A 72,089-nucleotide genomic window follows, 5' to 3' on the forward strand; every position below is an offset into this window, starting at 1 on the left:
AATTGCACATTTTCAACAAAAATAGCTGCGAAATTCTTAAAAGATTTCTTTGAAATTAATTTGTATTTTTATGATTTGACATTATAGTAAGTAAGTAAAGTGAGTAAATTATTTATTATAGTGACGTGTGTAAATATGTACAGATTATATTTTGTTTTTGTGTTACATATTTGTTTTTCGTTCATTTTTTTAATTTAAATAAGGCCTTTTGTTTTCTTGTTTGAATTGTTTTGCATTGTCATATCGGGGCCTTTTATAACTGACTATGCGGTATGGGCCTTACTCATTGTTGAAGGCCGTATGGTGACCTATAGTTGTTAATGTCTGTGTCATTTTGGTCTCTTGTGGACAGAAAACTGTTGTCTCATTGGCAATCACACCACATCTTCCTTTTTATATATAAACATATAAGACCATATAATATACGATAAATCTTTTAATACACCCGGCACGGCACAATGGACCTATAAGTCACCTTACATGGTAAGCATGGACTAATGTCAAATTGATCTAAATATTTGAAGATATAAAGCAAAACGTCTGTATATAAATACGATTTTTAATGATGTTAATTATAAAGCGTGGATGCAATTCGGGTACTCCTCGTTTCTGAATCATCGATCGCAGGGGCGAATCCAGCCATTTTAAAAAGGCGGGTTCCCAACCCAGGACAAAATGGGGGGGGGGTCCAACTATATGCCCTCATTCAAATGCATTGAGCGGCCAAAAATGCCCCCCCCCCTCCCCCCTGGATCCGCCAATGGATCGTTCGCAGGTAATGTTCAAACCCATTTTATACTATTATTTATTATGGATTCAAGGTCAAATATGTGCATGTAACTATATATAGTAAGTAAGGATAAGACTACAAATAAATGCAATATGGAAACTTAAGTTTTGTCTGGATCATAAAAAAAACGTAGGTGAAAACACTGTCAAAATGGGTGTAGTTAAAATATACTAAATGTGCATAAATATACTAAAAATAATAGGTACTAGTATTTGATATTCGCTATCATTTCCCGCAAGACTCGCGGCTCTCTATATAATTTGGGAACCATATATTATAATATGTTCCTGATATAATATATCTGTGACCGACGTGGATAGTTAACTTGGAATTTATACTTGATCATCAGTCGGAAACCCGGTTGAGATAGAACCAAAGAATCGAAGCTCTTTGTTAGAGAAGGCGACAAATGCTTACTGTAATGTTTACTATAGTGACAAAATTTTTAAAAGTTAATAGAAACAAACAAAATTACAATTTTCTTCTCAATTACGAAGTGTTTTATTTTAAAAACACCATTTGCATAAATTTTCAATTTATTTAGTACATAGTTAAGCAGAACAATTAGATATCAAGTCGACGACATGGGTATCTTTCAAGTTGGATGTAGAAAATGCATAACCTCCGAATTTTTTTTAAATTACCACGGACGGAAAACATATCAATCCATTACTAGTTCAGTAATAATCGTGTCTGCCCTTCCATTATGTGACTCAAGAAAAAATTTCAAAAAATGGGTAATAATTGTATCGAAAAGAGACAATCGAGTGCACTTTTTTTTTATGTTACTAGGGCGTGTTTGAGTTGAATATTTTGTCTTGATATCGTACAAAGCAAGAATAATTCATACATCGTCTCGCTCCATATTCTATCATTTTTATAAATCAAAGCTACAGGTTGACTTTATAACATAAAAAATTCACAGTACTAAAAGATGAAATATATGGGTCCAGGGCCGTAACTAGCCTCTTTTAATAGTGAGGCAAAACATTTTTGCCGAGCGGTCTGGGGGCCGCCTAAGGCCCCAAGAAGCTCTGAGAAAAATAACGCAAAATCGTGCATTCTGGGCGTTTCCTGAACTCTTTCTTACATTGAAACGCAATTAACATTTTAGCTATTTTTTTCGACAATATTCTGGTCTCAAATCAAAAACATGATTGTAATTTAAGACTTTTAGGTTTTAGGAACAACATTAACAGACCGATACGTATAGGATAAAGAAAAAAATCGTAATTCTCATAATCATTAATACCGGACCTGTCTGTCTGTTCTTGTCTTGTCTTGTGTTAAGACTTCGGTGATTTTCTGTCTGTCTGTCTGTTCTTGTCTTGTCTTGTGTTAAGACTTTGGTGTTTATTTTATGACTAGATTTAAATATAGTGACAGTGCAGTATTATACTTTAAGTACTAGTACTGCTTAACAAAATTGAGAATGGAAATGGGGAATGTGTCAAAGCGCCAACAACCCTACCATAGAGCAGACAACAACCGAAGCCTTCAAGGCCACCAACAGGTCTTCAATGTAGCGAGAAACTACCGCACCTGGAGGCGTCCTTCAGCTGGCCCCTAAACATGTGTGTATACTAGTTCAGTGATAATGGACGTCATACTAAACTTCGAATTATACACAAGAAGCTAAAATTAAAAATTCCTACAAGACTAACAAAGATCAGAGGCTCCTGACTAGGGACAGGCGCAAAATTGCGGCGGGGTTAAACATGTTTTTGAGATCTCAACCCTCTCGCTATACCTCTAGCCAATGTAGAAAAAAACGCATGTAACAATACGCACAGTAAATCTCAGTGCAAGAGAAGTCCCAGTCTAGTCCACACTAGGGACCATCTTGATCTTGTTTAACGGTAATAATGATTCTTTTATTGTTGAAGATCCTCCAGCAACTATCAAGATGAAGAACAGGAATAAAAAATTTGACCATTGATCATTTGTATTTGTTCTATATGCATAGATTTTGTGTGCAATTAGGTCCCGTGCACGTTTACTCCATATTCCCTTATTTTCTGTTACAGGGTTTGAACACGACTTAATGCAAGTTTAACTATTCAATGCAAAAGGTCATATATGGCAATACATTGGTTTTTTTTCAAACGTTTACAAATGAAAATCAACACTCAGACTATAGTCATAAAGTAGGCATCAAATGAACAAAAGACAAACCGGGACACACAAAAGTACAAACAAAAGACCATCAATTTTGAAAACTAAAAGAAAAATAGAAACATGGATTACGAAAAAACATGCAGGGACGACACCAGAAAGTGAAGAGAACTTGTTTCTTGCAAGACACTTTCCGTGAAAACAGTTTGATATGAAGACAATCTTGTTTCATTTTTTTTTTTTTTGAAATTTCTAACACGAGGCATTTGCCTCATTTGCCTCAATGTAGTTGCGGCCCTGGGGTCAAGTGAAATACCTATCTAATGAATCACAAAAACAGAGTAGGTGTGTTCGAATAGCTATTTTTTTTACTGAAAGTACTTGACAGTCTTTCAAGTTGGATGATGAAAATGCATATCTTCGAAAAATTATAATTTTGTGTGTGTCGGAAAACTAGGGTTTATAGTCTTCAACCACTAAAAAAAACTAGTCTGCCCTTCCACGAAATATTTTATTAGAATTTTTTTAAATATTTATGAATTTTCGAAAATTCCATCTGACAACCGATCTCGGTTTCCGAGAGCAAAATTGGCAGCGTCATCCCTAAAATCATTATGGCTTCCATTTCTACGATTGTGAAAATGAACTGGCGTAATGGATCGAGATAATTTTGACGAAGTAGGACCCTGACTGATCATGTTAATAGACAATACAAGTTATATGTAGTATATGTATGTTCTCATAATACAAAATACCGTCGCGAAAATAAACGAAATTGATGACATTTTAAAATAGCCTGTGACTGCCGAAACCGGCGAAAATTTAAATGGTTTTGGATAAAAAGAAGATGGCAAAAAAATGGTCTTGTCCCCAAGTACCTAAACCACAAAATGGAACCTATTAATATATTTGACATTCCTAAAAAGTTACCATATATACCGTATGGCCATTGGGTATACCTTCAAAGATTCTTCAAATACTGAGGGAAAAAGACCCCACCCCCCTTTTTTTTTTACCTGTGGCTGACAAGTCTCAGCCTAATCATTCGATAACCGAAAATAAGTAAAAATTTAGATAAAAAAATATAATTAAATGTGAGGAGCCAATGCCACAAGTACTTGTGTCAAGAATTCAGCTCCCGAATCTTGGACAAATTTTTGATCATTTTTAGACAGCTTTCTAGCTGAGCCTGTGAGCATTTTTATACAAATAAAATAGATACAATAGATTATTTAGTTTTGCTTTACTTCTAGCGTACGATTGATTATTTGTCACTGTGCGTTTACGACTGTCTAGGTTGGACAATATTTGCTACTGTATATTAGTAACGCGCACTTTGTAATGATGTACGATAACGGAAGTTTAGACTCGTCATTCAAACGTACGCATGCGTCATGAAGAATGAATTAACAAATGACAGAAAACAGCTAGGATGAGCTCAAAAATTCCCCGAAAAGGTACTATATTTAGGTTTATTGTCACTTTAAACTAAATTGACAAACATTCAATGGGCTTTTTGACTTACTGGTTTATATTTTCATTGCAGCTTTAGTGCTTCAAGCGAAAAAGAAGCGGTCAAAAGCGAAGTCTCGGTTCAAAACTGACGAGAAGAAAAGATCGTGAGTACATCGAGTTTATCTAATTTCTTCCTTTGAGGAAATTGTTTATCTCTTTTGCCTATATTTAACCATAGACATACATGCTTTACCAAATAAGTTACATTATTTTTATAGCCGTAGCATCTGTACACGCCATGGATACCTGCCAAAGGCCTCCTTGGTGATTCATGCAATTTATTATGAACATTTGTTATGACTTATGTTGATCAAATTGAAACGAAGACTCTATTAATGATTATACACAATGCGTTGTAATTATCGTCTTTTTCTGTGAAACCCTGCTTCTGAAATTGGTATTATTGGGATACAGAAGCAGTCACTCAACCATGGAATTGTCAATGTTTTGACAAACCACGTGTTTACAAAGCAACATGTGAAAACATGAGATCATTGTGTGATAAATAAAACAATTAACAATAAAATGTGTGCACAGTTGGAGTGAAACATAGCATTAAAATTAAATACACATTAGGAATTTGATATTGAATAATTTTTCATTTTTGTGAGTTTCATGATCAAGTGTGATCAATAACCAATGATTTACATCATGTAAAAAGTGGGTCAATACTACATTAGTTAAATAAAGTAATGTACATTCACCGACAAAGAAGACCTTTGTATATTTTAAGCATTACAGAATGTCATGTTTATTTTTTATGCCCCATTTATGGGCATTATTGTTTTCTGGTCTTTGTATCGGTTCGTCCGTTTGTTCCTTCGTCTGTCCCACTTCAGGTTAAAGTTTTTGGTCAAGATAGTTTTTGATTTTGTCATTTGGTCTCCGATGGAGAGTTTTCTCATTTACATGGCAATCATAACACACATATTTAAAAAAGGTTTGAGTGTCAAAAATTCTCAGATCATGAGATACAAATTATCAAATAGAGATAAGGTTTAAAGCATCAGTGATGTAACTGATATGCTTTAAGTTATGGTACTAATTTGTCAACTTTTCAGAAACAAATATTTAAAACTACCCTTGAAATGTTTCCTATAACTAAGTACCAAGAAAAATCTAAGCAAAGCCACAGACAACTAGTTTTTAGCCAAGTGAGTTGTCAAGAATACATTATAACATTGACAACACATGATGTTTCTGTTTACTTGGCCAAACCTCGTTCAACATCGTATCCCTACATGGAAAAAAATGTCACGAAATCCTATAGTACTGCATATATATAGTCCGCACCCCTTCCATCAATTTCATTCCCAAGGTAAAAAACCGCGCACTATACACCCCTTTCTACAGTAGGCCAAATTTAACCAAATTTGGCCACAATCATCATCAACTGTGTCCGTTGACCAGGCCAGCCAATCAAGATGGCCACCATGGCAAAAAATAGAACATGGGGGTAAAATGTAGATTTTGGCTTAGAACTCTAAAACCAAAGCATTTAGAGCAAATCTGACTGGTGTATAATTGTTTATCAAGTCAAGATCTATCTTCCCTGAAATTTTCAGATGAATAGGACAACCTGTTGTTGGGTTGCTGCCCCTGAATTGGTAATTTTAAGGAAATTTTGCTGTTTTTGGTTATTATCTTGAATATTATTATATACACATGGAAAAAAGTATTGCAACACCAAATTGAAATTGAAATTAAAAAAACACTTTTTATTTTTTTGTGATATAATTTGGTAAAATAGAACTAATTAAACATTATTTAAGTATCACCTGAGTTTAATCAATAAATATCGACTCGATAAGTTTTTATCTGCACATGCAGCTACTGTACCCGTAAACAGCAAAACAGATGTTTTCATCCTCATTGTTTTCAACACTTTAAATAACCAAGTTTTTAAAGTTATGTGATTGACACCTTGTAACAGGTCCTCGACAACTCTAAACTGCAGCAAGATGGCAAATTATCAGCATGAGAGAAGTAGGGATGTCGCTGAAACAACTGCACTTATTTTGGGTCATCATCATTCCACTATATGTCCTTTTGAGAAAAATAAGGCACTAAATGATGTTAAAGACTTTCCGAGATAAAGAAGACCCCCTATACCATTTGCTAGGGAAAATCAAGCATAATGAAGGTTGGTCAGAAGGAAACCCATTGCATACAATACAATCCTAAAAAGAGAGCGGTGGGCATACAGGAGCCTTTTAACAAGAACTGGTCGAGATCGACTCATCGCTACTGGTTATCGTGCGATAAGACCATTTCGGAGACCTTTGCTTACGAACAGACACACAGTTTTCCGTATCCAATGTAGTGCAGAGCTCGCTAAAGTTGAAAATTAGCATCGTGGAGGAAGATCCATTGTTCCAATGGAATTCGGTTCATCTTCCTTGGACGGATCGTAGCCCGGATTTGAACCATATCGAGCATATATGGGACACTATTGGGCGGAACGTGCGCGAAAGGACACCCCCGTTCAAACACATCATGAAATAAACAAATCCCTTCATCAGAAATGGTTGCTGCTACCTTAGCAACAAATTAGTCGATTTTTGGCAGGAATCAGAAGACGTTTAGATGCGGTTATCCGTTTGAATGGAGGCTGCGCACAAAGTACTAATTCTTTGGCGTATAACGATCAACCATGATGTGAACAGTCATCTGAAGATTAATTTTGAAATTGCTGACATTGTAAAGTTTGACTACAGTAAAAGTTGTAAAATGCATTTTTTCGTACAAAAAACACTTCATTTTGTTATTAAAATTGTGGTTATATAAATCATTTTTTTTTCAAACATTTTTTGTTCGTTTCAATGCCAATGTTATCATAAACTATGTTTCAATAATATTATACAAATATTTTATTATATTTCATCCAAAAAAAGAGGCTGATTTTTCAAATTTTAAAAAATCAAGGTGTTGCAATACTTTTTTCCATGTGTATAGATAGAGATAAACTGTAGACAGCAATAATGTTCAGCAATGTAATACCTACAAATAAATCATGATGAGCAAAATGGTCAATTGACCCCTTAAGGAGTTGTGGCCTTTTATAGTCAATTTTCATAAATTTTGTAAATTTTGGTAATTTTTACAAAATGTTTTTCTCTGTAACTACTGGGCAAAGTGCATTATAGATAGATTTATTGTTAACAGCAAGAGTGTTCAGTAAAGTAATATGGCATCACTGTAGATATTTCTGCGTGTTTGTAGATATTGGCCAGTACCTACGAACACATCACCATCACCAAAACACAATTTAGTCATGAATCCATCTGTGTCCTTTGTTTAATATGCACATAGACCGAGGTGAGCGACACAGGCTCTTGAAAACCTCTAGTTTTTGTCTCCCCTCCAACGAAAAAAGGAATTAAATAAACAATTAAGCAGTGGTGACACTCTTTTATACAGTATTACATGTATAAAGTATATTTACAAAGCTTTATATTTTCAGAAGGTAAAAGATCTGGATGCTTCATAGATATGTAGGAAGATGTGGTATGAGTGCCAATGAGACAACTCTTCATCCAAGTCACAATTTGTAAAAGTAAACTAATATAGGTCAAAGTACGGTGTCAACACAAATCCATGGCTCACACGGAACAGCAAGCTAGAAAGGGCCCAAAAATGTGTTAAACGGGAAAACCAACTGTCCAATCTATATAAAAAGCAAGAAACACTTATGAATCGGCCTTAGGCCCTATATAGTACCATATCAACAAACAAAAGTGCAACAACTACTGAACATCAGGTTCCTGACTCAGGACAGGTGCAAGCAAATGTATACTTTGTATACAGATACCATAATTTATGAATTTACAATTGTTCAGATGGCCATTTTCCTTGATCTCATTCTAATGGTTCAGTGACTTCATGAAAGAAAATTAGTCTTTTAGTCAAGTGAAATACTCACAATGAGTAATAACATTATATTTGGTATATGGATTGCAATGTCCACATTGAAAATTTGTACATTTCTTACAGATAGGATTAACATTACCTTTACCTTATGATTAAAGTTAAAGTAACATGGCCATGGTTAAGTCCGTGTCTCAGATATAACATGTATAAGAAGTAGGTCATCTAGTTCTTGAAATCTTTTTTCCCCTGGTGGTCCTCACTTTTATTTCTTTTGCAAAATACTAAAATTGTGTCAGTCCTTTTATAATTGTGGTGGTGAAAAATCCTAGGACCACTTCTTTTTGAGAACTCTGCTACATGTATGTTAAGTGTTTGAAGGAAAGGTGAACATGTTTGTTTGACTGTGGTTTTATCTGACCTTGGCTTGAACTTAATTTCTTGGTTCACATCTAGCTTTTGTTGTCTGATCTTTTTGTCAATAAAGTGTCTATATTTGATGTATGGAATAATTGTAAGCTGTATATATCTGTCTGCATGTTTCATCTGACCTTGACCTCATTTTCATGGTTCATTGGACACTGTTTAGCTTTTGTGGTTTGGTTTATTTCTGAAGATATTTTAAGCAATTGGTCAATTATATTTCGTGTATGGAATGATAATTAGATGAACATGTATATACATGTACACATGTCTGCCTGGCAGGGTTCATAATCATATGACCTTGACCTCATCTTCATGATGATCATTCATTGGTCAATGAAAAGTTTTTATAATTTCTTTATTATAGATCATGTGTAGATACTACAAGCAAACTACATGTAAATGGTGTTTAGAATGAATAATTGATTATAAGGTGTATATGTTTGTCTCGCAGGTTTCTTTGACCTTGACTTCATTTTCATGGTTCATTTGTCAATGTTAAGATTTTGTGGATTTATCTTCTTCTCAGCCTCAGGTATGATAAGTGATAGGATCTCTATAATATATCTTGTGTATAAAATGATTCTAAGGTGTACCCGTCTGTCTAGCATATGATCTTCAGAAATTTTGTTCATAATTTTTTGGCAACTTAAATAAAGTGTTCTCACACAAAATGCTCTTTGAAACATCTTTACACCTGAAATAAACAAATATATACATGATATAAGAAATTATAAATCTAAAGAAAGTTTACTGCAGCATAATCATCCAAAAGAGGATAGATATCTGTATCAAGAGAGGAGGAAAAGAGTCCAAAATAGAAATATTAAATTTATTTACATCTTCCACTATGATACATGCACATGAAAGTACATTTCATACAATGTAACTCCCCTGAAAGAAAATTGGTATACATTGCAGTTCAGCCTACATTACTTATCAGATGATCCTTGGGTTCACTTTGAAATTCATGTACATGCATGACAGGTATAGTATTTAAAGTTCTTCTCCAAACACAGATTTTGGTGTACCACAGTACCACAGTGTCATTGTATGATAACATTCAGTACAAACGACTTATATCTCTTCTTATAAAACCTGACTTAGGGTGAAAGGATTACTAGTTGTGAATGTCATATATATATAGCATTATGTAACCTTGTAAACACTATCAAGCTTGCATTATCTTGTCTTATTTTAAGTCCCTTTATGGGCATTATGTTTTCTGGTTGTCCGTCTGTCCTGCTTCATGTACAAGTTTTTGGTCGAGGTAGTTTTTGATGAAGTTGAAGTCCAATCAATTTGAAACTTTTTCAACATGTTCCCTATGATAGGATCTTTCTAATTTTAATGCCAAAATAGAGATTTTATCCCATTTTCACGGTCAACTGAACATAAAAAATGATAGTACCCATGGGTTATCCATGTACTTGGGACACATTCTTGTTATATTTTGTGAAAAACATTTAAGATCCTACATGTTCATGTGTATACATTGTAGTAATTTTTTTGTCAGTCCCTGTGACAGAAATAAATGGGTATCTGATAACAGTCTGTGCCAAATTGTTTTAGGGTTGTTGGACCGAAAAAGAAGCTTTGTCCTTTTCTTCATTATATTCAACTAAAAAAATGTTACTATGAATTTCTGTCTGACCGTAAGATTTTATATCAGGCAGTGTTTGGGAAACGCTCCCCAGATAACATGAGTATCCCTTCAGTAAATGGATTGAAACTGATATGCAGAAGAAATGGTGAAGAGAAAGAAGCCTATTGATTTGGGATCATTAGGTCAACGTCACTTATAAATAGGGGATGAAAATTATTTTTGGAAGTTGATTTGATTCCCTTGCTTGATTGGAATTAAACTTGTACAGATGGAAAATATAGAAAATGTGTTTAAGTCTTTTAATTTTTTTTTGGTCAACAGGTATAAGTTTGGGTTACTGTAGTGTTATAATTAGTAGTGTTACTAAAATAAAATAAAAATGAAAAGCTGGTTTTGGAATGGATACTTAAGTTTCTTGTTTTGTTTACAATGAATTTTGTTTAGATGAAAGAAATAATCCTATTGACTTTCAGGTCAAGCATAAAGGTAGCAGCTGCTTAAAATAAAGAAAAAATAATTGTAATTTTGCCAAGGAAAAGTGAATGTTGCCAACTTGTTTTCCCCTAACAAGTGAAATTATTAACTTGCAGTCTGCACCAAAATCTGTTCCAGCTACCATGACTACTAGTCTGAACAAAGTTCTGCAAAAGTTTACTTCTAAATAAAATTTGATTAGTCTGGGGCATCAGACTAGTGGTCAAAGGTGCAGACTGATTCAGACCTTACAGACAGGAAGAACTTTTATTTTATCTTTTAGTGATAATCAGTTTTGCTCCTCAAAGAATGTTGTTAACCTGACAATACATTTTATAAGCTATAATGTAAAACTTAAGGAATGATAATTATGCATCATTGACACTTTCAGAAAGGATAACAAGAATAGAAAAAAATATTGCCAGTACATGTATATATAAATTAATGGAACACAAGGTTAACATTAACAACTACCAACATTCACACTCCTCAAAAATAACACAACAAATGACATACAAGAAATTTATTTGCTTTCTATTTGCAATTCTTAATGAATTTTGTTTACAATGATTGGAATAAAATATGTTAGGTACTATTTTCTGTAAAAAAAATATGCATTTATAATAAATGGATATACCTGATAGGAAATAAATATTGAGATTTGATGAAATTCTCAAATAAGGACACAGAAACTGCAGTTTTGTTCCTAATTCAGTCTGTAATTGTTTCCCATTCATTCACTATATTCACTTGATGTTTTTGGCAATCCAACACATGTCATAGGAAACATTACTGCTTTTGGTTTTAGTCACATATTTTTTGAGTTATTTCCCTTTGGCTGTTCTAGATCTTTGTACGATATGTATTTTGAATAGTGAAGTGTATGTATCATAATTCTGCTGTTGTAAATTGTACCTTTATACATGTGTTTATGATGAAATCTTGGTTAATGGGTGATTGTGAAGCATCCATTCTTTTGTTTTAAATCAATTGGTATACTGGCTTCTCTAGACTAGAATCATTTTATTTTCAAATTATCAGTGATTTATCAGTCTGATTGAGGGGGAAAAACGAAAAGTAGATTGCACAGAAAATATATATAAAGATATAAAGATTGCATAAAGGAAGTTTTGTTGACATGATACATGTACATATAAAATAGGAAATTATACCAATCAAATGTTCTGATTGACTTTTTTGAAAGCAAGAAATGGAAATGACCATTTGGATTCTGCTTGGTTTGTCTCCCTTTGTATAATGTAAAGTTCTATAAATATTTATATAACATAATCATAACAAGAACAGATAAATGTTATTGTCAGCCTAACTTTTGACATAACATATTTAAAAATAATCAATACTATAGATAAATATTATTAACCTACATCATTTTAGCTGAAGTCACATGACTAAATCTTGAGGTGTATTAAAACTTGAAGAATATAAATGACTGACTCAGGCTCAATTTAAGCACTTTACTCAAATATTCGTTGTTTAATTAGGGCCACCCTGAACATGCATTAAACATTTGCCTTTAAACATAAAACAAACAACAATCGTTAGAATTACTCAGTTTCATTGAGAGTAAACATAAAGTATTGTGGTCTACATTTGTATGTCAACAAATATTTCTTGAAATTTAAGAAAGTTTGGCTTTTGTAATTGGCCACAGATCCAGGTGAGACATGCATGTAACATCAACTAACACTAGAACACTTCCGTAGTTGAATTTCAATGAATTGTAGACTGGTAGAGGTTATGTTGAGTTGGAAATGAAGTAACCAAATCTTTATTTGGATTTATTTTACTCCTCAAATGCAATTTTGATAATATTCATACAGTCATACATGTACAGGCAAGAAAAACAAATGTATATAAGCCGCAGCGTCACACCATTGCCCAACTATAGGTACAGATAAGATCAGTAAACATGATTAACACCATACATGGTCACAGTGCTTCCAAAAATATTGAACACTGTCACATTTTGTATGTGCCTGTTCCAAATCTGGAGCCAGTGTACATGTAGTTCATTGGTCATTGGTCATTATGTTCATATTTGTATTCATGAATTGTATTGTTAGAAATTTGACTGTTAGTTAAGTTTTCACATTTGAATTCTTTCACCTTTTTCATGTCATAGCCATCAGCTGATGAAATGGTATATATTTCTCTCATTGTTGAAGGCATTACTGTGACATTCATTGCTTAAATGATATCCATGTCATTTGAACTTGATTTAATAGTTGTCTCTGGTAACCCTTTAGCTACCACATCTCCTTATTTGTATAAATTAAAAAAAGGTGAAGCTGAAGGACAATGCAATTTGAAAGTCTAACTATGTCACTCTTTTACAGGACTTTTTGAAGTTGTATATAGAAGAGTGATTTTTCTAGTGTTTTACTGTGTTATATTTCTTTTCCTTTTGATAACATATACAATGTATATATGCTTTTATTATATACTTAGTAGTAAATACAGATAAATTGTATGTGTAATACAATCATTGGCAAGCGTGCTGTATCAGCCACCGGTGATGATATCGATATGTCTCTGATAATGGCTATTATTTTATCATTTGGATTCACATTTAAGTTAATAACAATTGTTTTACCCCTTTTTCGATCAAAATTACAATATGTCATGTCAGAATCACACTGGCATTGGATCCAAGAAAGTATTGTTGTTTAAGGTTAATGGATATAGAACATTTGACTTCTGGTTAATGGCTTACTGGAATGTTTTCTTCAATTGATTTGTTGTGGTTCTGATGGAGATTGATTTTATGCCCAATTACTGGTTAAAATGGGACTCTTACAAATGTACACAAGTGATAATCTACTTGATTGGTTTATGGAATAATTACTACTCGATATTACTTCCATGATTAGTTCTGGAAGAATTCCAGTAACAACCTTAAATACAGTTTATTTTCTGAAATTCAGTACAACAGTTACATTTGTAGTCTACAAGTTTGCAATTTGAATCTTTTAAAGTTTATGACGAGATGCATGATGTATGTAGATTTACTTTTAAATGGATTAAAAATGATTTTTATGCTCCCATTTATGGGCATTATGTTTTCTGGTCTGTCCGTCTGTTCGTTCGTTTGTCCGTTCGTCCCGCTTCAGGTTAAAGTTTTTGGTTGAGGTAATTTTTAAAGAAGTTAAGTCCAATCAACTTGAAAATTAGTATACATGTTCCCTATGATATGATCTTTCTAATTTTAATGCCAAATTAGAGAATTTATCCCATTTTCACAGTCCACTGATCATAGAAAATGATAGTGGGGATGGGGCTTCCGTGTACTTGGGACACATTCTTGTTATAGCCCTGCCATAGAAAGTTTTGCGATATTCTTTGTTACGCCTATGACTGCCTATATATTCCTCAACTTTTGTATGAATATCTGCTAAAAGGCAGCATTGTTGGAGTGCTCCGTCTAAATAGTTTCCATATGATGCTAAAAAAATATAAAAATTTCATATTCACCTTTGGGAAATCTTTCAACAAACTTCTATATAAGATCAATCAATTTATAGCATATATTGCAGAACTTTAAAGGAAATCAATGTGGCTAACAGTCAAATATGTATCAAATAATGTCTGTTGTTCTATCTAGATGGTCTGTACCAACAAAACTGATAACAGTCTAAAAGGCAATATTCAGTATGACAGTCGGCCTCATCACAGAAATTATTGTATATTAGTATATTTCCGTCCTTTTGAATTTCATGTATATGTATATAATCTGTGTCTTTGAAGTTTTTGATTATTGATGATGGTATCTGATTAGATTTAGTTAATTAGCGCACAAGTTGCTTTGGGTGTAAGATCAATAGTCAGCGAAACAATGTTATTGAACGAGGAAATATACATCTTTTCTGGAAGACTTGTCTTCTTAACTCGGAAAATCACAATCGGAAGTTCCAAACAAATTTGATTGTCTGTGATGAAAAGAACAGGTAGATTAAAATGAGGTAAGAAAATTAAAGATCAAAAAAATAAATTCTGTTTTATTGACTTATAAACATTACATTTGTTTGCATAGGGTTTTATATTGGACATTGATTTTGTAGCATTTTTATCACTAGTAAAAGGCATAAGTTATAGTATAAATATATATAGATGCCCTTTTGTGTAGTTTAGGGAACCAAATTAAATGTTATAATTTATATGTGGATAGAGAAAGAGGGGGGAGAGAGAGAATTAATCAGACATAGATAATACAGTAATATTATGTTACTTGTAATGATAAGTTTAGTATTATGAACCTCAATTACAAAACACAAGTGCAATTACTTGCAATGCATTTTCCATAGGGTATCGGAAGTGTTTAGAATTTTATTTTTATGAAGAATAAACTAACTAGGAAAAAATGTAGGAAGAAATTCCAGTTTCTAAAAATGTCAGTGTTTTGTTGCACCAGTAAAAAGTATATGTTGGCCTAAAATGTAGAAGTTAACTGTAAGTCAGTTTCCAATAAATTTGCAATTTCTGTACTAAATGTGAGAGAATGACTAAGTTTTGAGCAAATTTGATTTTCTGGAATTACTGAAGCTAGCTATATATAATGCAATCAAGAATCATACACTTTTTTTATTCTGAGTACCATCAAAACTGTTGTAGTTAAAATGATAAAAACTAAATGTGTTTTTGTAACCAGCATGACTTTTTAAATTGTTTTACCTGATGTGATCTTTGAACTAAGTGTAAAAACATATATATTTATTTATACATGAGAATTACCGATTTATTTGGGGGCAAAATTTGCATGTGCAATAAAAACTTAATTTTAAGCATACACTGGTGCAATATTGAGCTGTACAATGTATATCATACTCACCAGGTTCATATTGAGCTGTACAATGTATATCATACTCAGCAGGTTCATATTGAGCTGTACAATGTATATCATACTCACCAGGTTCATATTGAGCTGTACAATGTATATCATACTCAGCAGGTTCATATTGAGCTGTACAATGTATATCATACTCAGCAGGTTCATATTGAGCTGTACAATGTATATCATACTCAGCAGGTTCATATTGAGCTGTACAATGTATATCATACTCAGCAGATTCATATTGAGCTGTACAATGTATATCATACTCAGCAGGTTCATATTGAGCTGTACAATGTATATCATACTCAGCAGGTTCACTTAAATGTAACATCTTTGTTGGCAAGTCATTTTTATGCCCCACCTACAATAGTAGAGGGGCATTATGTTTTCTGGTCTGTTTGTTCGTTTTTCTGTCCGTCCGTTTGTCCATCTGTTCTGCGTCAGGTTAAAGTTTTTGGTCAAAGTAGTTTTTCTGTGCGTCCGTCAGTTCGTCCATCTGTCCCGCTCCAGGTTAAAGTTTTTGGTCAAGGTAGTTTTTGATAAAGTTGAAGTCCAATCAACTTGAAACTGAGTACACATGTGCCCTATGATATGATCTTTCTAATTTAAATGCCAAATTAGAGTTTTGACCCATAATTTCACGATTCACTGAACATAGAAAATGATAGTGCAAATTTCAGGTTAAAGTTTTTGGTCACGGTAGTTTTTGATGAAGTGAAAGTCCAATCAACTTGAAACTTAGTGTACATGTTCCCTATTATATGATCTTTCTTATTTTAATGCCAAATTAGAGTTTTTTCCCCAATTTCATGGTCCACTAAACACAGATAATGATATTGTGAGTGGGGCATCTGTGTACTATGGACACATTCTTGTTTTTTATGTCTATAAATTATCATGGACATTTGGTAAATTAAGATCAAAGCTTTTATATATGCCATTTGGTTTTATCATTTGGTATGTACCATACTACCATGAACACTATATCCACTTGTTAGTTTCTGTCTGCAGTGAAAATTAAAAAAAAATTATATGATCATACTCAATATATAAGTATCAGGTGCTGATGTTTGATGATCAGTATCTTACTGGATGTAATGATCTATTTCGAGCAAACTCGGTGTGATTATTTGTAAAAGCCCTGATCAGTTTTATAACTTTCAATCATCATAAAGGAGCAAGGATCAGCAATATATCAGAAATAATGTCTTCCTGCTTCCAAATAACTTCTTATTTAGTTTGAATGAACTGTTATTTAGTAAATGTAATTATTTTGAGGGTTTTTTCTCTCATCTTTTTAGATTGAGGCAAACATTCTTTAATCATGTTCCCAACAAACAACTTTTTCATTAAATTTTGCAATATAAAACTTGAGATGTGTAGTTAAATGCATTTGGCTTGAGGTTTGTGTATTGATCACACATTCTTCATTATAACTGGGATAAGATCCAAGCTGTATAAGACAGAATTTAGCTGTAATCAAGCAATTTTGATGCCCTCATCGTAGCAGTTCTGTCCCTTTACAAATGATAAAATTGCTGAACTTGATGTCCTCATCGTAGTAGGAGTTCTGTCCCTTTACAAATGATAAAATTGCTGAACTTGATATCCTCATCGTAGTAGGAGTTCTGTCCCTTTACAAATGATAAAATTGCTGAACTTTGTGTTCTCTAACTTATAAAGTTTGCCTTAACCAGTGGTTGTAAAAACTTGTATACGAGGCTTATTACCACAAAACACAGATCAAGTACAAGTTTAGGTATGGTCACTTTTACAATTCCTTATTATGTCCCTTTGAAGTGTTATATGCATGTGGTGACATCATATGTTTCCATGTACACATTCCCCATTTATTTTCAGAGATATAGATATAAAGGAACTCGCTACTTCTCTACTCTATGGGTATCACCCTGTCAGTCTGTCTGTCCATATACTTTGTAAGAGCAGCTCATATGGATATTGATAAAGCCTTACTCATTTGAAGAACATTTCCAGCAGCTCCTGGCTAGTGGTCACAGGCTGAATAGATTTTTTTCACGGTCCACTGAACATAGAAAATGATAGTGTTAGTGGGGCATCGATGTACTATGGACACATTCTTGTTTTCAAACATTGATGCAACTAGATTGACATCTTCACTAGCCAAGGGCTATGATCCACTCCCCTCCTTTTCACCCTTAGCAGATTAAACCAACATTTGTGAAAAAAAACATTGCACCATCTTTCAGGAAATTATTCTCGACCAATGTAGCAATTGAAACCTCTTCTATGTGAAAACATGGTAGGGTCTAAGAAATTTCAAACTTGGTATTAAAAGCAGCAAACAAAAATATATATGTTGGTTTTCCATCATTTGTGCAAGAAACACACACAGGCACTGCTATAAGTTGACAAAGAAGGTTTTTAAAATTGTCACTTAATATGGTATATTTTTGGGGGTAAAGACTTGTTGCACAATCAGCACATGGCATCAGATCTGTTTACCTATATTTTCAAATGATCATGTTATAGGTGCTTTTTGATTGGATGCAGCCAGTTACAACTGCAACCAACAAAAATTATTACCTCGTGGATCTGAAATTTTCTCTTACATGTAATTTACCAAGGGTGGAGAGGAGGGAAGTAGATTGTAAAGATTTTTTTTTAATATAATATTTTAGCATGAACTTATTAGAGCAGCACATAAAAGCATGTTAAAGAAGTGAGAGAGCTATCCCAGATCTCTAGAATGAATATAAACACCACATCTTCTTTTTTATGTAAAGATGGCTTATTAACTTGTTTTATGAGTATTGCAGAATTGGTTTCCCTTGAGACTTATAAACTTTCTGAAATTTCTATGTCTGGACAGCTGTAGAATTTAATGGCAAAGTTCATTTGATATAACATGCAAATACATGACCAATTGTTAATTTAAAAAGTAATTCGAAGTGCATATTTAGTCCATGGATCCATATGTATTTTGACAACATACACATGTCATTTATAGTTAAAAATACATTATGAGCTGGGATTATTTTAGAAAATAATGGAAACATTGTATATGAAATATGTGAAAGAAGAAAAGGATTGGATTGTGATAGATCTATCTTTCTGATATTTTGCCTGAATTCATAAATTTTGTTTTATTTTGTGTATTGATAATTTCTGGAAAAGCATTAAGTTCAGAACAAGAACTGCCTAATGACAATTGGACATGAAATGTAGAATATGCAGAATAAATGTGCTGCTATATTTAAATGACATGTTCACAATAGTTTCTCGGTGAAAACACTCGACTCTATTCAAAGATAATAGATTGAGCAATTACAAAAATAAATCTTTTTTGTCAGTGTAGTTCTGTTCTATTACATAAAATAGTAAAGCTTTTTGAAACCCCGGAAATGAATACTAAAGTTGCATTAGCAAGAATACACATTTTGTCTAGGGAAAAGAATTTGAAACAAGATAACTTGTTGTTGAGAGCTATGTAAAAAAAATTAGTCTTGCCATCAACAATCTTGGCTGAACAATGGCCAAAATAAATCTGTGGAAAGGAAATTAACAGTGTTGTTTATATCAGATGAGTATTTATTGATCACAGAAGTTTAAGTAGTATCTGTTCTCCAGAGATATTCCACTCAGACCTATGTCAGAGTCAAATAGGTTTCATAAGAAATAGACGTAATCCTTCAGACTCTAAGGAGTACCTATTGAAATTGACATACAGTGTGTTGTTAGTAAACTGTAAGAGTTAATTATGTTATACTTGGGAGATCTGGTGTAATTAGTATCATTATAGGACTTATGTTAATGGTGATTGGATAATTATTTGATGGGTTTTAATGTGGAATTATGGAATGAGCAAATTACTGGGCATACTTAAACAAAATTGGCAGCAGTTCTACACTGGGAGATCAAGGTCAGTACAGACTCCATTTTATGTCCTAATTTCCGTATATCATCCCTTTCATCTAGTGTTATTATTCAAAGTGTTTTCATCCTACTGGTTTGATGCCCGACCTACAAGAATAGAAGAACAAAATGTTTTCTTAACTGCATAGTCTGTCCATATCTCCGTTGGTTACCTGGTTTACATTTGGGTTTATAAAAGTTACATGTACATGCAGTTTATGGTGAAGTTGTGATCAAATCAACATGGAACTGAGTTTACATGTACTATTACTACTGTAGATATGAAGTGAACGTACATGTAGATAATCAAAGTGAGAGTTTTGATTCAGATTTTTTATTGTGAATAGGACGTGGTGTCCTTTTGACACATATTCTAGTCATATTTTATTGCCATAGATCAGTGCAACAATTAAGACATTATGATTTTTTTTTAATACCGGGTAGTTTAGAAAAATTTTGAATTAAGTATAGATTATCTTTTCCATAATTGTTTCAATTTTATACACAGATTTTTGAAACCTTATATATAAAATGGGACACCTAGAGATATTCTTATAATTTAAACCATTGCAAGAATTCATAAGTCCCTTTTTCTTTTGTTCCGATTCGGGATTTGATTATCTGTAAGTGTAAAATGAGACCATTAGGTTTTACCTGCTTTCTGAGAATCTGAAACCTATAATATAACTAAACTTTGATATTTTCATAGCTAAATTAAAAAGTTTCAAATGCATTGGATGTAACAATAATTAGATTGTCTTATGTACACAGTTTGGTACATGTACTTCACATTTTAATTAATGTGCATCAGTGCTTGTTTATAAAGCATCATGTGTGATCCGACATCCGTTGATTACCTTGTAACTATCAACAAAATATAAATGTTATATAATTAATTTAGCTGTGGTAAATCACCTTGTAGAAAGCTAATTATGACTGATAACATAACACAAGTATATAGCATATTTTCACTCAAAAAGGTTATTATTAATGTCACCATGTATAAGTGGGTTTTAAAGTTTTAGTCTGATCAGTTGCAAAATTATTGAAGTGAAAAGGGTCTAAACTGAACCTAGGACTGAATATTTTGTGTATGGCAGATGTATTTTGGAACTATGTACAGTAGACTAAATCACACTGTATACACTGGCTGAAATACTTGTAAAATACTGGAACATGAAGGATTTGCACTTGGATAGCTCACCGTGTATCATCGTACAGCGGATATAGGTACTAACGAAGCGGGCGTGAGCGATTTTGATCTTACACGGTAACGAAAATCTTTGTTTTGTTCACATAATATCAATATGTACTTCAATCTAAACATAATTGCTGTTTTAAGAAATGATTTGGTCGTAGGTTGATGATTAGAGATGTCTCATTATTTTCCCAAAACAAGAGGGATTACTAAAACATTGTAAAAGCATGTGCAAATACTTGTCAAAGCAGTTGGCCATCGTCTCATCCGATATAATTCTATATTCATTGCAACTCTTTTTCTGATAGAAGGTCAATGTGTGCGTGTAATAAGTCTAGCTGTTTCAATAATTGGCATTGAAATCTTTCATACATATGCTATTTTTCGATATTTTATCCCTAAAAAGGTGTTGTGTACGGTGTTTAGCTGACCACATAAATCATGATGCACGGTGCATAGTTAAGTTGTTGTACACCGTACACAAAAACATTATTTTTATACTTGTTTAGTACCCAAAAAGTTTCAAGGAAAGAGTAATCACAGGTAGGTTTAAGAATGGTGACAACAACTTTTGCCCTGTATTAGGTTTCTTTCAGATAAAACATGTAAATGTCTCAACAACTGTATCGAAATTGAAAGTTGGTGTTGAAATTCACAGCTATTTCCGCATGTACAAGTTAATTGCTCTTATTAGAATATTAAATTTGTTTTATAAGTAGGAAAAAATCGATGCGAAAATTATTTGGGAGCAGGAATTTCAAATGTTGAGAAATGTACATTGAATATTGATAAAGCAAAACAAAGATTGTCGTTACCGTGTAAGGTCAAAATCGATCATGCCCGCTTGGTTAGTACCTATATCCGGTGTACTGATGATACACGGTGTAGCTATAGGTTAATACATTTTTACTTACTATTTGATAATCAATGATTTACATAGTCATAAATCTCTTAGATTAACATGTATGTTGCAGGAGGTCACTTTATATTTTGTATCTTCTATCATTGCTTTGTTTGGAGCTCCTTTGGTTAGATGTGTTTAATTCATGGCTATACTAATCTTGCCTCTCATTATACAACAAACAAACTTTGTGGTAGACTACTCTATGGGTATCACCCTGTCAGTCTGTCTGTCCATATACTTTGTAAGAGCAGCTCATATGGATATCGTTATTATTATTGAAATAATCATAGGAAACGACTACTTCTGGTTTGGGGTCCATTTGAAGTAAAAAATCGGAAAATCGTGAAATTCCGTATTTTTGGTCTAAATAACCTTCTGTAGACTGCTGAACCAAGATCAGATTCACTCCCACCTAACAATGTTGGAGTCAATTTGTTCACTGGGGTAAAGAGAAAGGACGAAAAATCGTCAAAATTGACGCGTTTTGCACCTGATGACCAACTGTGGGGCAAATTCCCGAACACCCACCCCCGCCTCCTCACCCCGACCACCCTGCCCCTTGATCACCTACATTAGATTTAAAGGAATCAATATGCTACAACAACAGGGCTCAGCTCATTTGCATATAATTTGCATATTTTTGCAAATAAACGAAAATTATATATTTTCTGAAAACAATCCAGCATGGTAAGGGTTAAAGACATTTGTCACATCTATAAAGAAGGAATGTTTTGAATTGTGATTACTGTTCCAAAGTTATGGTTTGTCTGAGCCTAGATTTATACAAGCCTGTCTCTGAAATTGTCTTCATGTCTTCTTTTCTAATAAATTGAACATTATATGAGACAAATATATATAAGAAAAGTCTTAGGACTATCCCAGCAATTACACAATGTTGGGAGAAAGTTGATTAATGAGAAAAGTTGAATAAATATTGACTTGTTTCTTCAGCTGTAATGAAAGTTTCTGGTTTGGTTTATGTAAAGTAAATGAACTTTTCATTGCATGTTATATGATCATGATTTTCCACATGAAAGTTTCTTAGTAAAATATTTTCTTGAATTATTCTTTGAATTAATTATTGTTTTGTATAACGATGTTTTGTTAATATATTGTCCAAGTAGATATATATATATATATGTATTTATAGACCTGACTTCATTCGTGTCATTATAAATAAATACAGTTTGACACATTCCCCATTTCCTTTCTCAATTTTAGTCAAGTTGAACAATTTCTGAATTAGTTAAGATACAAGCAAAACATTTACTATTCAAAAAAACAATACATCTTTTCAGGTAACAATTGCAAGACCTCAGTATAGCCAGATCAGAGCCCATGAGGTATTGTCATAAATTTTTTGTTAAGTTGAGTGTGCTTGAATCATTCTTGCTTTTTACCAGGTTTTTCTTGGGCAGAAGTTCATAATTGGACATTTTGTTACATCATTTGTTATCCATGTAACTGTATTATTTATTTCTCTTTTTTTTATAGGTCAGAAGCACCACAGAACAAAGAACCAGAATATGAAGAAGAAGAAGAAATCCTTGGATCAGATGACGATGAACAAGAAGATCCATCTGATTATGAAAAAGGTATCATAAGAAATTTAACCTCGGAATTACTTTTTGCAGACTTTTTATGAGAGTGCATAAAGATTTATATCTGTGACTGATTGAAATTGAATATTCCAACACTTCTTTGTCAGGGTACCAAAACATAATGATTCTATGGAAACAGGTCCTCAAATTGAGTCAATGTTTTGGAATGTTTAGGTGGGAGAAAATTGTGGGCTAGTCCCTGTATTTAAGTTGAAAATGCCCATAATAGGCCATATTACTTATTTTAATTTATCCTATACTTCCAGATTGGACCTTTAGATGGAAATGTTAGTCCTTTTCCTTGGATTTATTTGCCTTTAATTTTGTATATTGTATGAGTCTGTGTATAGACTGGTGGCATATGCCACTCCATGTAATTTGTTATGAGGCAGTCTGTTTTAACAGAGATCTATCACCAAATCTTCAAATGACAAAACCTATAGACATAAATAAAATATTTGCAGGAAATTTTATGTTGAAATCAAAGTATTCTTTTGCATTTTGAATTATGCATATGATTATGTCATAGACAATGTGTGTGGTCATAAATGTGGTGTTATATTGGGACATAAAACTTTACTAAGAACACCATGTGACTGTTGTCATCCAATCAAAATTATGGATTTCTTTAATTTTATGAACCAGGAATTGAAAAAATGAAACAAGGAATAGATGATTATAATTAAGATTTCGTAAAATTTGTATTTGACCTGAATATTTGTTCTATATCCACTTGAAATGTAGGTTATCTACAAAACTAATAAAGGATACAGGGTTGTCTTTAAGGCCCGGGGGCCGGGGATTTCCCCCGGCAAATTCCCCTTGTGGACCCGGCTACTCTAGCTGCAAGTATGACCTGACTGTTTGAAAAAAAAACATACAGAGATCAATATTTTTCCGTTACAAGTTTTTGTTCCGTGATTTTAATTGTGAACAAGAGATACATCGAGTAATCCAAGTAAATCCGAGTGTTTAGGCCATTTTTACAGGTTAAAGCTTTCCTACGACGCTGCGAGTTTTAAAGCGCTCGGATGATTTTGTCAATTCCGTTCTAAAATTTGACCGACCTTTTCACTATGCAGCGACGGATTTTCTTTGGATTTAATAAGTAATTTATTTGTTTATCAGGTGTTTTAAGTATTTAAATTCAGAAATGAGGATGGTCAACGATTATTTTAACATACGTTGGACAAGCTACATAAGTTTTCAACCAAATGTATCACACAAAAAGAAGATCGATGTCTACAACCAGTGACAGTGTCACCTGTCGGGTGTTTCAGTGCTTCAATCAGAACATTGGTATTCAAAACAAATACTAAATATAGCTGAAGGCCAACATCTTTTAAGATAGGATAAATGACAACATCTTCTATAAATGTTGTTTGCCCAAGTATCCTATCTTTCTCTCTCTCAACAAGTCCAAAGCCTGCCTGGCCTCATGAATACTTAATAAAGAAATGAAGACTCAATAAATAGGACTATAGATAAACGCTAAAGGGGATCAATCACCCCATAGTTTTGTGCCCCCAGTTAATTGACCCTGTCTGATCAGTTTGTCCAACTTTATATCCAGAGGTATGAAAATTTGCAGAATATATATGCAAGTAAATCAAGGTTACAGAATAAAGGGATTTTAATTTCTGCCAAACCTTGTTGAAATTGGAAAAAGTTGGACATTCATTTTCACACAAAAAGGGGATAGTTTAATCATGTCACACTTGGGTCGATGTATTACTATAGTAAATAAAATTTAACCCTGATATTGCTATTCTCAAACATCTTCAAATATATAGCTGTAAGTTGAAAGTCTGGATAATCAAATAAATGTGATCAAATTTACAGAAAAGTTGACCCATGTTACAAATTTTAATAAACAATTTACATAATCATCAGTAAAAAATGATGTTTTGCGAGGAGTGAATGGGGGTCCAGGAGACCCCCAAAGTGCAGGATTTTGCACCATTTTTTCAAAATTTTCTGGGGCCCTTAAGCGGGCCCCATACCCCCGGCCGTAGCACGACGAGCAAGCTCGTCGCCGCGAACGGCTTCGCCGTCCGCATTACATCCCCTCCTACTTTTTATAATTAACCTGCTACTTCAAATCTTAGAGACAACCCTGAGGATATATGTATAGTAAAATTAAATTTTATGGTTTAAATAGTAATTATTGAGATTATAATTTATGAAAGTCATTCTGATATGGTCAGTGGAAAACAGATAGGTCTATATAATGACAATGATTATAGGCTTTACAAAAGAGTCTAAATAAGATATATTTGGAGTAACTTGTCCTTAGTTTTTGTTTTGCAAGTAGAGAAAGTTTAAATACATGTAGGTCATAAATAATGTCCACTAATGAACCACATGATTGAGTGATCACTGTACTTGTACAGTACTGTATGAATGCAAGAAATGTAGTCATACTGTCCAATTCAAAACACTATGTTGTCAATAAATAGTAAGATTGGCCATAAAATATGTGCTTGCTTGGTTTGTTCAAAAGCAAAACCTTCATCCCAGGGCCTTTTATAGCTTACTTTATGAGTTTTTATCAATCTTGAAGGCCTTGTAATGAACTTTAAATGTTCATATCTTCGAGCCTCAGGTCTTTATTGGATTATTGTTTCATTTGTGATCATACAATATGCCCTTATATATCCTTTTACCCTTTCCTCCATGGATTTTTTTTTGTACATACAAGATTCGCATAGGATTTTTTTCAATAAAAAAAAATTCATCAGGTTTAAAGTATTAATTCATTGTGAAAACAAATATTTCATTAATAAAATTGAAGTCAGATATTCTCATGTATATCCTTTTCATATTGGATACAATTTTTTCTGAGTCTGATGCAGACATTTCATAGTCAAAGCATTTCAACTGAGGTACTACACAGGCATCTAAAGGCGTCTTTATGGAGTAAAGGGGGTGGCGCCAAAAGCTGTCATTATGAAGGAAAGGGTTAAAATAGGGTTCACATGCTAAAACATTTCTATTGGCGAAAACTACAATGTACTTTCAAATGTCACTTCCAAAAGTACAAAGCAAATTATTATGCCCCACCTACGATAGTAGAGGGGCATTATGTTTTCTGGTCTGTGGCTCCATTCGTCCGTCCGTCCGTCTGTGCGTCCGTTCAGGTTAAAGTTTTTGGTCAAGGTAGTTTTTGATGAAGCTGAAGTCCAATCAACTTGAATCTTAGTACACTTGTTGCTTATGATATGATCTTTCTAATTTTAAAGCCAAATTAGACTTTTGATCCCAATTTCACGGTTCACTGAACATAGAAAATGAAAGTGGGAGTTTCAGGTTAAAGTTTTGGGTCAAGGTAGTTTTTGATGAAATTGAAGTCCAATCAACTTGAAACTAAGTACATATGTTCCCTATAGTATAATCTTTCTAATTTTAATGCCAAATTAGATTATTACCCAATTTCACGGTCCATGGAACATGGAAAAGGATAGTGTGAGTGGCGCATCCGTGTACTTTGGACACATTCTTGTTTTTGTTTTGTTTCAGAAGTATATTTTTAGTAACAATATACTTAAAATATATGTGTATTATTATAAGGATAATGACATGTTTATAGTCTCCGGTAATGGACATTTCATTAATTATTCATTATTAGGGCCCATTGATAGCTCTATATAAGTTGATAGATTAGTTATTTTTAAATTGATCAGATATATATGATCCTATTTCAGCATTGATTAAACATTTTATATGCACGGATGGTTTGGCTTTGTCCATACTTGTCTAAGGTTACAATTATAAACAAGGTCTAATTTCATAACAAATATCCTATTCCAAAACAATTAAAAAATTTCATTGACCATTCATAGCATGCTTTCGATATTGAACGATATTTTCCTTTAATATTTATTTTGTTCTTATGAAAGTTTTAATTCTAAATGTTACATAGTTAAAGTCCTAAATTAAAAACGTTAATTGTTCGTGTAAATGTGGGGGCTTTTAAAAAACTGCTGAATGGGGTTTTATTGTCTAGGTCGCAAGCACAGTTTATTTACATGACATTAAATACCAGGGAAAGACAAAAGATGTACAGACTTGTCATAAAGTAGATAGATGGGCGACGATTTATGACAAAGTTTTTACAATGTAGATATGGAGATCACACCTGTATTTTCATTTAAATGGAATGAGGACACCATGAAAATAAATTATTGACGAATACAGCCGGAAGAATTTAGGTTTGACAACTGTTTGTTGACTCTGGCTTTAAATAGTACCTGTTTTTTATTTCGGTAACTAATGTCAAAAAGGATTTATTTGTATTATGTGAATCAGTGTTAACATGGAACAGGACTAATTATAGTCGGAGTCAGTGGGGAAATAAATAAATCTAACAAACAAGGGATCGATATTTAAAGACATAATGACCTATTGAAAAAAGTTTTTCTTTCTTTGGAAAAAATCAGATTACAGTAATATTGCGACAGGTTGCAAAACTGAAATAGGATTAATATAAAGGGACAATTATTTTATATTCAATGGTTATGTAAGCCTTGTAATAACAGGAATTAGGATTAGACTGGTCATTCTGTTCGAAAGTGTCCAAGAATGAAGTGACTTGACATTCAGTTATGAATTGATAATATTGTTGAAGTTTATATATGTAAAAGTTCAAAGTGAATTAGTTCTGCATTTCACTGCCAAGATGAGTGAATATAGGGAACGTTACAACCACTACATGGAAATGTATAAAATTGTGCCACCATCAGAAGTTGGCCGCCGTGAGGGGTGGACAGGAGGTTTTGACTATCAGTATTATGATAATCAGAACCGTCGTCATCATCGTAGAAGTACAGGATCCTTGGAACTGTGTAATCAGGTTGATAACTTCATACACCAGGTTCACCACGCCAAACAAATGTTACGCCAATCTAGTCTCTTTAATATAGAAAATAATAATAGAATAAACGATGATTATTTGAAGACATTGAACAGTCAGCATCCTAGTCATTTTAGTGGGAAACCTCACAGAATTCTAAAATCACTGCCTCAGAATCGTGCAGATGCTATACAAATACATTTGTCAAATCAAAACAATCAATCAGCAATGAGTTCAGAATTCAGACAGACATTGGATAGATGGCGCAGTTCTAAACGTCAGGTTAAACAATGTAGTCAGGAGAAAAAGGATGTTGAGAAATCGTTTCATCACCACATTGCATCAAACTGGGACAATCTTTATTCCTCCTCAGATATCGAGTCGGACTCTCAGTCTGACATGAAAACTAAACATAAATCACAGTCTGAATATGGCAAAGGTATATATATACTGTCTGTAGTGATAGTGATGTTTAAAATTGATCTTACAAGCTCAAGTGTCCCTTCAAGAGGATATGGTTTTATAATAGCAATAAATCATCAAGGCTTAATTCAAGTGTTTTCTGCTGAATAACTATTCTTCACTTGGAGAATCTCTAAGATAATCCACGATTTCTTTGAATAAAATATCTCACTGGAAGAAATTCCAATCAATCTAACGACTGTTAAAGGCCTCGATGGCTCACTGTATCAGTTAAATCTTACGTAATCTTCTACAATTGCACAATCGTGTCACGTTAAACGTTGAGGAAACATGTCTTTGTAAAATCAGCAGGAGATGAATTGTTTTAATTGGTTTTACTTGGCTTTTTGGTGTCAGTCTTGAAATTTACAGAAGTAATTAGGAAGATGCAAATCATATTGAAAGGAATTTTATATCGGTATTATGTTCTAGAACATCCTCCAACTTAATTATAATGCAAAAATACATCAGAATTGTTTTGGCATTCTTGAATGGTGTTATCTGTGAATGAACTTGACATACATGTCGTTTGCATGTATAAATGTTAATGCTGATAATAGAGGAGCACATGCATCAAATGCTGTAAACTTTGCCATACAGCGCAGTATGAGAATGTACTGGCTATGCCTCTTTTTTTTCAGAAGACAGAGCTGTTTAGATATTTGAAAGGTCCATTTCTAGTTATTTGTTTTTTATGCCCCACTTAGGGGCATTATGTTTTTCATTCTGTGCGTCTTTTGATCCCTCTGTCTTCTTCAGGTTAAGGTTTTTAGTCGAGGTAGTTTCTGATAATAAAGTAGAAGTCCAATAACACTTGAAACTTAATACACATGTTCCCTATGATAAGATCTTTCTTATTTTAATGTCAAATTAGAGTTTTGAGTCTTTTGACCCCAATTTTATATTCGACTGAACATAGACAATAACAGTGCTAGTGGGGCAGTTGTGTACTATGGACACATTCTTGTTTTAAGCACACCTAAGATAAGTCCTCTTTGTAAGGTTGTGGACTCTTGTAGGCGCAAAAATGAATTGCACACAAAAATGGCATATGATTGTAAATTTACAGAATCAGTTATCAACCATAATTCAAATTACGACATGATGCTATTAATTGTAATTAGATATCCTGAATTATCAATGTTTTATCCTTAATTATACCCTTTCTAAATTGAATTATTGCATGAAAGCTTTAACTTTGAATTAACCATAACATCATGGTGTTGAATTAATGCACTGAGGGAATATCTAATACTAGGTTCATGTAGTGGACATTTGCATTTTGGGTGTATAGCTACTTTCTGTACCATTGTTTTTCGATATCTTATTTCACAGTGAATTATTTTCCAATCAATATTCAGTTGATGGAAAAATAAATTAAAAATGAAATGAGCTATTTACATTGTTTTTAAATTGAATGAGTTTGAAAACATCCAGGAATTAGTCACAGTCATAAATTTGTGGTGAAATATAGGCCACAGTCAAAATGAAAATAATTCAAAAATCAATAATAACAAGTTCCTTTCTAATTGGGTGCTTCTGTTGCCAATTGGCCTAAGTACTTCTTACAACATAAGTGTTGACAGACAGTGAAACTGATACTTCACTGTCTGTCAACACTTATGTTGTGAGTTCAAATCCCACATGTGAGTGACCATACAAGAACATTTGGACTTATCTTATTGGGTATTGCCAGTTTTCAGGCCAAATGTTGGTGGTTACAAGCATTACGACTTATGGCCTCCTGTTTCAATCAAAACTGCCCAACACGATATAGAATCTAAATATAAAATATATTAATGGACTTGCATGTAAATTCGCCATGCTTGAATACTATAGCAGCAAAATTTTTGGAAGGTACTGTAACTCTTCTTCAAAACTTGTTATATATTGTTCCTTATTTAACATTGTTGTATTTGTTTTAATCTTTATATTTTTTGCAACAATTATATTTTGTTTATTTCAGGGGGATATCATCCTGTAAAGATTGGAGACTTGTTCAACAATAAATACCATGTGATAAGGAAACTAGGATGGGGCCATTTCTCTACTGTCTGGTTATGTTGGGATATGTCGTAAGTAGATTTTGGAAGTAAATGTAGTCTAATATCCATGGCCAGTGCATCAAGGAACAAAGTAACATGAAGAGAATTGTGTTTTGTCTTCAATTTTGACAAATTATTTTGTCCCCAACATTTGTTTGCCAAGAGAATGAAAAAATTGCTATTCCTTTAATACGAAAGATAGACTTAAATAATACATGGTTTTCTTGTCTATCTACCAACTATCTGATAAAAACTGCTTTCGCCAATATAGATATAACATCTTACACCCCGACGTTGGATTAGGTACACTGATGTTATTATGATAAATGAAAAGTTATCCTTGGAAATAGTACAAGAATTAGAGAAGTGACACCATGTATAAAGTGTTAATTATGCAGTCAGTCATATGACATTAATTAACATATAGTTATATATATATATATATATATATATATATATGTCGTGTACAAGTTGCGATTTTGTACAGGTTATAACATGTACAAAAATATTGTACATGTTATAACTTGTATAATGCAAAAATACAAGTTATAACATGTACAAAAGTACCTCATACATGTTATAACCTGTACAAAATATTGCTTACAAATGGTTTTAACTTGTACAAAATCGAATAATAAGGATATTTTTCTATTATCGCAACAGATGATATTCACCTCAATAAAATTTTCATAACTTTTGTATTATTCCTTCATGTTAGTGTGTTTTGTCCTTTTTTGATACAGTTATTGTCCAGGGTCGGTATTACGAAGCATTCCTAAGACCTGTCATAAGACATATCTTAGGACATGTCTTATGATCCTCTTATGACTATCTATAGACATATCTTTATTTGATGAATTATAATTGTGAGTGTCCACTTTGAAGGCAATAGTAAAATACTTTCTTTCTAGTTGAGACTAAAAGACATAAGAGGATAGCCAGGACAGATGTGTCTACAAATAAAATTGGGAATTGAAATGGGGTATGTGTCTAAAAGACAACAACCTGCCCATGGAGCAGACAACATCCAAAGGCCACAAATACATGCTTTCAAAGTAGAGGATATATATTTAAAACATCAAAATGACATTCGCCTCATGCAATGATCTTATAGTTTATAAACAAAAATTGAGTTATAAATTTACATATGTCATGCTGAAGGCCAAAAATGTTTAAGATTAGATCCAAAGATATTGATAATGAAGTTGGTCCAATGAAAACTAGTTCAGCTCTCTCTTGCTTTTACAGAGTAAGCATATAAGACATTGTTTTAGTCTTTGCATGCTATAAAAACGAGAGGGATGAGTATTTCCCAAAATTATAAGGAATCATTCTTAAAATTTTTGGACGAATTTAGTTACTAGTATCTAATGTAATTGTCATAGAGGAATGCAAGCTTTTAGTAAATAGTTTAACACTTATTCAAGCCATGATGGACTGCATAAAACATACAATTACATGAAAACACATTTCGCCAACATAAGTCATGATACATATATTTCTGAAACTTTGTGATCATTATCCTCTACAGAAAAAGACTCGTTCTGGCCTATTTATTGTTGTTCTTTATGCATTGGTGAATTGAAATGTATATTTTACTTCATTAAGATTTATCTTAAATTTTGTACAAGTTAAAACCATTTTTAAGCAATATATTGTACAGGTTATAACATGTATGAGGTACTTTTGTACATGTTATAACTTGTATTTTTGCATTATACAAGTTATAACATGTACAATATTTTTGTACATGTTATAACCTGTACAAAATTGCAACTTGTACACGACATATATATATATATATATATATATATATATATATATATATATATATATATATATATATATATATATATATGTTATTATTACCATTCATTAATAGAATAAACAGTTATATAAACTTCAGTTTTAGCCCACATGATTAATTACAAATCTATAGAACTTATTCCCAATGGACAATTATATGCAACTGAATTTCAACATGCCTCTGACTTTTTATTTGAATATTTTCTTGATTGATACATAACATGCAATGCATGCAGCTGTATTGATTTGTGTACATAATTTAATCTATTTTGTTGTGTAAACAGTTTTGATGCATTTGTGAGCTGCACTTTAACTGTCTTTCAATGCCATGCAAATTACCACAGAATTTTCACATAGAATAATGTAGAACTGGGATCACAGCCATTATTCTTTTTCAAACTTTATTATTCCCTATATTCCAAAAGAGATTTACATATTTACCCATTTGTTTGTCATTTGTTAAATGTTGAGAAAAGAATTGTTTTTGGGAAAGTCTAAAAATACATGTAGCTTAATTGTTTTAATGGGCTTGAGTGCAACTTCAAGATAACATGAATTATGACAGATTATGTTTTTATGTTGAAAGAATGCTTCAATAAGCTTAATGCATGAAAGCATATTTTTTTTTACGTTTGCCTAAAAGAATTGAATATTACTACTTTGCATCCTGGGCTTCTTGGTGCATTTTTCAGATGTACACTGAATTGTGAAAAAAAATTTTTTGGTTAGAGGAGGTTTTTTGGTACATGTACAAACAATACTCCCATACAGAAGATTGTGAAATGACCTGTTTTGAACTGAATTTGTACAAAAAATTTGTATAAATAATTTTAGAACTGGTTATGTATGCCCTGCTTACAACAGTAGGCAACATTAGTTTTTATACGACCGCAAAATTTGAAAAAATTTTCGTCGTATATTGCTATCACGTTGGCGTCGTCGTCGTCGTCCGGCGTCCGAATACTTTTAGTTTTCGCACTCTAACTTTAGTAAAAGTGAATGGAAATCTATGAAATTTTAACACAAGGTTTATGACCACAAAAGGAAGGTTGGTATTGATTTTGGGAGTTTTGGTCCCAACATTTTAGGAATTAGGGGCCAAAAAGGGACCAAATAAGCATTTTCTTGGTTTTCGCACTATAACTTTAGTTTAAGTTAATAGAAATCTATGAAATTTTGACACAAGGTTTATGACCACAAAAGAACGGTTGGGATTGATTTTGGGAGTTTAGGTTTCAACAGTTTAGGAATTAGGGGCCAAAAAAGGGCCCAAATAAGCATTATTCTTGGTTTTCGCACAATAACTTTAGTTTAAGTAATTAGAAATCAATGAAATTTAAACACAATGTTAATGACTACAAAAGGAAGGTTGGTATTGATTTTGGGAGTTTAGGTCCCAACAGTTTAGGAATTAGGGGCCAAAAAGGGACCCAAATAAGCATTTTTCTTGGTTTTCGCACCATAACGCTAGTATAAGTAAATAGAAATCTATGAAATTTAAACACAAGGTTTATGACCATAAAAGGAAGGTTGGTATTGATTTTGGGAGTTTTGGTCCCAACAGAATAAGGGGCCCAAAGGGTCCAAAATTAAACTTTGTTTGATTTCATCAAAATTGAATAATTGGGGTTCTTTGATATGCCGAATCTAACTGTCATGACTGTGTATGTAGATTCTTAACCTTTGGTCCCGTTTTCAAATTGGTCTACATTAAGGTCCAAAGGGTCCAAAATTAAACTTAGTTTGATTTTGACTAAAAATGAATCAGTTAGGTTCTTTGATATGCTGAATCTAAAAATGTACTTAGATTCTTGATTATTGGCCCAGTTTTCAAGTTGGTCCAAATCGGGGTCCAAAATTAAACTTTGTTTGATTTCATCAAAAATTGAATAAATGGGGTTCTTTGATATACCAAATCTAACTGTGTATGTAGATTCTTCATTTTTGGTCCTGTTTTCAAATTGGTCTACACTAAAGTCCAAAGGGTCCAAAATTAAACTTAGTCTGATTTCAACAAAAATTGAAATCTTGGGGTTCTTTGATATGCTGAATCCAAAAATGTATTAGATTTTTTATTATGGGCCCAGTTTTCAAGTTGGTCCAAATCAGGATCTAAAATTATTATATTAAGTATTGTGCAATAGCAAGTCTTTTCAATTGCACAGTATTGCGCAATGGTAAGAAATATCTAATTGCACAATATTGTGAAATAGCAAATTTTTTTTTAATTAGAGTTATCTTTCTTTGTCCAGAATAGTAAGCAAGAAATATCTAATTGCAAAATATTGTGCAATAGCAAGATTTTTTTTTAATTGGAGTTATCTTTCTTTGTCCAGAATCAACTTAAATCTTTTTTATATACAATATACAATGTATATTCACTTTTTACTACCAACTGATAAATTATAATAAATAACATTCAGTGATAACAAGCAGTTTTTTTTACATCTTAATATTTTATGATGTATTTAAATGAGTAGTTATTGTTGCAAACTCCATTAGAAATTTTAATTGAGATTAGTTTTGGAATAAGGGAAAGGGGGATGTGATTAAAAAAATTGGGTTCAACAGAGCTCCAGATAAGAATTCACAAATTGGGGTTTTTACCCATCATTTTCTTATGTAATTGGGTGATACAGATTGTTAATTGCATTATCAATTCCAATTCACCCCTCAAGTTAATATCAAATTGGGTTTTTCACCACCAAGCTCCTTAATGTATTGGGTTTTTTCATCAACACACTATTGAATATTTAGGCGATATCAACCCCGGATGTTTTTCCATGTTAAATATGTTTCTTTCTTTGAATAATATGTGCTATAGCTGTTTTATTTTCTTTAATTCCTACGAGCAATTGTAGGTTTAATTTGTGTCCCGTTTCAATCTTCTGCCAGTTTTGTATTTTCTCACAACTTATGTAAACTGTAAATAACGGATATGTCTATTCCAAGGCACTCGTCTCAGATCTTTTTTTCTCTTATATACCTTTATATAAAAATTCCGAGAGGAATGCCTGTGTGTGCATTCACTCATTAACCGTAAAACGAAAAAAAATAGTATATAAACTCTAATTATACTTGAATGTTTTTGTTTTATTCAATTTACATAAATCTGGGTTAAGTTATCCCTTATTAGAACTTTTGCTTTCAAATTACATATCATTTCATAATTGATATCGTTTGGCCTTTCACATTTTCTAACGGCAATTAACTGATTCAGTTTTTGACGAAGTCCCGTATTTATTAGCAATATTCTCGTTAAGGTACGCAAACACGCCCATGCGTTCGATGGACGCTTCATAAAAACACTGGCTGAGTGTTGTTATCATCATATCTTTCCCTCAGTTATTCAAAAGAAGCTGAAAACATGCTTCTATTCAATATTTTTATTGGACATTCACTTTCGTTTTAATTCAATGTATGTTACGATAAATCTCGAGCAATTCAAAAAAAATATGACAACACAACATGACACACGCTAATTGGATAAACGCCGAGAAGATCGAAATGATTCAAAACCACGTGTACCTTTTGAGCAAGGGAAAATTCCAACAGAACAGGGACCCATTTCAGCTACTTGATGCAGGGAACTATTTTTAGAACGAAAGGACATGTCCAATTATAAATATAATAAAAATAGATTTACGCAACAAGTGATACAGATAAGGGTAAATAACGCAAACGGTAGTCAACAAAAGGGTTGAGAACTCATGGTTTTGGCATATAATTGGGTTTTCCTTTGAATTGATGGGGTTATTGAACCCTGCAATGGGCAATTGCATTGGGTTATCTATTATTTGTATTGCGTGATCACGCAAATACGCAGCTTATCTGGAGCTCTGGTTCAATTTTTCTCATTTGGAATTTCATAAATAAAAAAGAAAATTTCTTCAAACATTTTTATGCCCCACCTACGATAGTAGAGGGGCATTATGTTTTCTGGTCTGTGCGTCCGTCCGTCCGTCCGTTCGTCCGTCCCGCTTCAGGTTAAAGTTTTTGGTCAAGGTAGTTTTTGATGAAGTTTAAGTCCAATCGACTTCAAACTTAGTACACATGTCCCCTATGATATGATCTTTCTAATTTTAATGCCAAATTAGAGTTTTTACCCCAATTTCACGGTCCACTGAACATGGAAAATGATAGTGCGAGTGGGGCATTCGTGTACTGAGGACACATTCTTGTTTTGAGAGGATTAATATTCAACAGCATAGTGAATTGCTCTAAGAGAAAACAAAAATTTTAAGTTCATTAGAACACATTCATTCTGTGTCAGAAACCTATGCTGTGTCAACTATTTAATCACAATCCAAATTTAGAGCTGAATCCAGCTTGAATGTTGTGTCCATACTTGCCCCAACCGTTCAGGGTTCAACCTCTGCGGTCGTATAAAGCTACGCCCTGCGGAGCATCTGGTTGGTCCTGTTTTCAAATTGGTCTACACTAAAGTCCAAAGGGTCCAAAATTAAACTTAGTCTGATTTTAACAAAAATTGAAATCTTGAAGTTCTTTGATATGCTGAATTCAAAAATGTACTTAGATTTTTTATTATGGGCCCAGTTATCAAGTTGGTCCAAATCAGGATCTAAAATTTTTATATTAAGTATTGTGCAATAGCAAGTCTTTTCAATTGCACAGTATTGCGCAATGGCAAGAAATATCTAATTGCACAATATTGTGAAATATCAAAAAAAAATTTAATTAGAGTTATCTTTCTTTGTCCAGAATAGTAAGCAAGAAATATCTAATTGCAAAATATTGTGCAATAGCAAGATTTTTTTTTAATTGGAGTTATCTTTCTTTGTCCAGAATCAACTTAAATCTTTGTTATATACAATATACAATGTATATTCACTTTTTACTACCAACTGATAAATTAAAATAATCTTTACCATTCAGTGATAACAAGCAGTTTTTTTACATCTTAATATTTTATGATGTATTTAAATGAGTAGTTATTGTTGCAAACTCCATTAGAAATTTTAATTGAGATTAGTTTTGGAATAAGGGAAAGGGGGATGTGATTAAAAAAATTGGGTTCAATTTTTCTCATTTGAAATTTCATAAATAAAAAAGAAAATTTCTTCAAACATTTTTTTGAGAGGATTAATATTCAACAGCATAGTGAATTGCTCTAAGAGAAACAAAAATTTTAAGTTCATTAGAACACATTCATTCTGTGTCAGAAACCTATGCTGTGTCAACTATTTAATCACAATCCAAATTTAGAGCTGAATCCAGCTTGAATGTTGTGTCCATACTTGCCCTAACCGTTCAGGGTTCAACCTCTGCGGTCGTATAAAGCTACGCCCTGCGGAGCATCTGGTTTTTTCTGGTCTCTGTGTCATTAGCTTCTTCAGCCCATTAGTTTGTTAAGTACCTTCATTTCATTGTATGTCCCAAAAATAGGCTCTGTTCTTAAATTTTAGTTTACCTTAACCAAATGTTATGAAACTTATACATAATGCTTATGACCACAAAACAACAAAAGACAGAGCTAGATCAAGATAAAATTTGGGTTGCATCACTTTGTGCTTGTTGTTTCCCTTTAGCATGTATATGTATAGAACATTAAATAGATGCAAAGAAGGAAGGGGAAAAGGGGAGGGGGGCATTATCTGTGTCCCATTTAAACATTATTCATTTTTTCATATTTGTATATTGATATAGTATTTAAAGTTTTATTATGTTTATATTTACAGGTGTAAAAGATTTGTAGCTTTGAAGGTTGTGAAGAGTGCCCAGCATTACACAGAAACAGCTTTGGATGAAATTAAATTATTGAAATGTGTAAGTTTAGAAAAAAATAGATAGTTTATGAGCTGCAAGTGCATATTGGTCGATTCTTTGGATTGAACCAATAAATTAGACATCAAAAATAGTAAATTTTCTGCCTACATGTTTCTATTTTGTGAATGTAATTTGAATTAGGTTCAGTTTACAAAGTCAACTTTTCCTACATGCGTCATTTCATTCATAAAATAATGTATTACTCTGTCGCGAAAATTCCCAGTGTACTAATGAAACAAGTCATGCTAACATTGGAAAAACTTAATAGTTTTATCTTTAGTGGTGTTAGCCAATGTTTTTACTAGTGTGTTTCATCTGAAACAAAACAATTTACTAGTCAGGTGTTTGATTTATCTAAACGCAGACCCATTCTATTATTGCTTCATTGATGAGTTTCCATTTCATGGTATATATTGAGACAATGAATTTTGTCTTATTTCATTGTAACGTCAAAATGAAATTAGACATTGTAAATTTCCTCCTCCTACGCTCACAAAATGTATTTATGGCAAGTGATCTTGTAGAACTAGTTGACAAAGAGATATGTAAATATTATATAAAAGGAGGAAGTAGAATGATTGATTAGAAATTATTGATAGATTTTAACAAAAACAAATAAGTATTTGTTAATTTGATATAGGAAGTTTAGCACATGTTGTGTGAAATTTTTTTAATGTTTTTAATATCATATTTTGATGACATCACAGAATGACAGGTGTTACTAATTGAAAAAAGATGATACAAATAAAATTAAAATGTAAGAAGAAGCATTTTAAAACTGAACAATATAAAAAAAAGAAGATGTGGTATGATTGCCAATGAGACAACGGTCCACAAGAGACCAATATGACACAGAACTTTAGTGTAGGGTTCTGTTGACATGTTCCACAAGAATTAGAGGGACCATTTGTAATATCCTTTACAGGGGAAAGGTGTCTTTCTATGAAGGATTCTCTTGTAAACCGACTTTTTATTCCCCACCTACGATAGTAGAGGGGCATTATGTTTTCTGGTCTGTGCGTCCATTCGCTTGTCCAGCTTCAGGTTAAAGTTTTTGTACCAAATTATAGTTCTAACCCCAATTTCACGGTCCACTCAACATAGAAAATGACAGTGTGAGTGGGTTAGCTATGTACTGAGGACACATTCTTGTTTTTAATTCTAGTGCAGGGACAAATGTATGTAGACTTGTTCATTTCACTTCCTTGATGGTTGAAAGCTGCCTGCTTAATTAAGATGATTTATTACTTGTCAGTGAAACTGTCAGTTTACTCATGAATATGAAACCACAGTCTATTGTTTGTTTATAATCATTATTTCTAGTGTGCTCAGTTTAACAAATCAAAACACAATGCCAGATACAATATTAAAGTTTTATTAGTAATTTAAGTTGATGGACATTCATTTATCAAGGAATTAATTGATCAATCATAAATTGACAAGATTTATTTAGATTATTGTGATAATTTTAACTTTTTGTGGACACAGTATGTTGAGATTGGCATCGGAACATACTGTTGAATGTTGTACTTGTCCATTGTTGGTGATGTCTTTGTTGGCAGAAATTTGTCTGTTGTATGTATTCAAAATGAAATGATTGAACTGTTTTCTATTTGTATCGTGCCTTAAATATTATCTCTAGTAGTTTACTGATTTCCTGACCTGCCAAAAGTTTATCCCTGACTGCGTGAAATATGAACTTTAAAGAAACATCAATTGATCATTTTGCTGTTAAAGGGAGTCTATGCTTATCAACCACACAGTGATTTAAGGCTCAACCACAGGCCTAAATTTTCTTAAAATTCAGTTTGGGCATTTCGATTTTAAAGTCTATTGGGAAGACTGACATAGATATGATAGTGTAGATTTGTTGCAGAAGTGTTTTCTGTAAACTTATATGAACAAAGTACACACTGAATAAGAAGCCTTAATCTGAAAATGATATCTTGATCTCAAATTACTGGACTTCTTTTATAAGAATTGAGTTTGCGAAGACTTTTTTTATAAGATATTATCTATGGTTAAAGATAGTCATTGTAATTACATCATTTTTTTTAAACGCTTCCTAAATGGTTCTAAAAGCAGCCAGAATGATGTGTTAAACAAACGCCTACAAGTTCATGAAGTTTTAAATTATTTTCTTCATTGAGTTGGTAACAGGCTAAAAAAATAATAGGATTTCAATTACTGAACTTTTATTTCTGAAGAACTGAAAAAAAATCTCATTTGGAAATGTTAAAGAATGATTTAAGTAATAAAACTTACTCATTGATTCCCACGCTTCACTTATAACTGGTCTGTACTCCTGGAAAATGCGGTAAACGTCATTTGGGACCTATCAGGTAATACTTCTACAGAACTCATCTATTTCTCTTCAGAGAATTACAAAATGTCAAGTGTTTTAAAATTCGAGTAATGGCTTTCATCCCACAAGTGCCAACTGTATTGAAATTGACATATTTAAGTTTTGCATGTTATACAATTGCACCAGACTGAGTTGTCAGAAAATGTTAAAGTTTATAACATGCTTTGTCAAGTTATAGGGAAGAGTTAATGTAAATTTAAACTGTATTTTTGCAATGTAAAGTTTACATTAAAGTCTTTTTCACCAAAACTATTGATTTTTTTTTTTTTATCTAGATTTTTTTTTTATGGAAGAGGGAACTTCAAGTCAAATATTGACACTAAAATTTGTTTAAAGTTAAAATGGCCAGGACTTAAAATTGACTTTTATTGACTTTTTTGGGTGATTGATAGTAAAATTGTTGGTAAACATTATCAACATTATTTCTATTGTTACTCACTAAATTGTATTGATTAGGGTAAAAGTGATATTTGTATGAAACTAAGCAATACCATTTGAGTATATGTATCTGTCAAGATCTAAGTATGTACGTTCTATGAACAGAATTCATGTACAAATCAATAAGTACTTGTTTCAATGACACTTGTGTTAAGAAATAGATATGGTACAGGAATTGATCATGTCTTCAATAAAGTTTTACCAATATGAAGGAAGTTCTGAATTTAATTCAATTAAATTGAAAAAATAGCACTTAAAAAGTTATAAATACTTTTAGATTTGCATTTAAACACATAGTAGTAGTTTTTTTATGCGTCACCTAGGGGCATTTTGTTTTTTCAGTCTGTGTGTCCGTTCATCAGTCTGTCCCACTTCAGGTTAAAGTTTTTGGATAAATTTGGAAGTGCAATCAATTTGAAACTTAGTACACACTAGAACACACCCGTGATATCGCGGGTCCGTGACTGAATTAAAGTATATAACTATGCGTATGCCTTATTTTAGTATTGGTATTGTCATCTGATAAAGTCATGCCGATTATAAGATGCACAGTTTTCTCTGCTTTCAAAATCTTTTTGTTTGAACCGGTCGACCTGGAACCTATCCATTATTGGTAATATTAACAATTTGGAAAACAAAAGGGCCTGGAATGGAGTATTTTTTACTCAATAGTATACAGCAAAATTCCAAATACACCGTTTGGTGGTGCGCCTGTTAGATGCGGAACGTATACAGATAAGGTAATAGGTAACAGGTGAATATACTGCAGTACTATTGGTATCGGTGTCGGACTCGATCCGGAACTTCTTTATTATTGGCAATATTAATTACGTGGAAAACAAAGGGGCCTGGAGTGGTGTAATTTTTAATCAACACCATTGTACTATATTAGTTATGTATAAAGTTGAATTCTTTGATTCGTCGTTTTTACATGATGACGGCTGACAAATTGGACCTCGTTATTTTAGTATTATAGATGTATGTCCCCTTTGATAGGGCGTATGACATTTTCACTGATTTTGAAAATTTTCATTCTTTCATTTGTGCCGATTTTATATTTGCTCCTAATTAGATTTACATGTAAGTTAATACTTGTACATTTACTGTACTATACCATTGGTAAAATATGGTTATAAATGTTTTTTACTTTAGTTTAAGTTAATTTTGATTCATATTGTTCTGGAACTTCGTTGTAACATGATGGACATATTACACACTGAAACTAGTCGAGGAGTCAATTCTTTAATCATCGAGGGCTATACATATCGGAAAGTTAGTGTCCTGAAACATAACAACATATCTTACAAATGTACCATAAATTGTGTAAAGCCAGAGTCACCACGGATTCTATTGTCAAAACACTGATCGAGCATAAACGTGGCAGATGTCCGAAAGACAGAGGTTAAAGAACCATGGGTACTGTCAAGGAAAAAGTCTGGAGGTGTATCTTGTAGGCCTTCTTTCATCTTCCCTTAGTGAGCAGGGGACAACAGTTATACATGTTATGATTGACAATTCATTACATTTGTACAAGTGGCTAATGGAAGAGGTCTAAAATGATAAATGAAAAATAGCACGACTTGGATGGAGAGTTCTCTCATACCACATCTTCTTATATCTATTCACCTGTAATTTACCTGTAAAAAAATTGGCACAAATGAAAAAAAAAATTGGGCAAATGAAAGAAAAAATCAGTGCAAATATAATTACAGATTGGCGCAAATGCAAAACACTGCCTTGATATGATCTTTCTAATTCTAATACCTATATCACGGTCCACTAAACATAGTAAATGATAGTGCGAGTGGGGCTTCCATGTACTATATTATAGACACATTCTTATTTACATTTCCATTTTAAGTACTACTTTATTAATATTTAATGGTATTTATATTCCTTTATTTTTTTACAGGTCAGAGAAAGCGATGAAAGTGATGATTACAGAGAGAGAACAGTCCAGTTGTTAGATGACTTTAAAATTTCTGGTATCAACGGAACACGTATCCTTCTGTTTTTGTCAACACTCAATGTGTTAATTTTCATTTATTTTGATTCTTTTAGTTTTAACTTTTATGTATCAAATTAAGAAGATATGGTATGATTGACATTGAGACAACTCTCCAAATGTTGTAGAAGTTAGCAAATATAGGCCACTACGACTTTTGATAGTGGGGCCCCCTTACTGCAAAGCAAGCTATAAAAGGTCCTGAAATGACAAATATAAAACAATTCAAACCGGAAAACTAATGATCTAATTAAAGTATGTACAAAACAATAAACAAGACAAGAAATATAGGAAAAAAATGATATACTGCAACAAACAACAACCACTGAATTTCAAGCTCCAGCCTGGGACAGGCACATACAGAATGTGACTGAGTTGAACATGTTAACAGCCAATCAACCCTCCACCTAACATGAATAATTATTCATGCTATATAGAATTTAAAAAAAACACATACAAATTTTATAATTAGAATAATAAAGCTAATTAGTTAAAACAAAATTTGTCTTCAAAGCCAAATGAGTACTGGACCAGGTTAGCAAATGACATTGATTTTTTTTTACATTGAAATTCTTTTTGTAAAATCTTTACTATAGGCATGTTAAAATTAACACAAATAACACTTTGTATCTTTTTATACTTATTTATAATAAATATCTACAATCAATATAATTTGATATTAGACTAAGAGTTACAAATGGCCTGTGAAATTGCGTTCATTAGACTGTCAGTTTGTATTGATATTCAGATTCCCAAGGTGATAAATATTATCACATTTAGCTCGATTTGTAACAGATTTTGTGTCTAATGTTTGCTATCATTATTGTGGTATGGGATGGTTAATGATATTTTGATTAGCATAATTTGTTTGTTTTCCTGCGGATCAGTTTGACATTGAACTAAGAGTTAGGGTAATAGAATGTCCTATCGAGCAGCAGGGTTTCCTGTAAGATGAGGCTTGGGAATAATAAAAACACAATGCTTATATGCATATGAACATTGCAACCTGTCCTTGGACTAGCTCTATAAATTTACATTTAATTGTTGGAGTCAAAAATAAAACAGTATAGAAAAACTTTTCTTTATATTATTACTCAAAAATAGAAATGAGATACCCAGATGGAAATATGATGACCAAAAGAAAAACAAAATCAATACCTTTCAAAAATAGTACGGCGAAAAACCAATAGATAATCTCTGAATTAAGAAGCTCTTTGAAAGAAGAGAAAAAAATCTATGTTTTTGCTGTTTCGAAAATGTTTGAATGTTAAAAGAATACTGAAAATGGATAAAAAAAATACATACCTATACAACAGAAATGAGGGTACATACAAAATTGAGAAATTAAATACAAATATAAATGCTTGTATGAATTGAGATTTTCCTGTATACTTGTATATATATGATTTGTTTCTATGATTGCATTGATCCTTAACTTAACACAGATGTCTGTATGGTATTTGAAGTTTTAGGAAATAATTTATTGAAGTTGATAATTCGATCAAATTACCAAGGAATTCCTGTACGAAACGTCAAATCTATTATTAAACAGGTAAGAATAAAATAAGTTTGAAACCGAAAGAGAAGGTATGATATAAAGATCAAGAATTTTTAAGTTCAGTTTACAGTTATTAGAGAGCCTTTTGAGGTTTTAATCAGATTTTATATTGCCTAATATGTATGTAGCAGAAGCATTCTACTTTCCAATTAATAGCTGAAAGATTTTTATTTTCACAATTTTGTAAAACTGCTATATTTTGGGGCCAAAAGGGTCTTACTGAACCTACTCCTTTCATTTTCAACACAATTGACTTGAACAGTTCTGCCAACTTTTCATGAAGCAAATAGGTGAGATTTGTCCAAAATTGTTAAGATCAAAGAGAAAAAACAATATATCAAAGGAAATGCTGCCAAATAAGCATAAAAATGCATGAGTCTCATGCCCAATGTGTGACTTGGCAGCCCTGCTTTAATATTGATAACTTTTAATAAATTTATTCCATTTCATACATTTTATTATCTTTTATAGGTTTTACAAGGGTTACATTATTTGCATGTGAAATGTAAAATAATTCATACAGATATAAAACCAGAAAACGTCCTGATGTGTGTAGACGACACTCACGTTCGTAAATTAGCTGCCGATGCTTTTGAATGGCAAAAGATTGGTTGTCCTATGCCAGGGTCAGCAGGTAGGGAAATTTTTATGTGTGTCTATGGAATTAATAGAGTCAAATCATAGATCTATAAACAGTTTACTTTAAAGATTTACTATCTTATATGTGAGTTTTCTGTCAGTTTACATTTATCACGTGATGACAGGTTGTTCTTATATCCTGTATAAGATAGATATATAGCATATGACATGTTTTAGCTAGTCTTATCTCAATGCTCCTGGCATTGCAATCATTGTTTGATATTGCCAAAAAGAAAATATCCATATTTCATGGGGAGGAAACTTTAGCACACAACTGTCAAATAAAATCATCCATTCATCAGATAGAGAATTATGTACCTAGGTACCTTTGATGCACTTTTTAGATCCTTAGTTAGCACATTCATGTGATGAATAGAAGAATGTAATCTCCATCAAATGTAGGAACATAAAATGTGAAGTTAAAAATATAATCATTTTACTTTGCAGTGAGTACAGCACCGAAAGAGAAACCAGACACGTCCAAAATGTCCAAAAATAAGAAGAAAAAGATGAAGAAGAAATTAAAGAAACAGCAGCAGTTATTAGAGGTGCAAATGCAACAAATAGAGGAAAGTCAAATTGATTCAACGGTTTGTAGTCATTGCATCCTTTGTTGCAATTGTAATCAAACCTAGTTGATGTGGTGGTGTAATATATCTCTTTGTCATCTGACCAATGTCATGTCACTTCAGTAGCTTTCATTTCTCATTGCTTTGGAAAAACATTTTTGGTAGAATTTCTTAAAAGCTAAATTTTAAATCCATGCTTGCTGCTACTTTAGTTTGAAAGAAAGAGAAACATCTTAATTTGAGCTTTAAAGAGCAAAAATTGGTTCTGGTTGTTTGATGTTTTCTGAAATTTAAATTTCAAAAATAGAATGAAAGAGGTACTTTGTGGTGACTTAAAATGCCATTTTTGTTAAAAATTTGCACTTTCACATTGGATTTTAACATGGCGTGTCCTAATGAAAATTAACACAATTGTGTAGCAAATTTTTTTTTAACTGCAACTTAATTAGATAGCTATTTTCAAAATTAATTACTATTTCACATTCTAACTTGGTGTGCAATACTCTAAAATTAATGGCATAATATAGTGCTAGCTATTTTTAACACTCCTGGCATTAAGATTTCAAGAGAAACACATTCATTTGACTTTCTGTTTCCTCATGTTATTTATATGTATATTTAGAATGTTTTACTACAGGGCTGTTCCATAAAAGCATACATGGGACACAGTGAAGGCACTTTCACTTTGGTTTTTGTCAAGTTAAGCAAAAATCTAAACACATTTATAAGTGTGTTTCTATATGTATTACTCATTTTAAAAGTGCCTTTATTGAGTATCATGTTTGTTGACATGGAACAGTTTTCACTATCATTTGATATATTTTTTTAGTTTTTCTCTAGGTTATATCTATATTTATTATTGTAAACATTTTACTTAGTTTATTTATAAAACAGACATCAGATCTAGAGGTTCTTTTAAAGTACATATTGAAAGTTTCATATCCCATCTATAATACTAAAATAACGAAGTCCAATTTGTCAGCCGTAATGGGGTAAAAACGACAAATCAAAGAATTCCACTTTATATATAGCTAATATAGGACAATGGTGTAGATTAAACCTTTTGTTTTCCACATTATTGATATTGCCAATAATTAACAAGTTCCGGGTCAAATCCGATACCGATACCAATAGTACGTTCATCTGTGTAACCTATTACCTTATCTGTACATTCCGCATCTGACAGGCGCACCACCAAACGGTGTATTTAGGATTTTGCTATATACATGGGTCATTATCACAGGGTTGACACTACTAAATTCAATCATTGTCAAATTTTTCCCTATTGTAGTATCTCAATCAGTAAGACTTTCTAAGATAATAATACAAATACTAAAAATCTGGACTTAAAATAAGACGTATATATATAGAGATTAATAAATGGCCTTTTCCATATCAGCCTGGGTATCATCCTGAGACCCCAATATCAGCCCGAGACCCAGGCTGATATGGAAAAGGCCATGTATTAATCGCTTTATCATATACTTCCGACAATAGTTTTATGTAAGGCAAATAAACTAATGCAATAACTAAAACAGTCAAACATTTTATAAAGAAAATTAAAATTATGAATCAAATATACTATAGTTGTCCAACAACAGCATCATTAACTCCTTAAATATTTATGGTAACATTTCCTATAGAGGCATTTTGAAACATTGAAAATTTGAAAGAGTTTTACGATCATTACTACTCCATGTTTGTTGTACTATAAAATGATTCATAATTGTCAATGGCATTTGTTAGCAAGTATTAAACTATCCCCACAAAAGTTCCCGTAAATTTTGACGTCGTCTTAAAAAAACATCTGACGTTACAATGGAAAAGTAAACAACCGATACCGGAAACACCGGAAGTAACTTGCACGAGAGGCACTATTATGGGTTTTGTGCACGAGATGCACCTGATATGGGTTATCAGCCCGGGTGGGAAATTATGGCTTGTGTACTTCCGCTCATTACACATATGCAAAAGCTATCATATCAATGCTAAGTATATGATAAATAAAAAATATATATATAGGTACAGTTTTCAATTTGTTAGCAATACTCTGTTAAAATACTCCATTACAGGACCTTTTGTTTTCCAAATAATTAATATCACCAACTATTGATAAGTTATAGATCGACGGGTTCAAACAGAAAGATTTTGAAAGCAGAGAAAACTGTGTATCTTATAGTCGGCATGACTTTATCGGATGACAATAGTTATACCAATACTAAAATAAGGCTTGCGCATTGTTATATATGCAGTCACGGACCCGCAACGCAATATCAAGGGTGTGTTCTAGTACTTCATAAGATCACTACATTCTACCATTTGTTAAATAATCTAGAACCCTTTGGATTTGTCTCATTATTATATTGCTTCTTTTTCAAGGAATTAAACCAATAGTTAATTGATCTGTAAATTAAATGAAGAAAAGGATTTTTATATCCCATAAAAGCACTAAAATAATGAATATTTACGGAAAGATGACAATTTTTTATTTTTTTTATCAATTTGTATATCTTTTAGTAAATCATGCATTCTTGATTCTGTTAACCATACCCATTTTGCAAATTATCAGTCTTCCCTTTGCTTATATCCTCTTGCCCAGCTCTTTATAAAGATGCTTATTTATTTGGTTTTCTGGAAACAACACATCCCTGTTGCAAATCTACCATAGATAATCTACAGCAGTTAGTATGTTATTAAATTTAAGGTAGAAAATCAGTTAAGTGTACACATTTCAAATTTTTTTGGGGGAACTATTCTATTAAAATGAAGGTAGGAAGTTGAATTTTATTTTTGAACACACATCTTTCCATTTGATGGACTGCAAATGACTTAAAGAAAGTAAAGTAGTTGTGGGATGATTTTAAAAGTCTTTTCCTACCTTTCAACATATGTTTTGATAGTATATCCCTTTAAAATCAAATATTGTATCCCAAAGTTTAATGGTACAATGAACTGCTGTAATTGTATATCAATGTAAAATTTGTTTGTTTCAATTTTCAAAATATCTTGCATTATGATTTGAATTATTAAGTTTTCAAATATGTAAAATTGAACACAAGTGAACCAACGACTGGTATATTTTCTGTCAGTAAATTCCATAAAGTGGATATCTGGATATGCAGGGTTTGTTTTTGGTAAATATGTAAAATATTTCACTGAATACACTAAGAAGAAGAACCTGACATTTGTCGTATTTCAACATTTTGGATACTACTACCTCAGATAGCAAAATGTAAAAATTTAGTGTAAAAAGATTTTAAGGGTATAATTTTAATTCTGGGAAAAATAAAATTACAATAAATTTATTTCGTATCTATTTTGATTTGTATTAAAATTAATTTAAAAAATGGATATTATTCATCTTTTTTTTTGGGGGGGGGGGGGGGGGGGGGTAATTTCTAATTTTTGACAGGTCTTTTAACGAAAATATACTGTACACAATTATGACCATTGAACTTACAATTGTATAGAACTTACATGTTTTATGTTGTTGTTATTGTATCACTTCTGACTTAAGATTGTATGTAGTATGTATGTATGTATTCATTGTATTTGTGTTTATCAATCTGCACCTCTGTCACAGAAATATGATGTATTTAGATTGATTTTTTTAGCAGGAAATAGTGAATCTGACTCTGAACTGTTATTTGATAAAGATTAACATTAACATAAAAAAAATCTGAAATATCTTTCATTTCAAAATTTAAATCATAAATGATAGTAGTGATTTTATATTTGATAGTAAATAGAATGTTATAACATAGATTCACATATTCACAAATGCTATAAACTGTTTGCATTTCCTGAATTTGATATATAGCATTAATTATTGTGTCAGTGTTGTGAACTTGTGATCTCTTTGTTTGCTATGTATAAAAATAAGTAATTACATATACCAAAAAATACCAGTTACTTTCAACTGGGAGATAGACACACAGGAAAAAAATATCAGTTACTTTCAACTGGGAGATAGACACACAGGAAAAGTTGGAAAAAAAACAAGGCCGAACGGGCAGACAACATCATAGGTAATCAGAAAATGAATAAAGTGTAGTTTAGTCTTCATTATAGATATTGTTTTGAAAGCAGAAACAGAGGAACTGAGTGATTAATTTATACATGAGAAATTATTGATATATTTTAACATTACAGATGACACAGAGTGCCAGTATCAATAATTTTCCAGAGGGGAACCCAACAGGGGAAGGCATGGACCAAACTGATCAAGACAACACAGAAACCAGCGATCTGCCAAATTCTGAAACTTCCAGTCTAAATATGCCTAGCTCTGAAAGTTCTAACCTGATTTCACCCATTTCGGACAGCTCTAATCTCATTTCACCAACTTCTGAAAGTTCTAATCCATTGCCCAATAGTGAAAGTACTGTCCCTAGCTCTGACGCATCACCTGTGATTGAACAAGCAAATATAACCAAAAATGATAGTGAAATAACTATTACAGAATCAGATAATAATAATAAAGGTAAATATGAAGTGACGTATCATTGCAAGTCAAGTTGGCGGTATACATGATTGAGGCATTTATACCTTTTTTTAAAACACATTTAGACCAATTCTCATCAAGAAATTTAGACTTGCAATATTTTTTTAAGATAACTTCCTTGATAGATGTAAACTTCGTTTGATAACTCAATTATTAATCACCTTTTACACTTCTGTATTGATTTATTATAAAGCATGTTCTTCTTTTCAGCATTTGGATTTATATAAAACTTGACACTGAAAGAAGTGATTTGCACAGTTTCCCTGTTATATCTGGTTTATAAGAGTTAGTTACCACATAATACCCATGCTTGTTTGTCTTTACAATTTAATAGGATTTTGTGGGAAATTTTGATAATTGGCTGAAACTAGATATTGTTCAATTTGTTGTGTGAAAGGACTAGAGATCATCGCTGTTAGTCTAACATGGGTAACGGATAGCAGCATGTGCTCTTCATATTTCGGTCATCATTCTTCAGCAGCTCTGCATCATATTGATTTGAAATTTGGGGTTTAATGTTATCTTTATTAGTTGTAAGGTGCTATGCATTTTCATGGTTTTGGTTCATGGACAGCAATTTTGGCTTCTAATATTACAAATTCTGCCTACTGGAAATCCTGTTCCAAAATTTGCAACTTGCATAATACATTTGTTTAAAATTTAGAATTAGCTGGGTGTCTGTTAGATCAAAGGTGTATTACATGTGATTTTTTATCACTTTCACGCCTCTTTAGAAAAATGCAAGGAATAAAATTATGTCTCTTCATTAATATTTATTTGTGGGAAAATATGAATATTTTGCATGCTTATTATTACTTTATTTGAAACTTATCGAGACTCAAGTGCATAAATATGATAAATAAAAAATAAATTAAACTGCTATTTGTTTTTCAGTTAAAGAGAAAAATATTGTGAATGAAACAAAAACTGAAAATGCAAACGAAAATAATGTTGAAAAAAAATCCACAGAAACGTGTCAACCAGACATTATAGACTTAAATATCAAAGAGGTTGAATCCAAATTAAATGTGGAAAATGAGAAGAAATCAGTTGAGGAAGGACAACAAAATTCAGAGGTTGTACACGATGCAGGGGACGTTCCTATGTGTAATGGATTTGAATCTCAGAACGGTGATATGAATACAAACTTTTCTAGTAAATGTGAGACAGCAATGGATCAAGAAGTGCCACAAGAGGAAGCCCAAGACCACAGGGGAAATAGACGCTCACATAGTCCAAGTAGTCAGACTCCCAGTGATAAAACAGATTCTTCAAGTAAGTTGCTGTCAGGTGTAAGATAAAAGATTATCAACAAATTTTCTTATAGGAAATAGGAAATGGTGATCATCTAGTCTATATATATGTATCTGAATCAATAATTTAATATGTCTCACCCGCTGGTATCATCTGATCTTGACATGGATATCAATAATGTGGTCATTTTTATAAATTTCCTGTTTACAAAACTTTGAATTTTTCGAAAAACTAAGGATTTTGTTATCCCAGGCATAGATTACCTTAGCCGTATTTGGCACAACTTTTTGGAATTTTGGATCCTCAATGCTCTTCAACTTTGTACTTGTTTGGCTTTATAAATATTTTGATATGATCGTGACTGATGAGTCTTATGTAGATGAAATGCGCGTCTGGTGTACTCAATTATAACCCTGGTACCATTGATAACTATGTACACCACTGGTTCCATGCCACTGCTGGTGGACATTTCGTCCCCAAGGGTATCACCAGCCCAGTAGTCAACACTTTGGCTTAAAAATATTTTGATATGAGCCTCACTGATTAGTCTTATATAGATGAAACACGCGTCTGGCGTTCTAAATTATAATCCTGGTACCATATTCATGATTCATGGTCAATTTTAAGTTTTCATAGTTAAGTTTGTTTCTTAGATGCTACAAGCAATATGTCATCTATATGAAATGCATAGGTTGATAGTAAGGTGTACATGTCTGTCTGGCATAGTTCATCTGACCTTGACCTCATTTTCTTGGATCTTGTTAAGTTTATGTGATACTAAAGTTAATAGTAAAGCTTTATATTTCGGACTATCAGCATCAAATCAGTGGTTAGTAAAGAAGGAAAACATTTTAGCCTGTGCATTCTTTTAACATAATATATATTAGCACGAAGGCTTCAAATATTTCAGATTGAATATATGTTTATGTATTTTTAGGTGGGAAAGCAAATGCTGCCAGACCAGATCCTGTGAGAGAAGAATGTGACATTCCTGTTAAAATTGCTGATTTAGGAAATGCCTGTTGGACAGTAAGTTTATATTGTTTATGAAACCATAGTTCGATAATTGTTTTTACCAAAGCAAATAACACTTATTTAAAAGATTCCATATTATTTGCCATAAGTTGGCAGTTCATATATTACATTGATAATAGATTGGACATAATGTATAGCTTAATCATGTGTACTAATATTTTGTCAAGGAAATAAGTTTTTCCTCTAAAAATGCTCATTAGGGAAAAAAAAGGAATAAATGAAAGTGCACTTTATATGCCACAATCTTGGTGGAGAAGCACCAAAATACCAATTTTAAAGCAGAGGTTCAAATCTACAACCTCTTGTACTCAAAGTAAGGAGGTATCGAGACATGGTAGAGACTATTAATACTTAAGAAATAATTCATGGGGGCTTGAATATATCGTGATTTTACCCCTTACTGCAAAATATTTTACCCTGAGCGATATCCCCCATGAATTATTTCAATTCAAGTAGGACAAATACGGCAATTCTTTTGGATTGAAGTGCTCTAGGTGGAGGCAAATATTTGCGGTTCGCATGAATAAAAGCACTATTAATTTGGCATTAAATAATAGAGCAAACTGAATTAGTGACATGCTTAAACTATTTATAATAACATTGTTATATTGTTTTGGATGAATTTAAATGATAATTTACTTATATGTCTTAAAATTTAAAAAAAATATGGCATATTACACATTTAAGCATCATTTGTTTACATTTCCTTGTGTTGATTTTCATTTTCACCAGCGTATATTTTCACATCAAATACTTATACAATGTATTCATATGTCCATGTTCTATGATGTCAGGAAGTCCATTCATAAAAGAGCATATGACGTTTGAAACAGCCCAGGAAATATATTCATATTTTACCATGGGTGTGTACTCAAAAGCGTTTGAAAGACGTCATGTTAGAATTGAAGATAAACAGATAGGATATTGAAACTTGGAATAACAGAATTAATTAGTGAGACATTTGGTCATGTCTTTAAAAAAAATTTAAAAAATGATTTCTTTCATGATCACTTCATAATTAAAAAAAGGAAATATATCTATATATTTATGTTTCAGTATCACAGGTTTACAGAAGATATCCAGACAAGACAATATAGATGTCTTGAGGTATTGATAGGGGCAGGGTATGGTCCTCCTGCAGATATCTGGAGTACTGCATGTATGGTAGGTTCTATTGTATTATACTTTTTTTATGTTTTATATAACTTGAAAGAGAGGCTGGATACCAAAGTGATATTCAAACTCCCAAGTCCTATGACAAAAAATGAAAAAACAATGAAAGTCACAGCAGTATACAAAAAACAACATAGAAAACAAAAAACTGGGCTACATGAACTCACCAAAAAAACAGGGGTTATCCTACATGCTATGGGATGGTTAGCAGAAGATGCTTCAAATGTGACACCCTTCGAGGTCATGCACTTACAAATCTGGTGATTATTCAGTAGGTCATATTCGAGGAAAAGAGGACACGATTGTAGTGATGACAATTGGAACATATCTGTCGTCTTCTTACATATTACTAAATCTGCTAAGTGAACAATATAATTGTAGTTGAACAGATGTTATGATTAAAGATTACAAATATTTTTTATTATTGACCGTCTTGTCATCGACTTTGTTGACAACACTTTTTGTTCATATGACGTAATATATTAAATATAATTTCTATATATTTGTAGGCATTTGAGTTGATAGTTGGTGATTATTTATTTGAGCCTCATTCGGGAGAAGACTACTCTAGAGATGAAGACCACATTGCCCATATTATAGAACTTCTAGGGCCAATACCTCGCCATATAGCACTGGCCGGCAAATATTCCAGGGAATTCTTTAATAGACGGGGTAAGGATTATTTCATGTGTGCAACTGATTTTAAAACAGATACATGCTTACTTAAGAATTGTTTTATTTTTTTATGGAATCTAACTAGATGGGTATTTGGAATTGTTATATCATTTTATTCAACATTGTATTTATTCATGTGTTATTTTAGCAGAGTTGTGACAAAGTCAAACTCAGCTTAAAATATGATAAACTCCATCAGAATATCAGGAACTTGCAACATATTCAACACGATTTTAATAACACAAGCACTCAAGTTCAAAAGTCTAGTAAATTAGATATCTATGAAAATCATTTTAGGTATAATTGCAACAAACACTTAGCATTTTATGGATATATGTAAGGAAACAAACATTATAATCTTCATTCTAACATGACGTCCTTCAAACGCTTTGAGTACACACCCGTGGTAAAATATGAATATATTGCCAGTGCTGTTCCGATTGTACTCCCACGTCATATGCTTTTTTATGAATGAGATACCCGACGTCATAGAACAATGACGTTAGAATGTAAGCATTTTACGGGAAAATACACGCTTGTGAATCCGAAAATCATCACAAGGAAACATACACAAATGATGCTAAAATGTGGCAAAAGCCCTTTATTGTACATCATATAAGACATATAAATAAATTATCATTCAAATTCATCCAAAACTGTCTAAATACATTATTTTAAATAGTTTAAGCATGTCACTAATGCAGTTTGCTCCGTTCTTTTACGCTAGTTTATTAGTGCGTTTATTTATGGGAACGGCAAATATTTGCCTACACCTAGAGCGCTTCGATCCAAAAGAATTGCCGTATGTGTCCTATCAGAATCGAAATAATTCATGGGGGCTTGAATATATCTAGATTTTACCACGGGTTGTCCCTTTATGCCGATATTTTACCCCTCGCTATCGCTCAGGGGTAAAATATTTGTCATAAAGGGCCAACCCGTGGTAAAATCACGATATATTCAAGCCCCCATGAATTATTTCTTAATTATTTTACTATTAATTTCTAATTATTAATTAATACTTTTCAGGTGAGCTGAAACACATTTTAAAACTAAAACCATGGGCTCTAACTGAGGTGTTACAAGAAAAGTATGAATGGACGCCAGAGGAAGCGGGAGCATTTGGAGATTTTATAGTCCCCATGTTAGAATTCGATCCAGAGAAACGTGCAACTGCAGAGGAATGTCTTCAACATCCTTGGTTAAATGAAGTTTGAACTTCAGTGACACAATTCATGCTAAGCTGACTACATACACATTAACGAGATTGGACATTGTGTACATCACTTCCTACAAAAACTATAGTGAAAAATACATGTATGCTGCTTGGATTTCTTCTCATGTTATCACAGTTTAACGGCTGTTTATGTATTTATTAGTTGGTTTCATTTGTCATGACTTAAGGTTAATATATACAAGAGACTAATTTTTATTCACACAGTTATCAGTTATATACACTATGTGTATGAAATCAGTACCAACAGACTATATTGAACTAGGTTAGGGTTAGGTATTGGTGTGTTTTGCACAAATAGTTTGATTTTAGTGTTTGAAATTGTTAATAGGGTAAACTATGTTTCTTTAGATGGATGTATTTACTATTGTAAATCTTAGATTACAGCTATATGGTTCTGTTTTTCTTTTCATTAAAAACATTCTGTTGATTTTAAAAATGACAGTACTTACAATGTGAATACTTTCTGTAACCAAGAAAAAGATGTTTGTTATAGTCCATCATCACTTTAAAAGCAAACTCTAAATTGCATGGATATATATCATTTGTACACTGGGATTTGTTTATATAACCCTCTTGATTATTTTAAATTCAGAAATTATTGCGTGCATTTATTATTGCGATTTTGTCATTTAAGACTAAAATGTGATTTTATTATTGTGATTTTGATAAAAATCCTGTTTAATTCATATAAGAATATCAAAATGCAAGTTTAAATTATTTCCATTATAACCCTGTCACTTTTTTGCAATGATAAAAAAATTGCAACGATTTCTGAATTTACAGTATATTTAACATGAAATGGAACATTCTGTAAACAAACTGTCATGACTGTAAAACTTGTATAACGTTTGAAGAAATATAACACCAGCAGATTAATCATCCATTCAACCATTAGCAGTTGTCCTTTTTATGACAACAGAAATACTTATATATAATTTCATGTAATTAAATATGCTCGTGGTATGCTTGAATGTGTGAAATTTTTAATGCAGATTGAATATTTGAGTTTCAGTTGAAAGGTCTTATGTTAGATATATATTTTTTCTTTGCTTCACAAAAATTCAAAAGTTTTCAACTTGAAATACATATCAGCAAATAGGTCTAACTAATAGTTGGACCAGATTGGATAGTAGAAGTATTTAAATGTAATAGTATTTAAAGTTTAAGTGCTCTTTTCTTTCAAGTATTCTACTGTAGTACGACCGTCGGTTGTAAAAAATTATAGAGCTGATCGCATATACATATTTAAATAGATCATAAAGTCATAAAACTTTTGAGTAGCCTTTTAGCACATAGATATAATGTAAAGACCAGTTATAGTTTAGCTATTGTGGATTTTTTTCTGCAGTGAAAAAGTAACTTAATAAAATCATAACTATAAAAAAAGATGTCTGCAAGAAGCTGATACATTTATTGGAAATTAATTTGGTAAAACTGTTTCACTTCATATTCCAACAGCAATTAATACTAGCATATAGTAAATAACTCTATGTATAGAATTCCTTTTACATGACAGAAAATGATAAATGAATTATGTTTTCTACACAGTGCTATTCAAACATTCCTTTTTAGAAAGTAGACACAATTATAGAAATACCTAGTTATATTGTGAAATAGAATGATTTTCATTGTTTGTGTAAAATGAAACCTAACTAATCCAAACCCTGATTCTGAAAATGTTTTTCTTTAAAAAAAGATGACTAAAATTGGACAGACTTTATAATCAAAAGGAGATTGATAAGAATAAAAGTGTGGATTTGTACATGTGTTAAAGGAGACAAGTCTTTAAATCAGTAATGTGTTTGTAATAGGCAATTTCTTCAAATATTTTTAAGCACTCATGTGAAACAGAAGTAAAATAATGTGTATCTTAGAAGCTTAGACATTTATTTTGAAAACCTTTGCCACAAACGTTTCAATGAATTTGAAGACTTGTATTCTTTAATCTATAAATGATTTCAGAAAATGTATGAAAATTAAAAAGTAACTGCTATCAAGTCACAAATAGTGCTGATGTTCTGTTGAACAAGACATTTTTAATTGTTTATACTTATTTACTATTTATGACCATGTTTATTTGTTCTAGAAATCCCTTTATTTTTACAGTCAATATTATATGTGCTACAAAAGGTTGTTTTAGTTTTCACATTTAATAACATGATTGTCTATTTAAAAATGGAAAAACTTTGATATCAGGAATTCAAGAAAATATTTGATTATCAACCTTAAACAATTGGTTCTAAAAAGTTCTGTAGTAAACTAAAAAAAAAATTTCTAAATCTGTAAGTTTGATGGGAATAACTTTTTAACTGAAATGTAAATTTCTTGACAAATTTTCTCACTATGTGACCATCACAAGTCTGAAGCCTATGCAAAAAAGAAAAATGTTTGAAAAATGTTTAAAAAGACACAAACTGAATAAATGCCATCAAGATGAATGCTTGATATCAAAATGTCTTAGAATATACTGCTACAATTAGGTTTATACAGTGTCAGAATTGTTTCTTAGCAGATCTTTTGTATAAAACATCAAATATGTACTTCTTGAATGTTTGTTTGTATGACTGTTGGAGAATACATGTTTGAATACAATTTGTGAATAGATTATTGTATTTCAGTTGTCTGTTTTTCTTTTATTAAATAAAAATAGAAATAACACACCTGTGATCACATATTTGGCATAAAGTGAAAACATATTTGCAGTAAGGAACCTTTTGAATTTAGCATTACCACACTTAAACTTGAACTTAAAAAAAAATCATACAAAGTAAAATAAGATAATATAAATCTGATGACCAAAGACCCTACATTATTTAATACAACTTTGTATAACAAGCTCTAAAACATGATGACTTAGTCAATGGAAGCATTTTAAATTTAAAAAAAAAAGTATATTAACAAGGAGATGTGGTATGATTGGCAATGAAACAGCTGTTCACCAAAGTTAAAATGAAGTGGATGTAAACAATTATAGGTACAGCCTTCAACAATGAGAAAAAAACATACAATATAATCTACTATGAAAGGCCCAGACATGAAAAATGTGAAATTCCTAGTATATTTTTTTGTTTCGTTTTTTTTTGTAAAAGTGATTAGCCTTCTTATATCTATTTTGAATTTGCCACTGGACATTTAGCAACGAATTATCAATCAATATATATCTATTTGTGGTTGAAAATGTGAACATTTGAATATTTTAAAAGCATTGTAAGAGTAGCATATTTTAAGTTGTAACATAAAACCTTCTATCTTTATCTTGGTGTAAGCTATTTTTATGTACACCTACAAAACAGTTTCAAGGTGACTAACAAAAAAGAAGGCACTGTCCATTATTTGATATAATTATTTTCACTCTTAAATGAGGGCTGTTCCAAAAATAAATGTAATGGGGGAGGGGGGGTGTTTGACCCCAACCAAGCATAAATTTTAGTTATATATTTCCTTTAAATGGTTTCTTAAAATAACCACCATCTATCAAAATTTAATTAAAGTGCATTCCGACTTTCTAGCTAACATAAAATATTTGTGTAAATCTTTTTTTTTTAGAAGGTGGAAGACCTGAATACTTCATGCCCTTTATGCAGACACCTTATGAAACCAAGTTTCTGTCTGTCATATGACCATTGTCCTTCACCTCATTTTCATGGTTCAATGACTGCTGGAAAAAAGAAGTTTTTATACGACCGCAAAAATAAAAAACAAATTCGGTTGTATATTGATATCGTGTCAGCGTCATCTGCATCGTCATGGTCCGAAAATGGATGGTTTCTGGATAATAACTTAAGTATAAGTGAATAGAAATCAATAAAATTTTAACACAATGCTTGTAACCACAAAAGGACGGTTGGGATTGATTTTGGGGGTTATGGTCCCAACGGTTTAGAAATTAAGGGCCTAAAACAAGTATTTATCTACTTTCAGGACAATAAGTTGTGTATATGTATTTCAATTGCTCTGATATTGTACCACAATGTTAATACCATAAAGTAGAAGGTTGAAATTTATTTTAAAGGTTATTGGGCAAACAGTCTAGGAATTAAGGGCCAAAAACAAGCATTTTTATAGTTTCTGGGCAATAACTTATGTTTAACTGTATGGATCTCTCAGACATGGTACCAATAGGTTCCATATAACGAAGGGAAGGCTTTGATTTAGTTAGGGGTTAATATCCCTGAACATTTAGGAACAAGGGGCCAAAAAGAAGCGTTTTTCTAGATTACAGGCAATAACTTGTTTATGTGAATGTATATATGTTTGATTACTTGATTACCTTCCTTACACTGCTTGTTTTCAAAAGTTTAAAGAAGAAATCTTCAATCGCAAAAGGTGTATTAACCAACAACTGTGATTCGAAAAATGAACAATGGGTAAATAACCTGTATATAAAACAGAAATTCAATGGTATACAGTGGCGGATCCAGGGGGGGGGTCCGGGGGTTGGAACCCCCCCTTTTTTTTGGCCGATCAATGCATTTGAATGGTAGCATATAGTTACTCTGGGTTGGGAATCCCCCCCCCCCCCCTTTTTAAAATGGCTGGATCCGCCACTGGTATAGAACTTCAACTGCACTACATATAAAGCATGCAGGTGGATGATATTACTGTTAGACATACTATGAAGACACTGGTGTGGTTCTCCTATCTAGGAGGTTAAAGATACAGAGGTAAGGTAAGGTATGGAATGAATGTAAGGGGAAGATGTCCGTTTTGTTGATATCATATGACCTTGACCTCATTTTCATGGTTCATTGGTAAATTTTTGTGTTGTGGTTGGTTTTTCAAATACTATAAGCAGTAGGTCAGCTAATTTTAGTGTATGGGACAATTATAAATAGCACAATTCTGTCTGACAGTTATTATCTTACCTTGACCCCATTTGCATGGTTCAATGATCAGTTTTGGTATTTTCTAAGTTTATTAGATACTATAAGCAATGGGTCAACTATATAGTTTATAGCTTGACAGGTATTTTCTTACCGGCTTAACTCATTTTCATGGTTCATTTGTCAATGATAAGGTTTCGTTATTTTGTCCCGTTATCAGATACTATAAGCAACAGATCAACTTTATTTGATGTACGGAACGATGGTAAGGTGTACATGTCTGTCGGGTCTATTCATTTTACCATGACCTCATAATCATAGAACATTAATAATGTTCAGTCTATATGATACTTGTGGGAGAACCTTCATGTTACAGACTTATAACATACATGCAATGATAAGTTAGACAGGCGAGACATATTTAAGCGTGTGCACTCTCGTTTTTGATAAGAATTATTTAAAAACAAACTTGTAAAATATCTATAATAGTATCCAAGACAATACACATGCTTGATTGTTCATGATGTGCTCCTGTACTTTAAAAAGCATATAAGAGATTTGGATGAACACATACCGACCGTGCAAGGGCTGTATAGCCAGTCAAGGTCGTTAAAAACTTCCATTTGTTGTTGGATGAACACAGACAAGTGTCAGTAACAGTTCTCCAGTCTCTTATTTCTTGTTTGAAAATGAAAGCTACAATTGAACAGTTCGTGTAAATAAAGGCAACAGTAGTATACCGCTGATCGATTGAGAAATCGATTGAGAAAAAACTAAAACAGAGAGAAACACATCACCTATAAGAGGAAAACAACGAAACAATACAAACACTGAAGTGCAACAAAAACAAACGACAATGCAACACACGACGAAACGAACAATAAGATAACAATTGCCATTTTCCTGACTTGGTACAGGACATTATAAGAAAAAAAGGTGGGTTGAACCTGGTTTTGAGGGTATCCAAACCTCGCGCTTCTATGGCAATGTAATATATATTTAACACTAGATGACAACATTACATGACAGGAGTACGTTAAAAAAAAATGCAAGAACATTCAGAACACAGAAACACACAAATAAACAATACAATACAATATTTTAAATTTAATTTTCATGGTTATTTACTTTGAAACTTTAAATGAGACGTTTAAAAGTAGTTTCGTAGTAACTATACATGTTATAATTGATTAACTGAATGTATTTTGTGCAATATCCAGTGGTAAATATTTCATGAATGATGATGCATATTTAGTTTAAGAACGAATTTATAAATTGAATTTTTGCAGGCTGGGCAGACCAAGATAAATGGCGGAAATGTCGGTTAATCTAGACGAATAATAACACATCAAAACACAAGTTTCGTTAATGTTTTATTTCTTAATGAATTTTGTCGGTAAACCTTTGTTAATGTAATGTTTAAACAATTCTAAGAGTGATTTAAATTCGTTTTCCTTTGATACTCTGTATAAATTATCAGTTCCATCCGTTCTTGTTTTCACTTTGACATAAATACAACCGGCTCGGTGCAAGGTGGTACTGTAAATGAAAAAGAAAGAAAAATCACTAAGTTCAAAGTTTCAGAGTACCCGTAATCTTTTAAATAAAACAAAACCATACACTACTTATAATAAATCAGCTGTAGTAATATATAAATTAAACTTCTACACTATAAATTTCAGATAAAGATGATATAATAGTTACATTAGAACTGAAAAGGTAGAACTATTTTCCATTTTCTCATTTCTTATCGATTAATTGATACCGATAGAAGTTTGTCCAAGTATAGCGGCAAATATTTCATTCATATTCAATACGAGAACGAATTTATAAATCATACAATTAGTAGGTTCTGCATCATGAAGTTGTGTACTGCCAATAAGAAAATGTTCGTTGAACGGGACAGATATAATCTTTTGTATGTATGTTTATACATTTAGCAAACTCAAAATTACGTCTCTATTAATCATTGGTTTTACTGCAATATGGGAAAAGACGATTTGATCAGTCCTTCAAAAAACTCACTACAATTTTAACCCTTCACATCAACCAAATAGTTGTTGATAGTTGTTTGTTCAGTGACCGGCCGCAAATATTTCCTGCATTTTCTGAGGACTGACAAGCACGTGTCACCCTGTGAATTCTATATTGTGATACACAATATGTAAAAATAGAAATGTTAGCACATACGACAGCTTCATCCAAAGAAAAGAACTAAACTAAAATAGCTTTGTTAACGGCCTCGACACTATGGATAAAAATGCACACAAATTCATTTACTGGCATTATACCTTAGAGTTATGATAAAAGCTTCTTTCTGTTTGCTATACCATATAAAAAATTCCTCATTCTTCAGAGATTTCACTACTTTGTTGTGCTATAAATAAATTAATGTGACATTCATTCTTTTAGCTTTATATTATTTCATTTATATGTATCACAAATGATTTTAATGTTAAAATTATACTCATTGTTGCCATTTTCTAAATTGTTTCTCATCTGAAAAAAATACCCGTTTACTGCACATCTGAAATTTCTGAGAGAAGGCTACACTTAAATCTAAGGTAAAACATATAAAGATCAGAATATATTACTTTTGTGTACTACTTTTAAAACTTGATTTTCGAAGATTCAAAAAGATATGCACGTAGATATGGATACGAGTACATTTTTCTATGAAGGATTTCTGCCACAAGATTGATCTTGTCATCAACACCAAATTCCCATTGACCAGCTTAATTTCCCGTTTACGTTATAATAAATAATTTGGTCAAGAAAAAAGACGATATTTTGTTCAATCTGGTGTGTTTGATAGACAGCACAATAATTTAAACGGTAACAAGACAAGCATCTGTAATGAATATATTATTCATTTTCTTGTTAAATGTCAAATCACCCTTTGAAATTGATTATGTGTTTGTCAGATCCATAAATAAGTTAAATCTATATTAAAAGTCGCCATAAGTAACGTCCATATGAGGGTCTGGATGCGCTTTACAGAATAGAGAATAATTGGCAAAAGTCCAGTAAAGGGCAAAAATCATAATGAACAGAGAAAAGCAGGCCAAAAAGTAACTGAATAGCGACAAACAGGCCAAAAATAACGAGTAGAGAACAATGGGGGCTAAAATATAAAGAATGGAGAAAACTGGATTAAATTTATAAAAATAGAGAAAAACAGCTTAAAAATTAAAGAGTACAGACTTGAAAAACCCCATCCCCCCATCTAGACACTCTCTATCGCAACTTACATTTGTGTCATTTATTCTTGGACACCATCCCGGGAGAGACAACAGCTCCGTGTATGTTTTGTAGTAATTAAACTGGGACGATTCTTCTAACTTGTCGTCCTTAAATGGAATTCGCAGACATAGGTCAGTTGTGTCTGTAAATTGTAGGGTATCGTATTCTGTATCATCCTCTGGTGGAATTTCATCATAACCTGTTTCTTCCGAAGTACTTGCTGTTGCTGATTCAAGAGATGTGCGTCCGACATTTTGTTCTGGTTTTATGGGACCGTCTGCAACATTCGAATCAGCAGCGATTCCCTGTGGTTTTTGTGAGTTGTTGGTGTTGCTGTATTCTGATCCTTCTTTGAGTAAATTTTCCTCGTTTTCAGTAGCATATCTTCCGGTATCTTCTGTATTTGTTAATAATCCTGACTTTAAATCATTTGCCGTAGAATCTTTCAAAACAAAATGGAAAACTAGCTAAGTTATACCACTGTCCAAGGTTAGGGGGAGGTTTGGGATCCCGCTAACATTTTTATCTCGCCACATTATTTATGTACGTGCCTGTCCCAAGTCAGGAGCCTGCAGTTCAGTGGTTGTCGTTTGTTTTTGTGTTACATATTAGTTTTTCGTTCTTTTTTTTATTTAAATAAGGCCGTTTGTTTTCTCATTTGAATTGTTTTACATTGTCATATCGGGGCCTTTTATAGCTGACTATGCGGTATGGGCTTTGCTCATTGATTAAGGCCGTACGGTGACCTATAGTTGTTAATGTCTGTGTCATTTTGGTCTCTTGTGGACAGTTGTCTCATTGGCAATCATATACCACATCTTCTTTTTTATAAGTCAATGCATAATGTGATAAAAAAAACTATCATTATAGGTTTGTGTTGCTTAGGGAGCTACCTTTTGATTTTTATGGGGGGGGGGGGGGGGGAGGGTCTAGGATGAAATTTGAAAAAAATAGGCAGAACAGGAGTTTTGAGTAAAAAAAAAAAGGCAGGATGACAATTTAGGTAAAAAAAAGTCAGGATAAACTAATAAAAAAAAAGGCATGACCGAATAGAGTGAAAAATAAAAAGGCAGGACAGAGATTACAACTAAAAAAAAAATGCAGGACAACATTTTTCATCCTAGCCCCCGCCCCCATAAAAATCAAATGGTAGCTCCCTTAGTTTTTATTTTTTTTATGTTGTGTTTTGTGTACTATTGTTTGTCTGTTTTTCTTTTTCTTTTTTAGCCATGGCATTGTCAGTTTATTATCGATTTATGAGTTTGAATGTCCCTCTGGTATCTTTCCCCTCTTTATCGGTATTCCCTACACCTATACACCTCTTTTCATTTTTCCGTTAGTCGTATAGTCAGATGGGAAAAATGAAAATAATATGCAATTGCTGTCTTTTGCTCATGTAAATATAGGTCTATGTAGTTTTATTGACTGAAGGTGTCAGACCACCAATTAAAAATCCCTATCTGTTCAACCAAATTTTGCAATTTTCACAGCTTTTATAAATATTTTACCTTAAGTTTAACTTCAAGGAAACCAGGTATATCCTGAATTGTACATGTATCACCTTTCTACATGCCATTTTTCAACCAATGTTTAAAGTCTTATAACAAATTTCTGATCTTGAAAACAAAGGTACTACCAAAATAACTTCTGGTTTTCTGGAAATCTTAAAATAGTGTATCTATGTAGCGCATTAATTAGAATTTTTATCGCAAACTCATAGACAAGTGAATTTTGGTTCAAAATAGTTTAACTATATTTCCCTTTCACTAAAAGTTTTATTTCTGCAAATTTGTTGCTTAGTTTAAGTAAACAAAGACATCAAAAGCACTATTTTGTGTCAGAGTAGGACTACTTTTACGTTCTAAATTGGAGGGAGTAATTGGTGGTCTGACACCTGAAATTCACCGAAGCCAGTGACCCATTTATGATTGTGCCCTTTAGTACATTTTTACTTGTAAATTAGTCGGTAGACATTGTCTTATGTGGCTTGCTCCATCAGCATTGTTCATAGTTTTTCCCTATTTGAAATTTTTTTTTGTTGGTCATTTCATTCAAAAAGTCTTGTCTTTGAGTAACGTGTTTTATACCTTTCATTTGAAGTGTAAATACAAATATAACAAACATGACTATCAAAATTAGTTGCATACCTGGCAAGAGTTGTTTTGCAACATGCGAATATCCACTTTTGTTTAAACAGTCTACAAATTTCCTGTACGAGTTAGTTCCCGCAAATCTCAAAATCTTAATCAATTTATCCATTTTGTCCGAGCCTGTCTTTTCACTTTTCAAATCACCATGGTGATCAAATGTGATCACATGATCTTGTAAAAGATGATCTATTATATCGTCAGGATTTATGTTAGCTTTCAGGTAAAGTATATTCGACTGAAGTCTGTCTTCGTCTTCTTTGTTCATTCTTCCCTTTTCCATAGTAGTTCAAAAGCCTACAAAATGAGATAAAAACCATTCGAATATTTTTCTATAAAAAGAAAAACCTACAGTTTTCTATATCTATGAAATTCTATGAATAATTAAAATGACAAATATGTTAATACTTATTATTCTTTATAGTTAAAAATAAACCTCCTTAAACGGTACCATATTTCATATAATGCTGCAGAAAACATCTGTTCATGAATAAATTGACCAGCCTTCCGAATAGAAGGAAAAAGAGGTATTTCTCCATATATTAGTATTACAGAGTTTAAATTCTAAAATGTCCTTATCAAAGTCGTGTACTTTTTCTGCATAACTACTGAAGATCTCAATTGAGTATGCACAAATAAAAAATAAGAAGACTTTGTACTTATCTGTTTTGTTTGTTTTTTAACGTACAGTACGTGACAATTATTTTACGCATATTCAAAACGCAACAAATTTACAATCAATAAAATATTAAGAAAGCTTTGCATGTTGTGACAGCACGATGAAAGGAGATATTTGACATGCCAATGGCGAATATAGGTATACATGCTGGACAGAGGCAACACGTTTGTCTTTCAACTGACCATCTTTTTTAATGAGCAGAGATAGAGAGGGATCGGATTTAATGGTTCCATTCTGCTTGGACGTGTAGTCATCACGAGGATACGACGTTACATTTTATGCATCATGAAGTACATATTGAAGTAGTTAGCTGTAATTGTTGAAGCCAGTTGTTGTGAAGCTTTAGCACGACCATTTAGGCCCATAGACTAGTGTAACACAATTGTGTTTCATATCAAAGTGTAATTAAATATAGTATAACTGAAACAAATACATTTACCCTTTAGACACTTAATAACCATGTATACGAATATTATAGACATATACGAGGGGGGGGGGCAAAAGGGGGGGTCCAAATAACAGCATAACAGCAAATTGATTTGGCTTATAACAGATAACAAGGAATTAAAATGGACAAAAACAGATTACAGTTAATGAAATATAAAAATTAGTCAGGTCCTTGACTGATTGAAAGATTATGTCTCGATCATATGAAAATCAAGCACAATCCCTTCCGTTGCAGAATTTTTTCATTAAATGTAACTCATAACAATACAGAAACAGGTCCGCAATAAGTAGTGCACAGTTAGTACCCATTGGAATTCTGATAGCTTGACAATATACGGAAACTCCATACCAGACAAAAATGATATCTAGTAAAAATTTAAGGGCAGTTATGGTATCAAAGCAGGTCCAATTGACATAGTTCTTTTGTTTGTTGTTACTAAAAAATGACCTGAAAGAGTTTGAATATATATATTTGAATTCTGATTTTTTTTAAATGCACTTTCAATGCATGAGGTGTGTGATTTTTTTAAATAAAACTACGAGGCACAGTGGTATATAGGGTAGAAAAATCAAAAGCACAAATTATAAGCATGCAATTTATCAAGTACTTTAAAATAATTTTGACACTCCAATTATTCCACTATTTTCAAAGGCCTTATTTGAACAACAGTTACTTATTATCAGGTTTTTAAGTGTACCAAGTGTACTAGTAAGTAGAATACATAGTTTAGTAGTGGAACAATGGCTTAAAGACGAAATGAATCTTTGTTTGTAATGAGTTATGTGCAGCTTCGGAACCCAGTACATGGTTTGAACTATCATTGTACAATGTATTTGGTTCTGCTTTGAAAAGAATCACAGATCTGAGTCTGTGTACTTTATTATATAAAATGTTAACTGGTAGTAAGGACCTACATGTAGTTGAACTGTTCTTTATCGAGATCCTCATCAGATATCCCTGGCCATATATTTTCCTTTTTGTCATATTAAGAAATGCTCGAATGTAATATGTACGTACGGGAAACAAGGAACATTATCCCAATACCAAAAAAAACAAAACTACATAGATATAGGAAATGTGGTATGAGTATGGCACGCCGTTTTTATATCTATTCAAATTTGAAGATATCTTATTTATTTAACAAGATATCTTATTAAGTATTAAGATATCTTTAAGTTTTATAAGATATCTTATTTAATTTGAAAGTAAATACGATATCTCTATTAGTTTATAAGATATCTCTATTAGTTTATAAGATATCTCTATAAGTTAATAAGATATCTCTATTAATTAATAAGATATCTTATAAAGTATATAAGATATCTTACTTCTTTATAAAGATATCTTTTAAATACATACTTGATAAGATATCTTATTAATTAATAGAGATATCTTATAAACTAATAGATATATCTTATTAACTTATGGAGATATCTTATATATTATATAAGATATCTTTATAACCAATTAAATAAGATAGCTCTAAAAGTTTATAAGATATCTCTATTAGTTTATAAGATATCTCTATAAGTTAATAAGATATCTCTATAAGTTAATAAGATATCTCTAAAAGTTTATAACATATCTCTATTAGTTTATAAGATATCTCTATAAGCTAATAAGATATCTCTATTAATTAATAAGATATCTTATAAATTATGTATTTAAAAGATATCTTTATAAAGAAGTAAGATATCTTATATACTTTATAAGATATCTTATTAATTAATAGAGATATCTTATTAACTTATTAGTTTATAAAATATCTCTATTAATTAATAAGATATCTTATAAAGTATATATTTAAAAAATATCTTTATAAAGAAGTAAGATATCTTATATACTTTATAAGATATCTTAATAATTAATAGAGATATTTTATAAACTAATAGAGATATCTTATTAACTTATGGAGATATCTTATATATTATATAAGATATCTTTATAACCAATTAAATAAGATATCTCTAAAAGTTTATGATATATGTCTATTAGTTTATAAGATATCTCTATAAGTTAATAAGATATCTCTATTAATTAATAAGATATCTTATAAAGTATATAATATATCTTACTTCTTTATAAAGATATCTTTCAAATTCATACTTTATAAGATATCTTATTAATTAATAGAGATATCTTATAAACTAATAGAGATATCTTATTAACTTATGGAGATATCTTATTAAGTAAATAAGATATCTCTATTATAGACTATATAAAAAATATCTTATATAGTAAATAAGATATCTTATAAATTAATAGAGATATCTTATATTTTAAATAAGATATCTGATATATTTAATAAGATATCTTTATAAACATTTTAATAAGATATCTCATTTAATATATAAGATATCTTATTTAATATATAAGATATCTTATTTAATATATAAGATATCTTATTTAATAAATAAGATATCTTATTTAATAAATCAGATATCTCAATTAATATATAAGATATCTCATTTTGTTATTAAGATATCTCAATTAGTTTATAAGATATCTTATTTAACTAAATAAGATATCTCGAAATTGAATAAATATAATAACGGTGTGCCATATATGAGTGCCAATGATACAACTCTCCATCCAAGTAACAATTTATAAAAGTAAACCATTTGTAGGTAAAAAAAAAAAAAAGCCTTCAACACGGAGCCTTGGCTCACACCGAACAGCAAGCTACATGTTCATAAAAAAATGGATTTTATTACAAAGGATAATCATAAGATATACTGGAATTGTCCTAGATCTCACTGATATTAATATGTTTATGTGTTGATCTGTGATGGGTATATGTTAATGAAATCCTTCATTGAATACGGGACTGCCATATTACTAGTGGTACACCCCAATGTTCAATAATCTTCAATTTCTACCGAATATGGGCTGTCAAAAAAAAATGCTAACATTCCAATTTTCAATAACAGTTAACAGCAAATATATTATCACAATAACAGATAACAAAAAAACTAATAGTCCAATAACAGCTAACAATGAATAAAGACAATAACAGCTAACAGCAAATATATTTTCAGAATAACAGATAACAAAGAATTAAATTGCCCCATAACAGTTAAACCCCTTGAACCCCCCTCATATACCCTGCAGCCAATAAATGACCACGTCTACTGTGAAATAACATGTATCCTTGAGAGGTTAATTGCATAGTTTGACAATTAACCACAGACTAGTATTATTCAACACCCAGACTTTTACGTAACCGGCCTACAGCTATGGGCCATGTTTATGGACCACTGGACTATATAAGATCCAGCTTTGGACTTGAAGGGAGGACAGATTGGTACCGGAGATTCCGCCAAGGTCTCCCCCCTCGTGGGTAGGCTGGAACTCATGCGCTTAATATCCGAAGTACTCCAACAGGAACGAACAGTTATACCACTATACGATCACGTGTCCGTGTGATGAGTTATTGAACATTCGAACAATTCAAATTCAACTTTAAAGACAGTTTGTGAACATTCGCACATTTGAACTTTAGAATCTTTCTTGACTTTGTAATTACATAATAAAATATATTTATCCACTTACTGACTTCATAACACTAGTCCGCAATTCTATCTAAAGCTTCGTCCCGTTAGTGTAGCGATCATATCGTTCTACTGAACCCGGAAGTGGACTGGTGATGGTATCAAATGAAATTTGCTTCTTCGCTCCTGTTCGAAGTTATGCAATAGCGAAGGTCTGCAATACTGAACAGATCTTCAGATAGAAAATTTTGATAGATTACATATTTTAAAAGTGTTTACAGTTAGTGCAGGTACTTACAAAAGTTGTTTGTTTATAACATGCATGGCCTTATTATAAAATCTCGGATTTTAAAAATCTATATTTACTCTTATTTATTCAAATTTAAATACCCGTATGTTTACACACCTAGACCATATGTTTACATAAAGTAGAGTTTTTTTGTTGCCGAAATTAAGTATCAATGAAGATTTAAGTTTTTCTACGTCTCCGTTTAATTATCTACAATTTGTTTTCAGTTAATTTATAATAAACTTTTTATAGATACCAGAATAAAATTATTTGTACGAAATAAAGTACGAAGTTGAAGAGCATTAAAGAATCACAATTGCGGAAGGTTTTAACTACGGTAGTCTATTCCTAAGGTGGAACACTCCTTACTATTTCGATTAGTTTTGTAAACACTCAGGTAACTAATAATTTTGACCATATCAATGACAATTCATGTCAACGCAGAAGTGCTGAATGGTTAAACCCTTGGGAAGGAAGCATCAAAAAGAAGTGGCATCCATGGCCCTCTACACAGGCCAATTCTTAACTACACTCGTAAATAATTTTTTTTGGGTGGTCATTTACATGATCACTTACCTCTGTTTGTCCCTAGAGAGACGAATCTGGAATGAGCATTTTGTATTTTTATCAATCTGATGAGTGGAGCCTTTTTCAACTGATTTTTATAGTTCGTTTTTATGTTGTACTGCTACACCACTGTCCCAGGTTAGGGGACGTTTGGGATCCCGCTAACATGTTTAACCCCTCCACATTCTGTATGTATGTGCCTGTCCCAAATCAGAATCCTGTAATTTAGTGGTCGTCGTTTATGTTTTTCGTTCATTTTTTGTACATATATTAGGCCGTTAGTTTCTCGTTTGAATTGTTTTACATTGTCATTTGGGGACCTTTTATAGATTTTTATAGTGGATTGGGAAACAAGTTTTGCATTTTATATTAACCCCTGCCTTTCAACTTTGGGGGTGCGAGTGCTGCCTTGTAGCGGCATTACGTTGATTTATTTGTTAATGTCTGTGTCATTTTGTCTCTTGTGGCGATTTGTCTCATTGGTAAGCATACAACATCTTCTTTTTTTATATTGTCTTAAAGAGATCGGATTTTATACGAAATCTACCGTTTTCACTCAGGACTATGAATAAAATTGAGAATGGAAATGAGGAATGTGTCAAAACGACAACAACCCGACCATAGAGCAGACAACAGCCGAAGGCCATCAATGTAGCGAGAAACTCTCGCACCCGGAGCCGTCTTTCAGCTGCCTCTTAATTGTCTGTTTTACCCGGACTTGACATCTAATATATCTTTTCTACAATCATTTCCTCAATAGAA

At 32.1% G+C, this 72,089-nt stretch overlaps 2 protein-coding genes across 11 annotated transcripts; one reads left to right on the forward strand and one right to left on the reverse strand.

Moving 5' to 3' along the window:
- Positions 1-4,229: 4,229 nt before the first annotated feature.
- On the forward strand, positions 4,230-58,257 carry LOC139482318 (SRSF protein kinase 1-like). 8 transcript variants are annotated; one of them, XM_071266158.1, is made up of 15 exons: positions 4,230-4,362; positions 4,452-4,524; positions 23,130-23,230; positions 30,517-30,625; positions 38,101-38,188; positions 42,904-42,991; positions 44,442-44,548; positions 45,026-45,188; positions 45,641-45,783; positions 49,915-50,245; positions 51,161-51,541; positions 52,458-52,549; positions 53,612-53,719; positions 54,238-54,400; positions 55,433-58,257. In XM_071266158.1, exons 1-15 carry the CDS (start codon positions 4,338-4,340, stop codon positions 55,618-55,620), a joined length of 2,160 nt encoding a protein of 719 aa, XP_071122259.1. In that variant the 5' UTR covers positions 4,230-4,337; the 3' UTR covers positions 55,621-58,257. The 8 variants fall into 8 exon arrangements, with proteins under 8 accessions (XP_071122259.1, XP_071122276.1, XP_071122303.1 ...); XM_071266175.1 differs by having other exon boundaries at positions 45,641-45,741; XM_071266202.1 differs by lacking the exons at positions 4,230-4,362; positions 4,452-4,524 and adding an exon at positions 14,638-14,770 and having other exon boundaries at positions 45,641-45,741.
- Positions 58,258-61,819: 3,562 nt separating this feature from the next.
- On the reverse strand, positions 61,820-70,847 carry LOC139482355 (uncharacterized). 3 transcript variants are annotated; one of them, XM_071266221.1, is made up of 5 exons: positions 70,770-70,847; positions 65,854-66,150; positions 63,715-64,148; positions 62,755-62,840; positions 61,820-62,002 (listed from the first exon to the last, which is right to left on the reverse strand). In XM_071266221.1, the coding sequence occupies exons 2-5, from the start codon at positions 66,134-66,136 to the stop codon at positions 61,837-61,839; spliced, it is 969 nt and encodes a 322-aa protein (XP_071122322.1). In that variant the 5' UTR covers positions 66,137-66,150; positions 70,770-70,847; the 3' UTR covers positions 61,820-61,836. The 3 variants fall into 3 exon arrangements, with proteins under 3 accessions (XP_071122322.1, XP_071122314.1, XP_071122330.1); XM_071266213.1 differs by lacking the exon at positions 70,770-70,847 and adding an exon at positions 70,533-70,647; XM_071266229.1 differs by lacking the exon at positions 70,770-70,847 and adding an exon at positions 70,537-70,604.
- Between the last annotated feature and the right edge of the window lie 1,242 nt (positions 70,848-72,089).

This window comes from Mytilus edulis, chromosome 1 (genome assembly GCF_963676685.1).
Source record: "Mytilus edulis chromosome 1, xbMytEdul2.2, whole genome shotgun sequence".
Classification (NCBI taxonomy): domain Eukaryota; kingdom Metazoa; phylum Mollusca; class Bivalvia; order Mytilida; family Mytilidae; genus Mytilus; species Mytilus edulis.

Coding starts and splice junctions, on each gene's coding strand:
- LOC139482318 (XM_071266140.1), top strand. CDS start 27,915: ATGAGTGAATATAGGGAACGTTACAACCACTACATGGAAATGTATAAA. Junction 28,528..30,516: donor ACAGTCTGAATATGGCAAAG/GTATATATATAC, acceptor TGTTTATTTCAG/GGGGATATCATCCTGTAAAG. Junction 51,542..52,457: donor TGATAAAACAGATTCTTCAA/GTAAGTTGCTGT, acceptor ATGTATTTTTAG/GTGGGAAAGCAAATGCTGCC.
- LOC139482355 (XM_071266221.1), bottom strand. CDS start 66,136: ATGGAAAAGGGAAGAATGAACAAAGAAGACGAAGACAGACTTCAGTCG. Junction 62,841..63,714: donor CAAGAATAAATGACACAAAT/GTAAGTTGCGAT, acceptor ATTTATTTATAG/CACAACAAAGTAGTGAAATC. Junction 62,003..62,754: donor GCTTTTATCATAACTCTAAG/GTATAATGCCAG, acceptor TTTCATTTACAG/TACCACCTTGCACCGAGCCG.